A 72089-nucleotide genomic window follows, 5' to 3' on the forward strand; every position below is an offset into this window, starting at 1 on the left:
ACAACCACGATTATTTGAACCAGGAGAGGACCAGGGAGGAGAACACTTCAGAGTTCAACTGTGGCTCAGGAAACTCAGGCTTTGATGGGAAAATACAGACATACAATGCCAGCCCTTCAGATCTTCTTCATCACAACAGCCTTAAAAATGAGTGTATTTAGTGATGTGTGTGTGTATGTATATATGTGTGGGGGTGTGTGTATGTATGTATGTGTGTATGTATGTATGTATGTGTATGTATGTATGTATGTATGTATGCCCATGTGTGAGTGTGTAGGGGGCATGTACCATACTACATATATGGAGGTGAGACACAGATTTGAGGCAAACAGTTCTCTCCTTCCCTCATATGGGTTCCGAGGATCAAACTCAGATCATTAGTCTTGGCGGTCAAGTGCCTTTACCCATTGAGCTGTGTTGCCAGCCCCATTTCTTTTTGTTTCTCCTTAGGGGAAAAGAAAACAGTTCTGGGGTAAGGTAACATATATCATACGTAGTTTGACACCTCCGCCGCAGCTGATACAGTGTTTGGTACCTCGTAAGTCTCTCCTCATGCCTTCTAAATTGTGGAAGAAGGACAGAATCCTACTGGAACTTTAAGTACAAGCTAAGGAGAAGCTGCAAGCCGAACGTACCTGCAGCCAACAGCCGCATCCCCAGCCCTTTAGAAGACCTAGACACTGATACCCCATCCTCACTCCAATGACACAGATCAGTCTTCTGGTTACGTGCACCTTACAGATAGAATGATAGAGGCACATCGATAGGGAGTGGAATTCCGAGCTGGAGAGAACTCAGCAGAGGAGAATGGCTTTTGCATAGTGTAGTTTCATTTGCGTGATGGAAAGCTCGTATCAATGTGGCAATTGATTGATAAGGACGTAGAGGTGGGATGGATTGAAGCGTGACCTTATTGACAAGGTTTTGTATTTTAAATGTTCCACTGAATTTTGCATTCAGTTATAAGTTTTAGTTAGGCTTGATTGATGTAAACAACACAAAATCAAGGCAACTATGCTTTCTTGTGTACACTTTCTCTTGAACTTAATTCCTAGACATAATTGTATGTTCAGAAAAGAGTGACAAAATTTTAAGTAAATTATCCAAATAAGAACTCTTGTGTAAATGTTCTAGATGATTCTGCCTCACCTTTGTATTTCTGCTGCCTAACTAAATGCTGGGCACCTATTAGGCATTCGGTAAAGACAGCCGTAAGAATAAATGGATAAAGAGACGATGAGAGAAGGTGATACAGAAAGGCTTCTGAGTATTTGATAATACACGTCACCAGAACACAGCGAATCCTGGAGCCTTAGCCCAAATCTTCTGACTCTTACTTGTATAAAACCATTTGTCCTGGCTAGGAAGGGATAATAACAGCTACAAAGAGCACACAGATGCCATGGGTTGGTAGCAGAATCTCCTTGCTCAACTGTTGATAAGAGAAATGAACTTCCTTGATATGAAGACCCTATATTTTTTGGGGGGTGGGGAATCTTTATAAGAGGAGCTTAACAGGTGTCACAATAAACACAAAAAGTTTACTTTATTGGCTAGCACAGAGGATGACACGGACATCTTCAGTTAGGAGCATTGGTAACAATTACTGTGCTATAGCAACGTTCTCGTCATAGACTTCACAGTGGTGTTTGTTCAGTTTCACTACTCAGAAAAAAGTCAAAAACTACGCACTGAAACCTCTAGAAACAACAGCCAGTGTCTGTGATGGAGAGGACATCTCATTAGCATAATGGTACCCTGCTGATGGAGAGGGCCAGCAAGGCAGAAAGACCAGCAAGTAAAATAGGAATTTAACTTAAAACTCTGTTTCTGTCACATGAAGATTAGAAAACATTAGGATCCTAGTTAAAGATGGACAAAGTGGTCCACTCACTGAAGAGGGTATTGGAGGTGGACCCGGAGGTAGGCCTGGTGAGTACTGATCATTTGCTCTAGAAACCACTTTTCCTTCACAAACGACTTCCCTTCTACCCACAAGTTGGCCACCTGATCGGCTGCGTAATGACTAATTCCTACAGTCTTTTCTGTGTAGGAGTCCTGTGTGACTCAGTGCTAGCCAGTACTCCGAATGGGAGGTTTGAAAATATGTGCAAATCACTGTCTTTTCTCCACTCCATCTCCCCCAATTGGGAGAGAAGCAGCCAAGCCTTGGAGCTGCTTTTGACTGCAGAGAGAAGTGTCATTTTGATGACGGTAGAGCCATTTCACCTGTGTGACCCCACCCACCTCTGGTCTGCTACATGCAAAAACAAAAAACAAGGAAACAAAAAAAAGCAAACTTCTGTCTGTTTAAGGTGCTGAATTGGGAGCAGGGTCAGTAACTTAACTTGGAAGTAAAGATTTTTTGCACAGTACAAGGAAGGAGAAATAATTGTATTTTAGGAGAAGAGTTTTAGTAAAAGGAACTAGCCACTCATGAAGGAAGGGCTGAAGAATGAGGTCTAGTTTGTTCTCTGATCTCCATAAACTATGCAAAACTAGGAGATTGTGGTCCTTATGGCACTACCCAGTTAGTCAGCTCTGTGCACCATGTGGTGCAGCTGAACACACCTGCTGGCCCTTCAGTGGTGAAAACTCCACCTAGTCTTCTTCCACCTTCTGCAGCTCTTCCTCTTCCTCTTACCTGTCCGGTGACTTTTTTTTCCTGGTTGTTACAGCTGCCATTTCTGATTGGCCCACTTGCCTCCCACTTGCTCTGGTTTGAATACCATTCATCCTCACCAAAACTCATGTTGATGGCTGGTGTCACAGGGTATCGGTGTTGGATAATGATACCTGGTGGGAGGCTTTAGGGGGATGGGTGGAGTCCTCACAGATGGGTCAGTGTTTGCTTCCAGAGACTGGACTGGATTAACCACAGTGAGGGACAGCTGCCCCTTCCTCGTTCCCCATTCAGCAGGTGCCTATTTGCTTTGCCCCTCTGAATTCTGCCCTGGTTTGGATCACATGACACCCTCAAAGACTCAGGTTTGAACTAAAACATTAATTTCAATTTGTCTAATTAAGTGAGAGGAAGATGTCATTTGTTGGTGGTTTGCAGCCATGAAGGAAGAAAATATTACATAACATCACCTATGAGTTAGATCCCGTGTGTAAAAAATTTCAGACTAGAAAGTACTGTTTCATCTTAGTGACCAAAATGTTGGTGCATGACTTTGCATGGCTGGCACAGATGATTTTACTACAGCTGTCCTGGCAAGGTGCAGCCTACGGCAATGCACAAGGGACAGGCCGGCTGCTTTGGCTGAAGACAGTCTTCTGGACTCCCATTGCAGGGCTCTGTCGGTCAAGGGAAACAGCGCTGAGATGACTGCCCCACTCTTTCTTCCAGAAGGAGTAAATTCTAAAGATAATATGTGTTGCGCCCTGTCTCAGAATCACATAACGTCTAAAGTAATTCCCGGGCCTTGCAAAACCACGGGTGAGGGTATCCAGTCTAATGAAAAAGAAGCTGTGTAGTTCGCTGGCCAAAAAGCTGTCAGCTTGGGTTTGCGTCACTGTCGGCAGATGTCAGCGGCGCTGGCATCGGTACAGGTAAAAGGTCAGTGACATTTCATCTTCCTTGTCTTTAGTGTTTCCTATGCAGGCTAAAAATACACTGGGAGAAAGTCACCTGAACGTAGAGGGTGGTGGAAGAGGCCTGTTTCACCCAGGAAGGAGACAGGCTTTGTTCATTCAGTGTTAAACAGAGTGATAGTCATATGCAGCCATACAACTCCCGAACTGTTTGATCCTGTTAATAAGCCGTAGTCAGGTTGGTGCCTATGAGTTGGCTTCTTGGTCCACTTTTTCCATTCTGATATTCTGAGTTTGTTTGTAGCCTTCCAGTCCTTGGAAGAAGAAGAAGGAGAGGAAGAGGAAGAGGAAGAGGAAGAGGAGGAGGGGGAGGGGGAGGGGGGAGGGGGAGGGGGAGGAGGGGGAGGAGTGGAAGAAGAAGAAGAAGAAGGAGAAGAAGAAGAAGAAGAAGAAGAAGAAGAAGAAGAAGAAGAAGAAGAAGAAGAAGAAGAAGGAGTACATTTAAGACGATATGGCTCCAGAAGGGATCTTGAATTGCTAAATTTCAGAAGTTTAATTTCTAAAGATGTCTCACGCTTGTGACTTTGACCAATCATTTCATGAATCCTTTTTATTTACCACACATTGTCTGGATGCCTTCCCTGGTGCGTGTTCTAGAGTGATCTAGTTTTTCAAGCTAGAAAAACTGAGGATACCTTCCCCTCCTTCACTGTCCCATATTAGGTAAGGAAAGTGCTGGGCAGTAGGAAAACCCAGTCACCCCTGGGCCAGAACAGACACCCCCACCCCCCCCATCCCCTGCCACTGGAGTGTACAGATGAGCCAGCTGCTGTTTCTCAGGACTCCTCTCTTCTTCAGTCATTTTCATACCGTGTAGGAGGAGTGCAGGGCCCAGAAAAATGTAAAACTGCTACAGATGGGCGCTCTTGACCAATATGATAATATTGGTGTGTTTGCACTGTATCATGAAATGATATGCTTAGATTCTCTATAAGAATTCACTATCTAGGCCAGGCGGCTCAGCAGGCCAAGGTCCTCACCACCAAGCCTGAGGGTAATCCAAGTAGGGTCCTGAAGGGCTCCAGAAGGGAGAGAACTGACTCCTGCTGGTTGTCCTCTGACCAGCACATGGGACCTGTGGTACACACGCGCGCGCGCGCACACACACACACACACACACACACACACACACACACACACTTGAGTAAAATGTGATAAAGTGTCTTTTAAAATAAAGAATGCACAGCAAATAGAAACAGTGAAGAATATAAGGAAACCGATTTTGAAAAAATATTAAGTTTCTGCTTACTTAATGAATTATTACAATTCTTATAGACTTATTTCTAGCTTTAAAATAATAGAGAAGCACAAGAAGACAAGTGGGAACATTGAGGAGTCTGATTTAGAGTTGCCTAGCCCATGCTAAGATGCACTCAAGGTTTTTCTATTCCTACTTTTGATAGCCGCAACACATTTGCTTAAATGTCAGACTTCTAGCTCTACTGCATTCCCTCCCCACCAGATTTGTCTGTATTTTCCAACTGCAAAAGAATACATGTCTTCTTTTCTCAGTATATGGAGCTATTAGGTCCCAGCTAGCCCCACCCCTACCATAACGCATAGAGACTAGGGCACGGGAGCACATAGCCTTGCTGTTCATTCTCCCCACCCCACCTGAGACGCCTGCACCGACCATTGTTTGCTGTGCCCTTTCAGAACCCTTCCTTTGATCCTGCTAGTAATTCCATGTTTAAAATGCAGCTTCACTTGGGGAAGAAAAGACCGCCCACTCTCATTCCACTTCGGGGAGAGAAAGTCTACAGATTGAGGAGTGCAGGGCAAAAGCTGGTTTGTTCAAATGACGCGATCAGGTGGGGCCCTCCATCTGACACAGCTAGTGTCCTTGTGAAAAGAAACACCAGGGCTCCCCACTTTCCCCAACCTGCACCCTGCCTGCAGGAAGAGCTGAGTCAGTGCCATGCAGCGTCAAGATGGCGGCTCACAGGCAGGAGAAGCGGTTTCCCCAGAAACCAGTTTAAGCCCCATGGCTCCCTAAAACCTAACCACCTATGGAACTTCATTCAGTCTTTTCCTTGTCAGACCAGCTCAGAGCATCAAGACTTCTCTTCAGGCTCCAATCCCATTTCTGTCGTGACTTAAAACCCAGTCTGGATTTGTTGGTACAAACTCCTGTGTCTCACAAAAGAGATGCGTAGGATTTCAGGGTCTGAGCAAGACTGACCCACAGTCCCTCGCGGTAGCAGAGCAAGCCCAGAGCGCTCAGCAGCTACCTACATCTGCTTTCCTGATGCTCCCAGGGAACTGGAGCGCTGCTAGGAGTCTGTTCATTGTACTGAAGCCACAAGAAGGCAGTCTCTTACAATAAATTACATTTAGCAGCGCTTATTTGACAAACGAAAATAAAGAATAATTCATGGGGCAGAATTTTAACAATGTTAATTCATCTATCGAGAGGTGGAAATGAGGCATAGAAAACAACTTAATTGGCTACAGCTTGAACAGCCAGCCGACTGAGTACAGCTTAGCTAGTTAATTGGTTAATATTAGTTAACTGACCTCAGGGGGTACCCTGCAACCAACCCAAGCACAGTTAGTGTAGATTAACGTCAGGGCCGGTTGCTCAGCCCCGGGCCCTCTCTAGACTCATGGGGGAGCTAATCGGGGTGAACTGACAGGGAATCTAAAACTTGGGGATGCATTAGAAATAGTGAGACCAAAGCATTCCTTTATGTGTGCTGACTCTGAACTAAAACCAGGTGAGGGCGGGACCCAGCAGTTCAGGAGGTAACCGGAAGTCTGTTTGTGGTGGCGCAGGGGTGGGGTGGGTGGGGTGGGAAAAGTTGGGTCTGTTGAGGGCTTCAGAGTGAGAAAGTAAGTGGCCAAGGGTATCAAGGAAAAGGACATGGTAAGGGACAGCGTGGGAGACCCAGGCATGCACTTGGCTGTGAGAGCCAGGTACGGGTACATTTTATCCTGAGTCATGGGAAAGTCAGGCTTTCCTGGTGAGGGTCATCTTGGTGGCTGATGGAGAATGGCTTTGAAGAGGGCAAGAAGGGAAGTGGAAGGCTGAACTTTGGCATCTGTTATAGTGGTCTGGAGGGAGATGATCCTGGCTAAAGCCGGGGCAAAGGGAGCTGGGAAGAGGTGGACAGTGGGATATTTAATATGTATCCAGACTGTCAGAGCTTGGGAGAGCCAGAGGTTTCAAGCCCCTCTAAGGATACCAAGATCCACAGGTGCTCAAAACCTTTGTGTAAAGTTTACAATATTTACACAAGATCAAAATACATAACACCACCTCATATTTACTTGAGATTATCTTTGCGTTACTTATATAGTACCCAGTATACCGTAAACACCGAGTCAGTAGCTATTATGGGCTGTTTAGAGAATAATGACAGAAAGAAGTTCATCTGTGTTCTATACAAATAAAAACATCTGGTAGAATCTCTATATACAAGAGCGATGGCAGAGGAGGGTTGGAATTTTTGTTGGTGCTGCTGGAACTTTGGGGAGATTGGATGCTTTTTTGAGGGAAAGAAAGCAATATATCCCAGAGAATAAGCAGTCTGATTTCAGCGTCTGGATGAAGGACGATGTTTTGGAGAGTGAGAGACCATGTTAATGGAACATATGAGAGGCACTGTTTATTTTAATGAAGTAATAATTAGTATATTATTTGGCAGAGATATTCATGTGCGATGGATTTTTCAAATACTCTTGGACATTAATTTACATTAGATGTTCTTCTCCCGATACAGAGCCCATTTACCATAGACTCTTATCTCCTTGTGACTCGATTTTGCTCTGCTTGATGGCTTGGCTCCTTTGTCTCCCATCTAGTTATTGCTTCTACATTAACCGAGCCACTCCTAGCACTGTTCTCTAAGTAATATGGAACAGCAATTTTCATCATTGCAGATATATTATTGTATTCCAATATTTCCACTTCTCACTACATTCTGCTGCTCTTCAGAGACCGTAGAGCTGAGCATAGGTGACATCAGATTGTGAGACCAGCTCACTGGGCACCTGGGGAAAAGGACTGAACTTCTTTGGTTGTTTTATTTGAAGATCTCAAGAAAGGGGGCAGGAGTTGACCTCAGAAAAGGCTGAGTCATTTGTGCTGGCCTTTGCGGCTCCCAACCCTGGGTATGGCCACTGTGGCTCACACAAGAGGGATGGTAACTGGCTGTGGGATTGAGCCCCAAGCTTGTTTAAAGATTTGACTTGGTCACTTCAGCATGATTAATGTTTACTTCGATATCTAAGGTGGGAAATTTGCCTGTCAGCTCTGAAGACCGAAGCCTTCTCTGTGCTGTGCTCTTCAGAACACGTGATAATACTGGAAGTACCCGGAAGACAGGTCAGCGTGTGTTCAGTATTTATTTCTTCATGGATTCGAGGATGTATCATCGGCTATATTCTTTTGACTTCAGCTCCTGCTGAGTTCTGAATTAAATTTATAATATACATTAACGACAGCGGGAGAAGGGACTTCCTGGCTGAGGGCTGGCATGCTGTCACTTGTGTTGCCAAGGGAGGCAGCACCGTGCGTCCTCCTGATGGTTTTGGCAGACCTCTGTGGCACCTCGGAGATGGACAGTCATCTCTCAGCACATGCACTCTTGTACCGGGTTGCTTATCAGGATGTTTGGGGTGGACAAATAGCTAAACACAGAGGAGCCTGGGAAAGCCCTGGGAGAAGGGCAGAGCGGCCGATCTCAGCCTGACTCCTCAGCCGTAGGTGAGTCACCGAAGCAGACGTCAGTGTTGGCTCATGGAGATTTCCACCCACTGGTGAAGTATATATTAAATTCCTGCCAAATATTCAAAATTACAAGCTTTATTATTATTGTTTCGATTTTAATAAACCTTCATTAGGCATTTAATTTCTTTTCCTGGTCTAATTTTTGTGAAAACAGAATTAAAATGCAATCGAATGAGACCTAGCACACCAATTTGTGGAGGCACCATCTGATATTTATATGGATGATACAGTGCTTTTTGAATTCTATTTATCTGCTTTGGAAGAGATTATCATTTCTTATGTTTTAAACCTGTTAGGTTTCAGTCTCCTTTGCCTGTGGTAACCCAGTCCTCAGAGGCTGGTTCTTTTGCAATTGTCATAATTTCTGACAGTCTGCTCGCGGAAAAGACAAAAGACGGTGACTTTTGACACCCAAAACTCAGAGGTAAAGACTAACATCCCCCCAATGCTTTCCAGAGCAGCTAGGCAGTGGACAATGGCTAACCAAGTACCCAAACACGGACTGGAGTCAAAGCAGACAACCATGACCGCAGGACCACATGAGATCAGCTGGCTGTGTAAGGAAGAAAAAGAAGCTACAGACTTAGAAGAGGATTGGCATTTTTTTGCTAAATTAAAAAAAAATGTATTTGAGCCTTGGGATTCAGCATTTCACATTTTGAATAAGGGACCTGGCAGTCCTCTCTTTTATTGAAGCTATTGACAGAGTATTAATATGGAGTTCTTAGGAGGAGGATTAGGAGGAGAAGCAATACAAAAAGGAAGGAAAATGCACCCCGCCCCCCATTTCGGCTGTAATTGCAGTTGTCCACGTACATAAAGTCTCCTGAGTGTCCAGAGAGACCATCTTTAAGGACCGCCAGCTCTCAGAGTCAGCCACAACCTTAGCTGAATTTAGGGGTCTTCCAACCTGGGTGTATGTCGGAGCCTCCCGCACCGTGTGAAAACATCTTCAGATACACAGATTCTATTCTCAAGTCACCCAGGTCTGGAAAGGCCCTTCTTGTACAGTGGTCTTACTTTGCCGAGGAAGAGAGTGGCATTCAAGGGGTTAACACCCCCACCCGCCCCGCCCCACCCCTGCTTTATCAATTCCTCCCTGGCTTAATCTTTACTGGCTCTATGCCCAGGCAAGGGGAGAAAAAAAAAAAAATCATCCTTTTGGAGAGGCACCCAAGGTTAGTTTGAGTTTCGTTTTTATGTTAGAAAGGGAAGGAAATATACAATCAAATTAAGACAAAATTCTACTTATACATTTGTGAGTAGGGTTCAATAGAGCAGTATATAGCTATAATTCTGTGATAGAGCTATGCGCTCTCTCCTTCCCTCCCTCCCTCCCTCCCTCCCTCCCTCCCTCCCTCCCTCCCTCCCTCCCTCCCTCCCTCCCTCCTTCCCTCCTTCCCTCCCTCTCTCCTTCCTGGCTTTCACAAGGTCTCACATATCTCAGACAGGTCTTGAAGTCATCACGTAGTCGAGGATAGTCTTGAACCCCTTTCCTGTTCCCCATGCCTTTACCTTCTGAGTATTCAGATTATGGGGGGAAGGCATGGGGATCAGGAAAGGGATTCAAGACTGGGTTTATTCAGTGCTGAGGATAAAACACAGGGCTCTGTGCATGCTACACAATTCTCCACCAGTGAACTAAATGGTAAATCACCAACTCCCCACCCCCGCCCCACCCCCAAACAACTATGCTCTTTCCTTTTTTGTTTTTGTTTTTGTTTTTTTGAAACAGGGTTTCTCTGTATAGCCCTAGCTGTCCTGGAACTAGTTCTTATAGACCAGGCTGGCCTCGAACTCATAGATCTGTCTGTCTCTGCCTCTTGAGTGCTGGGATTAAAGGCATGCCCCCACCATGGCCTGGCCAACTACGCACTTTTCTACATTCTCTATATACGCTTTGTTTCTAAGTTTTGAAAGATGGTTGTTTTATGAGTTTTCCACATCATAGCTGATAAGTAAATAACATCACAACCTGAGTATAGGCAAATCAGGCTTAAATATTTCTATGACAAAACAGAGAGAAATGCTGTCCTCTGTAGCACAATAGGAAAAATGATTACAATTACAATGAAATGGAAAGTTCTTGATTCGCAAGTTCATGCTGGGCCCACAGCCTTATCAGTCAGAGTCAGAGGTCCTGATAAGTCTGGATTTAAGTCAATCAGCTCAGCGGCATTCCGTTCTTTTCCTTCTGGCAATGATTGATACTACCATTTACACGCATGCTCTAAAGTGCGTCCTCCTCTCTCTTCCCTCTCTTACCAAACTGAACTTCCTTTTTGATAATGAGTCAGCGTTCTGCGTGTTTCTAGCCCAGGGAACGACTTCCCTGGTGATGGAGACAGGGAGCCTAGCTGCCAGGGTAAATATTCACATCCTAGTGTGGCTGCTTGGAAATGTTGGGGGAGAAAAATCTAAGAAAAGAAATTGCTTCCCCGTCTCTCGAGTCAGCCGGGCCAGCGCTCTAGATCTCGCATCAGCTTGAGTGACTGGGGTCCCTATCGCTGTAGGTTTGCGTGGGAGGCACGCTCATCCAGATCCCTTTAGAGGCCGAGTCTACCGAGGGCTACAACCAGTCACATTTCAGCCGGTCTGAAGTTTTGCCTTAGGAGCCATTTTAGCTTTTTCTTTTCTTGACTGGGAGCCGAGAAAATGCTCCTCGAGTTTGATGCAGGGCAAGTTAGAGACATTTCTCTTTGTTTTATTTTTTTCTGCTGCTATTACTGCAAGTCACTAAAACAAACACATCCTTTTAATTTCCATGGGAGCTCAGCCACAGTCGCACAGTGGTGGCTTGCAAGGGGGCTTCAAGGTTCACCTGTCTGCTGCCGGAACTGTTTTGTTCTGTTCTCCAGAGGTCGGGGCACTCTGACCCTTGCCCGTGTGGTTTTGTCATCCTAAGAATATTAAGCTCGATTGGTTAGCTAGAATTTGTGCTTAGAGAAAAGTCTGCAGAGGTTGCCCAGCCTTCCTGAATTTTCATTTACTGCTGTGAGGGCTTTGTGCTTATAGGAGCCGGTTTATCCTTATTTGGTCTGCTAGATAGTGAGGCTTTGAGCTTGTTATCATCTGTTAAAAATTCGCTCTGTCCACATAGACTAGAAAACCTCCTTCTTTCTCTATTTCCCAGGTATCCAATTCCTTTCCCAGCTACCAGCCCTACTTTCATATGTGTGTGTGTGTTATATGCTTATAACCTTATGCATATATAAATATCTCTACATGTACAAATATGTTACATAGATGGTTGCATGCTATCTATGCTATTCTGTTCCGAATTACACTAGATCTTGGAGGTCTACCCATCTCAAGGCATAACACAGTCTTAGCCTACCACCATGGCATTTGGTTTGTTTCCAGTATTTGGCTATTACAAGCAAAGATGCATTTCACTTGTGAGAATGTACTCATGAGGTAAATATTGGGAGTCAGTTTGAGGTTCAAATAAGTGATTATTGTCAAATTGCCTTCTAGGAAATGATGCTAATTTACATTCCCATTAGTAATTCCTGAATGTGTGCTTTTAATATAAATGCTGTTAATCAATTGCTAATTAAGGTTAAATATTTTAATTTTTAAAGCTTTAACCTTGGAACTGGATAGATAAATCAGCTCAGTAATTCAGACCTTAGCCAGGCTGCCCCCACCTACCTGACTCCACTTCTAGGAGGTTCTGCTCCCACCTACCTGACTCCACCTCCAGGATTCCTGCCCCCACCTACCTGACTCCACCTCCAGAGGTCCTGCCCCCACCTACCTGACTCCACCTCCAGGGGGTCCTGTCCCCACCTACCTGACTCCACCTCCAGGGGTCACATCTCTTCTTCAAATGCAAACATAAACCAAGGAAAGTAAATTGGAAGAGGGAAGAGGGCTATATACTCTCAAAACCCACCCCCAGTGATGTACTTCCTCCAGAAAGGCTACACCTCCTAGTTCTCCCCAAATAGCATCACCAACTGGGGACCAAGTTTTAAATGCCTGAGCCTATGGGGGCCATCTTCATTCAAACAACCCCAGGAACTCCCATTGAAGGCTCAAAAAGAGCATAAATGGGATATGTCTTTTCTTTTTACGTTATGCACGTGAGAGTCTGGTAAGTTCCACAGAAGGGGTGTTTCCTTTGGCCCTTTGCTGGTCATTTGGTTCTTTGTCTGTAAATGTTCACAGGCAGGATGACGTCAGGTTCTGGTTATGAAATGTCCAACGTGTTCAATAGCTAAAGCAGACTGAGAGGCTTTCCATTGTTTCCAGGACATTGGCTGACTAGTGTCACTGGAAGTTCATGGACGCCAGCCTCCATGCTGTTCAGTGACCCAGCTATCCCCCCTTTATTCTCTCCCTACTGGAGTTCAATTCTGTCTGCATTTTGCGTTTCTACTCCATTGGTAGTGGGGGAGTTTGGGTTTCTAGTTCTGGGCTGTGTGTAAGTTTGAGGGTGCTTGTCTCCTGAAGGTAAATACAGCCTTGCTGGTGTGTTTGTCTGAGCCGGGGTTTCACTCTGTGGCTCAGGCTGCCCCCAAACTCATGGCAACCCTCCGGCCTCAGCTAGGGGCCTCTGAGGGCTAGGGTTATAGCTATGAGCCACCATTATCTTTCCCTTCTCTCGGATGAGCTGGAGAGGTCACCCAAGGCTGGTCTCTGCATTTCTCACCTGCATTTCCTCACCCCCACATCTGTAGGAAGCCTGTTCCTTTCGTATCCTGTTTGTGTGCCTTCTTCTTTCACATCAGTAAGCAGATGTGTTCAGAACATCCTGTATCAAAGGCGAATGTGCAGAAACTACTGTGGCACAGCTTTTTTCTTCCCAGAGGCAGCCAACCCCAGTAGAGTTTGTCTACACTTGTCTCTCATTTACCCCAACGCTTCAGTCACTGGGTTCTCAAACTTACTGCTTAATTGATATAATTCTGGCCAAGTCTTTATTTCAGTTTTCACTGTCCTTGAAGTTGGGACCATTTTGCAGTGTTCACCATTCTTCCTTCTCAGGTGCCTCCCTCCTTTCTGGGATTTTATTCTGCTTGTTCCTTTAATGTTTCAGAATCTATCTCTCTTGCCCGTGCTCCAAGGCCAAGTTTCTTGTTTCTCACACTATGTGAGCTTGCTACACCCACACAATCTTGAGTAACCCAGCTGTAGTTTTTATAGTGTTTATTGTAGAGAAATTTCATTTGTATTTTTGTAAATAAAGCTTGCATGAAGACCAGAATGCAAAACAGCCATACTAGTCAGTTTTACAGGCTAGGCAGTGGTGGCACACACTTTTAATCCCAGCAGCCACACTAGTCAGCCATAGAGGTCAGGAGGTGGTGGTGATGCATGCCTTTAATTCCCGCACAAGCAAAGAATATAAGGTGGGATGAGACAGGAACTCTCTCTCTTTCAGTCTAAAGATTTCAGAGAGGCAAGAAAGAGTTCTCTAGTCGCTTGGCTGCTTTGCTTTTCTGGTCATCAGGTTGAACGCCAATATCTGTCTCTGGCTTTTTATTATTCACGCTACATTTGGCACCCAACATTTGGGGTACAAGTTCATGAGAAAACCATTTGCCTGTGGCTTTACAACCACTGGCATAGACCAGAGCTACCCTATGAGCTAGATTTTTCTTTTTTCTCCCCTGGTGGGCTCTCCCTGAACCCCCTTCTTGGACTGCTGCCAAACTAGGTAGCTGCCTTTAAATCCAACCAGGCTTTTACTGTTCTACATGGCAGCAATAAGCCTCACATCTTCATCAACATCAGCGAAAAATTTGGTAAGACAATTGGAAATTCTTAATGGGGGGAAATTAGTTAACAAGAGTTTTTTACCCCCTACATTAAAAAATGGGAAACACCATTACACTGGGGGGATTTGTGTCTCTGTATGATAATACGGTGGACAGTTTAAAAATAAAACAATTGAATACGAGAATAACTAATTTAGATGGGATTTATGTAATGTTAATTGTAAACATTATCAGCATTATAGTTTTTCTTGTATCACTAAAAATGTTGGTTAGTCTGAGTGCTAAGATACAGGCCTTAGAAAAAAACTCAATAAAACAGATCACAGAGCTATTTGAATCCAGACAGAGGAATTTAATGGAGAACCAGTTTCAGCATTGCTTTATAAGAATAGAGAGGAACAGCCACTGGGAAAGAAAATGCCCTTGCTTAGACTGCTGACAGTATGCTGTCCTATTTAGGAACACAGGACACAAAAGAGAGTGACTATCAAACATTGTCAAGACAAGGAGGGACAGCCCTTCAGAATATCCTGCTTTACAAAAAAGTCTGTCGGATAAGCTAGGATTGTAAGCAGAAGATGGATGCCCCAATGTTGCAGAGGAACTTTGGGTGACTGTCCAGGCAGCCAACTGTTTCTGTTCTTTCTTACTTTTTTTTGGAAGTCGCTTACTTGCTTTCTCTGTTTACTCAGTTAATATTATCTCCTTCATGGGTCTTTGAGGGAGTTGGAGATTAGATAGTTATAGTTTTTTTTTTAAACCAGACACAGAAAACAAGTTATGATTAAAAGTAAATTAGGCATAAAATTTTGGACTCACCAAGATAGGACTGGTATGGAGTATTTTCTTTGAATTTGTCAAATGCAAATGGACTAGACATTGCTGATGTATTTATTGCCTGTATATATTGTATATGGTTATTGTATTTATTGTATATACTTTTTCTTATATTAGTTGTAGCCTTCTTTTTTATTTTAGACAAAAATGGGAAATGTAGTTATATTCCTTTTGTATAAATGTATAAAGATTGACTGAAGATAAGAACACAAAACAGCCATAACTAGTCAGCCATATGGGTCAGGCAGCGGTGGCACACACCTTTAATCCCAGCAGCCACATTACTTAGCCATAGAAGGCAGGCAGTGATGGTGCACACCTTTAATCCCAGCACTAGAGAGGACTAAAAGGTGTGATGAAACAGGAACTCATTCTTTTTCAATCTGAAGATTTCATGGAGGTAAGAGCTCTGTAGTGGCTTGGCTGCCTTGCTTTTCTGGTCTTCAGGTTGAACCCCAATATCTATCTCTGGGTTTTTTATTATTTATACAACGTTTTACAGTCAGCAAGACTGAGATTTTACTTTGACCCAGTCTTAGACGTTTTGTTACCTGGATAAAACACTTGACAGGGATAGCATTAACTTTCTCATCTTTAAAATGGGCATAATAATGCCTACCTCACAGAGCTATAGTTGGGAGTAAATTAAATTATATATGTTATGGAAAATATATTATTTTCTCAGTCAACAAGCAAATTGGAGCCCATATTATACTATGAGTAATAAATATAAACTTTTGTTTTAACTATCACTAAGAAATAGATTTTACAATCTCACCTAGGAAATATAAAGTTATTTTCTTTGACAAATTCTTGTTTTCCTTCTGCTTGATGTGATTTTTGTTGTTACTGTCTCCTATATTTCAATAAAACTTTATTGGTTAGAAGCCACTAGGCTTCTGAATGTACCAGTGAACTAAAGTACTAACCTACAGTTTGGAAAACATTCTTGTGACTCTGGGGACAGAGAGTGCGGTGGTTTGAACATGAACTCTCCCCCTAGGTTCAAGCATTTAGTGTCCAGTTGATGGTGCCATTTTGGGAGATAGTGTAGCCTTGTTGGGGGAAGATGCCACTGTGGAGGTACAGGCTCTGAGAGTTCACAGCCTCCCCCCACCCACATCCACTCTCTCTGCTTCGTGTTTGTTGATTGAGAATATGATCTCCCAGTGCCTGCCACCTTGAAACATTTGTCTAATTATTCTTTATCATTAAAAACTTGGGAATCAGATATCAGCGTAAGAACCTGAATGATCAAGGAAGTGGCGGAAAAGGACCAGTGACTGACCTCCCTTTCTACCCCCCCCACCCCGTCTCTTTCTCGTCTTTCTCCATACAAAAAGTGGAGACTCTTTCTAAGCCCCACCTACTACATCCTGTGTCTCTCTATCTGTGCTCGGTCCTCCCAAACTTCTGTGGCTAATTTTGGTCAGCTAGTTACTACCTCTGCCCTCTGATTCAAAGCAAATCTTATTGGCAGTCTTGGGAACATCAGGATGAAATCAAAATATCTCACAACACCACTTGTTGCCATCCCTGCCATCCCTCATGGATTATTTTTAAAAAAATATGTTTTTTAATTTTTAAAATTAAAATGTAATAACTTAATTTCCTCCTTTCCCTTTCAATCCCTCCAACCCTTCCATACACTACTTTTGTTCTTTTTCAGGTTCATGGCCTCTATTTCTTTAATTGTTGCTACACATTTAAACATACATATTGTTATTAATTAATGAATACAGCCTGCTCAGTCTGTATAATGTTAAGTGTATGTATATGGTTTCAGGGCTGACCACTTGGTATTAGATATATATTAGACTTTTATCTCTCTGGAACAGTAAGCCCATATAAATTCTCTCTTTCATAGTCATTTTGGGTCATTTTTTTTAAAATCACAGTAAGGGAAAAGTGACAGCTATAGAGTGTCTTACAGAGAACCCTTCTGTGGCGGTGATGCCCAAGCTGATATTACAATTTGGCCATCTAAACTGAGAGGATTTCTATTAGAGCATCAAGAGCTGTTCAGACACGAGCATGGTCTATTCAAGGGAGACAACCCCCATGCAGCTGAATTACAGGGACACTACACTTAGTAGCAATAGAAGGTAGCTGTGATGTTGACCATGGAGTGAAGTCAGGGCTTGCCTCATCCCCTTACGGCTGGGTGCTTCACCAGACAGCTCCAGAGGCATCCCAAGCACACGACACACTGAGTCTTCCAAAGCCTTTCTCACCTGTGTGTCCTGTGTCAGTCTGCTGTCCATCTTCCTCCTCCTTCTCCTTCTCCCCTCCTGTCAATGGCTAAGTCTTGTTATTGCTTTTCCTAAATCACTCTAGAATATGTCCATCCTCAATTCATGGACCCAAAGTGGTGTCTTTTCTAATTGAGTTTCCATACTATAACCACATTAATCACTGTAACGTATGACGTCAGCCATGGCGCCCTTTTAAATTAAAAGCACACAGTGTTCCCTGATGGCTCTGATTTTCAGAAACTTGATAATTTCTTGCTTTGTACATGCTGTTCTTCTGTAAATAATGTCCCTTCTGTATAGGATTCCCTTTGTCCCCTCCTCTTCCACCTTCATATGACCTCCTTAGTATACACTGTATCTCCTCCCAAGGCCTTCCTCACCTGAGGATACATGCTTGTCCCTTCCAGAAGCTTCTGGGTACTCTGAACTCTTCCCCTCATAGCACCCACTGTGCTGTCCTGTAATGGCCTACACATAGATCTGCTGTGAGAGTAGAGCTCAGTCAACCATGCTCGTTGCTGCATCTCCAGCATCGACACAATGATGGCATCAAACTCAGGCCTACTCCACAGTTGCTAAATTTATTATAAAGAAATAACTGGGATTTGTAAATTATTGTTTATATTAACAGGTAGTATTCTTAAACAGCTTAGCTCTTATGCTATCCCCCCTTTCCTCTAAAACAGAGGTTCTCAACCCCTTTTGGGCTTTGTATATCAGATGTTACATTACGATTCATAACAGTAGCAAAATTACAGTTACGAAGTAGCAACAAAATTTTATGGCTGCGGTAACCACAGCATGAGGAACTGTGTTAAAAGATCACAGCATTAGGAAGGTTGAGAATCACTGTTCTAAAGGCAAGGATTATTATTTTCATTTTGCAAATTAAAAATAGAAGTTGCTGAGAATTTCTGATAACTAACTGAGGTTACCCAACTCTCAGATGACAAAGTTCAGACAGCCTTGGCTGCTTAAGTGAAAGATTCATATTCTTAATCCCTATGCCAGATGTAAGCTTGCTTGAGAACTTAGTTCTAATAAAGCCCTCACTGAAGGTGTATAAAACCAGAGTTATTCTGAGCTGAGCCTCTATCCATGGACTTAAAAGACCAGCTTGTTTCCTGGGCTTGAAATGAAACACCAGACCAAGCTGTGGTCTTCAGTTTGTCTGAGTGAACCACAGAAAGAAAAAAAAAAAAAGGACAAGTCCCTTAGAAGACAAAGCTCCAGGAACAGCTTTCTGCATGAGTCTGTGGGAGGAAGGAAGACTGGAGATTGGGAGCTCACGGGTGGGCCATTCTCTGCTCAAAGGCCTTTGGCGTTCTCTTTGTAATTGCTAGTCTATCTGGAGCGTGACCTCGTTTTTAACCCCACTCCAGGAACTACCACCCTGAATTGTGATCCCCAGATTTACATGGTCATTGTACTTGGTGGAAATTCTGGCAGACTGTTGACATAGCCCAGTGGCTTGACGTGAAATCAGGGCTTTTGATTATGCTACGGCACCTCTTTAGCCTGTGCCTGTCAGCTTTATGATTGGCTGAATAGTTAAGCAGAGTGGCTTTCATTTGTAACATTCCAGACGCTTGCCAGATTTTGTTTCTCTTATTCTTTACTCAGTCCCTCTTCAGCAAGAGGGTGGCAATTGTTGGTTCTTTCTTAATGAGAAGGGAAGCAAGAGGCCAGAGAGGTTAATTAGGTCACCTCAGAGTAACATCCGGTTTACAGTCAGTCAGCATAATAGGGTTACGTTTGAGTCAAATTGTTTCATCCTATTGGGGAAGAAATGCACATTTTATAGTTAAATATCCCTAATACTTTCATGAATATTCATTTATACCTTCAACAACTATTATGGAGACCTATTCTATGGGGAATAAGGCAAACACTGTCAAAAAAACTGGCCTGACTGTAGAGGTGGAACATGAAATCATAGAAATAGATATGTGTTGTATATATCTGCACCAATAGTGTTCTGTAGATAAAATATCAGCAGAGTAACAGGACAAGAAGGGTTGAGATGGATGAAGACTCATCAAAGGCGCCCACAAGAGAGTGTCATGTGAGGTCCAGAAGGACGAGAAGCCAGCTTTAAAGCTTGGGAAGGAGAGAGAGCACTGCTGACAGAAGAGACAGCAGTGACAAAATTGGCACGGGCAGGAGGGAGAATGCTGTCACATGGGCCATGGGTAAGAGAAACGACTGGGTCATGAAGACACTAACTTCATCCATAGATGAGTCCGTTGATGGTTTGTCAATGGACAGGCTCTTAGGAAGAGGGCTAGTCTTCCCTCAAAACTCACCTGGGGCAGACATGTCTTTGACAGGGTTAGATTGCCCTCTGTCTTACTTCTTAAGGTGAGCTGCTGTCCTCTACAGTGTTTTTAGCTCACCACATGGATAAAAGGCAGCCTACCATGGGTTGAAAGGTTTGAAATTATGAGCCCAAACTTTAACTTGTTTGTCTGAGGAATTTTGTCACAGCCATGGACAACTGAGGGACAGTTCTAAGGAGGAGTGATGAGACCTCTTGATCTTTTGTTTCCGCCCTGCAGAGGTGAACTGAGGGGGGCAGGGTGACACCAGGAGAAGAGGAAGCGGTCACTGCCCTGGTTCAGGGGAGTTAACTTCTGAGTGTCATCCTGTGACACAGACTACAAGGGCTTCTCATACTTGTATCTTAATCCTCAAGAGTCCTATGATGGAGTAATCACTGCCTTCTCTTTTCAAATATTAAAACTAGGACGCTGAGTGTACATTTCTACCTCACCCAAGACTACTCAATCTGAGTGACAGAAGGGCTTGATTTTATTAAATTTATTTTTAACTTAATTTTAATTGATGTGAGGTTGAACTATCTTTTTGACCTGTGGAGTATCTTCAGAATCTAGTGGGGTGTTCCTCATGAACGTTCTCAGACACTCTCAAACTGGTACACCCCACGGTGTTTTAAAGGAGAATGTCCACATAGGCTCTTGAATTTGAATGCTTGGTCCTTAATTGGTAGCACTGTCTGGGAAGGTTAAGGGGGTTGGGCCTTGCAGAATTGGGGAGCCCAAAGCCTCACCCAACTTCCAGTTCACTCTTTGTTTTGTGTTTGTGATTGGGGATGTGAGCTCTCAGCTTCCTGTTCCTGATGCCTGACTGCCACTCGTTGCCATGCCTCCCCATCATGATGTAATCTTATCCCTAGGAAACAGTAAATCAAAAATAAACTCTTTCTTCCATAAGTTGCTTTGGGTCATGGTGTTTTGCAACACCAACAGAAAAGTAACTCATATACATCCCAAATCAACTCATCGTCTTCGCTTTGTACCAACTAATCTACCCTGCCCCTCAGTCAGTAATCTAGGCTGGAAAGTTTTATGGTTTACCTTTCTTTATCCTCTGCCTTCCCTCATGAACTGTCTCCATTTAAACTCAACTATCTATTCTATTTTCATTTCTCTGTCCCTGATGCTTTGGTGCAAGTAAATGGAGCTATTCCAGTAACAACCTGTTTGTTCCCAGTTCCATCCATCTCCACCCTCTGAAGTTTGTATTTCTTCCACTTCTAGGTTCATTTCTCATTCTAAACCCAGATCCTGTTGTCCCTGTCTTTTTCAGAAGACAACATGCCTTCCCTCGATTGTGGAATCAAAAGCACTGGCCCTTCACTAGTTTAAGTATAGCATTGGACTTACCCGTCTTTGCCAATAATTCTCCCTGCGTCCAGCTGAATAGTTCCTATATTCAGTTCAATAGTTCTGAATAGGAATGATAGGAGCACACAGCCCAGCATTTCCTGGCTGAGCTGTGTAGCAATCTGGCATGAACCAGGTGAAATGATGATGGGGTACTACCGCATTCAAGGACCAGGTAGGTGTCTCCATAACCTCTTTGTAGAACTTGTTGCCCATAGCTTTGGGAAGCCTCTCAACTGGGTACACTTTGGTTGGGGTTGAACTGGTATCTAATGATGGGGAGGCATGGCAACAAGTGGCAGTCAGGCACCAGGAACAGGAAGCTGAGAGCTCACATCCCCAATCACAAACACAAATCTAAGGCACAGAAAATTCAAGTTAGCCGTAGCCTGTTAACATTTTGATGGCACTTCAGAAGGAAAATGCAGTTTAACTTTTTTCTTGATGGCATTGGCATGCATCCTTTGTTTTGGTTGCTCACTCCCCCGCCATCTCCCTGCATCACAGGTGCATATCCCTTTCAGCCTCCAGCAGCTTCCGTTCACTCGCATGCCTCATGTATTCTGCCACTCTCCCTTCCCTTTCTTAGAACCCCTGCTCCTCTCTTATGGTTCCCCTTATAGCCGTATGACCCATACCTTATTTCACTCCCATGTTAATGCACATGGATAAAAATTAGAAGCTAAGATCCCGATGTGAGAGATAATAGCCAATATTTATCTTTATGATAATAGTTATTAATCTTCTCAGTCTGAGTTTGGAATACCTAATTTAATATACTAATTCCCAGATCCATCCAGTTTCATGAAGTTTCATTTTTCTTTATGACTTAATAAAAGGCTAATGTGTATCTGTATCATAATTTTATTATCTGTGGATAGATATCATAGGGTTTCTACTGTTGTAATGAAACACCATGACCAAAAGCAACTTGGGAGGAAAGGGCTTATTTCAGCTTATACTTAGGCCACATTCCATCACTGAGGGAAGTCAGGCCATGAACTCTAGACAGGAACTTGGAGACAGGAATTGAATCAGAAGCTATCAATGAGTTCTGCTTACTGGCTTGCTCCTCATGGCTTGCTCAGCTGACTTTTTTTATACAGTTCAGAACAGTGGCCCAAGGGTTGTACCACCCACAGTGGCCTGGGCCCTCCTACATGAATCATCCATCAAGAAAGTGTCCCCATAGACTTGCCTACATGCAGGCTAGATGAAGGCATTTTTCTCTATTGAAATCCCTCTTCCTGAATAGTTCTAGCTGTGCTAAGCTGACAAAAGCCTAGCCAGAACAATGGACGTCTAGGATGATTATATTTCCTCGCTGTTATGAATGGAGCAAAGATAAACCATGCATGTGCAAGACTCTGTGTCAGAGGATATCTTTTAGGCATACGCCAAAGGGTGCTATAAATAGATCATGTGGTAGTTTTATGAGAAATATCTACAAGTACTGATTTCCATAGTGGCTGTATCAGTTTATATTTTAACCCATGTCTTCACGAGATTTCATTATCTTTTTTGATAGTTGTAGTTCAGTGGAGACTCCAGTTCCCCAGACTCCAAATGGCAGTCCAAATACCCAGAAATGGGCTCACCCCATTTCTGGTGGTTGGATAAAAGCCAGTATTCTCCAGAAACTTGTGGAGCCGGTTCCCGTCTACAAGAAGGAATCATTTCCCTTATCCCTGGCAACAGGGTCATTTGGTTACCATGGTGCCTGTTAGCACACCAGAGTGCATGCTGGTCTCCAGGACACCTCAGTTTCACAAAATAGCTGCTAACACATTTCAAAGTTCTTGCTGGCATGCTAGCCCTGCTCGCTCTAAACTTCCCCAGCTCATGGGCTTCCCTACTCCTTAGCTCCATGTTCTCCTCAGAACCCCTGCTATTTTCACTGTGCTCTTTTCCTCTGCATCCTCCTCCCCTGTTATGGGATAATTCTCTTGTACAGTGTGAAGATTTGTCACTTGAATTGGTATAATAAAATGCTGATTGGCCAGTAGCCATGGAGGAAGTATAGGCAGGGTGACCAAACAGAGAAGGGCGGAGTCAGGAGTCACCAGCCAGACACAGAGGGAGTAGGAGTTGAATGTGTCATGCTAATAAAGGTACCCTCATGTGGCGAAGCATAATTAAGAATATGGGTTAATTTAAGTGTAAGAGTTAGCTAGTATCAAACCTGAGCTATTGGCCAAAAATTTATAATTCACATTTAGCCACTGTTTGGGTTATTTGAGACTGGACAGTTGGGACAGAAAGCTTCCAATTTCACCCTCCTTTCTCTTGTGACCCGGGCTCCAGTCTGCTGGCTATGTTCAATCAAGTTCTTTCTTTCTCTTTGCTCTGGACTCTTCCAGATGCCTCTGGCTGTTCTCTCTCATATCAACCATAAAAACCTTCCCCTTAATCGTACCGTGGAGTGGCCATGTTTTCAGTTTATACTAGTCATTTTGATTAAGGTGATTTGGAATTTCAAAGTACTTTTAATTTGGATTTTCCTTTTGGTTAAGGATGTTGAATACTAAAAACCAAATCAAATTTAACTATTGACCATTATGTTTCTTCTTCTGAGAGCTGCGGCCCGCAGCTCCTCACTACAGTAGTAGAATTTGAAGTCAGAGATTGTGATGCCGCCAGAAGTTTCTTTATTGTACAGGATTATTTTGACTATCCTAGATTTTTTGCTTTTCCATATGAAGTTGAGTATTGGTCTTTTGAGGTCTGTGAAGAATTTTGCTGGGATTTTGATAAACATTGCATTGAATCTGTAGATTGCTTTTATAGGTAAGATTGTCATTTTTCCTATGTTAATTCTACCTACCCAAGGGCATGGGAGTTCTTTCCATTTTCTGGTGTCTCTTGCAATTTCTTTTTGGCAAGATTTAAAGTTCCTGTCATACAGGTCTGCCACTTGTTTGGTTAGGGTTACTCCAGATACTTGGTGTTATTTGTGGCTATTGTGAAGGGCGAGGTTTCTATGATTTCATTCTCAGCCCATTTATCATCCTGTACAAGAGGACTACTGATTTTTTTTTAGTTAATCTTTTATCCTGCTGCATTACTGAAGGTGTTTATGAGTTGTAGAAGTTCCTTGGTAGAATGTTTGGGGTCGCGTATGTAAACTATTGTATCATCAGCAAATAGTAAGAGTTTGACTTTTTCTTTTCCAATTTGTATTCCCTTGATCTCCTTTTGTTGGCCTATTGTGAGCACTGTTTTGAATAATACTGGAGTATGCACCTTTATCTTGTCCTAGATGTTAGAGGAAGTGCTCTCAGTTTTCCCCCACTTAGTATGATGTTGGCTATGGTTTTTTTGTTTTGTTTTGTATACTGCTTGATTATGTTCAGTCATGTTCCATTTATTCCTATTTTCTTTAGACTTCTATCATGATAGCATGTCAAACTTTGTCAAATTTTTTTTGCATTTATAGAGATGATCATGATTAATGTACTTAGGTAGATTAAAATGATACATTATTTATTGATCTGTGTATGTTGAACCAGTCTTACATCGCTGTGATGAAATTAACTTGGCCATCACATATAATTTTATTATAGTTTGGATTTGTTTTGTAAGCATTTTGTCGAGAAGCTTTGCAGCCCTATTCATTGGGAAATTGGTCTATAGTTTTCTTTCTTTTTTGCTGTGTCTTTTCCTGGTTTTTGTTTCTTTCTTAGTTACTTTTCTGCTGCTGTGATGAAACACCATGACCGAAAGCAACCGGGAGAGGAAAACTGGGAGAGGTTTATTTGGCTATTCATGTTCTGCAGCTTTGCATGTTCTGCATCATAGTCTTTTGTGGGATGCTGAGACAGATTCAAACTAGGCAAGTACCCAAAGGTAGGAGCTGATACAGAGGCCAGAGGCCATGGAGAGGTGCTGCTTACTACTTTGTTCCTTATGACTTGCTTGGTCTCCTCCTCCTCCTCCTCCTCCTCTTCTTCTTCTTCTTGCAGAACTTGGGACCACCAGCCCAGTGTGTCTTTTTTCCCTGCCCTTCCACCCACACACATTGGGTTGGGCCCTTTCTCATCAACCACTAATTATGAAAATGCTCTATAGGCTTGCCTACAGCCTGATATTATGGAAACAGTTTTAAAATCAAGGCTTCCTCCTCGCAGATGACTTTAGCTTGTGTCAAGATGGCATCATTAGCCAGGGCAGTGTCAGTGTAATACTGGCTTCACAGAACGAGTTTAGTTTTTTGTTTTTATTTTGTGGAACGGTTTGAGAATGGTTGGTATTAGATCTTCTGCCAGAGTTTGGCCAGCAGTGAATTCATCTGACCTTGGACATTTGGACATTTTCTTTCTATGGGGGGATTTTTAACGAATTTAATCTTTCAGTCTCACTGCTTGTTATGGAGCTGATGAAATCGTTTATGTTGTCTGAATTTAATTTGCTAGATATACATTTAGAAATTAATCAATTTCCTCTAGGCTTTCAGCTTTTGGGAATATAAGTATTCAAAGGCTTCGCAGCGATTTGGGATATGCCTGGAGCCTCTGTAACAGGTCCCTTTCATCTTTAATTTAATTAACTTTGGTCTTCTCATCCTTTCGGTTAGTTTGGCCAGACATTTGTTGATCTTGTTAATCTTTTCTAAAACCTAACACTTTATTGATTAATCTTGTATTGTTCTGGATCTGTTTCTCATTAATATCTGCCCCAAATCTTATTATTCTTTTCAGTCTGATGCAGTTGAGTTGAGGCTCATCAGAAGGTTATTTCTTTGACATCTCTCTGATTTTTTTTAACATGACACTTGTAGCTTTGAATTTTTCTCCCAGGACTGCCTAGGCTGTCTATCAGAGGTTCTGCTAGACTGCATTCCAATTCATTTGATTCTAGGAATTTTTAAATTTCCTCTCTTACTTCTTCAATGACCCATTTGTTCATTCAAAAGTGGATTGTTCTGTTTCCAAGTATTTATGTAGGTTCTGAGTTTCTCTTGGTATCGATTTATACACTCATTATGTATTGTCTGTTAGGATACAAAGAATTACTTCTTTATTTGCTAAGCCTTGTTTCTCAGCCTATGGTGTGATTTTGAAGAGCGTTCCCTGTGCTACTGAAAAGAATATGTATTCCCTATTTATTAAGTAAAATATCTGTTAGATGTCTGTGAAGCCCATTGATCTGTGGTATTATTTGGTTCTAAAGTTTTATTATTATTATTATTATTTACTAATTCTTAGTTTGGAAGACTTATCTACATAGGAAGATGAGGTTGTGACATCTTCCGCTACTATTGTATCAGAATCATGGGGTATTTTATGCCTTTTAACATTTGTTTCATGAAACTGGCAGCCCTAAGAGTCAAGGAGTACACATTTACAGTGGCTCTAACTTTTCGGTGTATAATGAGGTGACCGTCTTTTCTCTCTTGACCAGTTTTAGTTTGAAGTTTGTTTTATCAGTCAGGAGAACCAGGACGCCAGTATGCTCCATTCACTGGGTAGATCAACTGCCAATTTTTGACCTTTTTTTTTTTTTTTTTGGTGTCTTTGGTAAAAAATGTGAGATTCCTTTGGAGATAGCAGGTAATTGGATTTTATTTAAAATTTTCTTTTTCATTTCTTTGGGCGTGTCTGTGTGTGGGCGTGTATGTGACTTGGGTCGCATGTGGAGGTCAGAGTATAACTTGCAGGATCAGTTCCTTCCATCTACAGTGTGGATTCTGTGAACTGAACTCGGGTATTCAGGCCTGGCAACATGCACTTCTACACAATGAATCAGCCCACTGGCCCCGGACCATGTTTTATAAACCAGTCATTTATTCTGCATATTTGAATTGGTAAAGTAACCGCATTTGTATTTAGGATTATTACTGAGATGGGTGCATATTTTCTGCTTTGTTGGTTGTTGATCTGGTTGGTCTCCTTTTCTTCCTTGGTTAGTATTAATAATCTCTTCTCTTGTTGGGTATAACTGGTTCCATTTGGCTCTCTTCCAGTTATTTATCTTATGAAATATATTCTTCCCTAATTTCTTATGGGCGAAACTAACGAGTCTGACGTCATCCTCATGGCTCTTCCTCTGTATGTGAGTTACTTTTTCCTTCGCCGCTTTTAGCATCGTTCTTGGAACTGTACTGTTAAGATCTTGACTGTGATATGCAATGGAAGGCATCTTCTTTGAGTATGGCGCCCAGAGCTCTCCATGCCTCTTGTAGTTGGATGCCCCCCTTTCTCCTCTAGGGCTGGGAGATTCTTGCCTATAATTTTATTGACTCAATCCTCTGTGCCTTTATCTTTTATCGCAATCTTCTTTCTACTTTCGGAATTCTTTTAAAAACATTTTTTTTTAATTTAACTTTTATTTTCTGTGTATAAGTGCTTCACCTGTATGCATGTCAGCATACCATGTGCATACTTAGTGCCCTCAGAGACCAGATGGAGTGTCCCCTGGAAATGGAGTTGTCAGACACCATGTGGGTGCTGGGAATCAAACTCAGGTCAGTGTTTATTAAGTGCTGAGCCATCTCTCCAACACCTACCCCGTGGATCCTTTGGTCTCGTCAGTGCATCTCAGAGTTCTTGTGAGAGTTGGTCGTGTTCATTGCATGTTTTCTTTATTCTGCTGTGGGTGCCACGGTTTTATTTCACCCCCTCTTTGTATTTGCTCTTCTACTGGATCTTTTTTGTTGGTGATGTTTTCTGCTGATGGTTTTGTTTCTTTTTCAATTGTAGAATTTCTTTTTCAGCATTTCCATTTCCTTTTTTTTTTCCTTCACATTTTAAAATCTTTCAAGTTCTTGATCATTTCATCTACTTCGGTGTCTTTCTTATGCAGGCACTGAACTGATTTTGCAACTGTCTCACATAGCTTCTGAGCTGATTTTCTTCCTTCATTTGCTTACTTGATATACAGACATTGATCTTTTAAAAACGAGGCTCTGAGGAATCTTTCTGGCTTTTAGTTTTCTTTTACTGTTGTTTTCTTTTTTTAAAAATATTTATTTATTATGTATACAATATTCTGTGTGTATGTCTGCAGGCCAGAAGAGGGCACCAGATCTCATTACAGATGGTTGTGAGCCACCATGTGGTTGCTGGGAATTGTTACTGCTGTTTTCTGAGATGTTGTTAACTTGTGTGTATTATAGTGGAGTGTGTCTGATGGCTTTGTGTCCCTTTGTTGTATTTTACCTATCTGTTGGGATGTGTGTGCTCTCCAGCCTTTAGGTTTTTTTTTCTCTTTCTCCACTCTTTTTCTGTTTTATTTTGTGTGCATCTTCCCCATAAATTGTCTTTTCCTGGACTTAGGTTTCATGGAAGCCAGCTGAAATAAACACAGTGCTTTGACAGTTGTCCTAGAGCTAACCACTGGAGAAGACACTTGTGCCCTCTCAGGCACAGAGACAGCGGCACCACTTACCTAGTTGGGGTATCAAATCAGAGTTTGATTCTTAACATCCACGTGGGCCAACACCTCATGGTGGCCTCTGAGGGCCAAATCTGCTGTAGTATTTTAGAGTCAGGGGTATCAGTTTTAAGTAGTGTCAGCACGAGGGAGTTAGAGAGGGGGAAATGAGGGACAAAGAAAGAATGAAAGGAAGTTAGGTGCGAGAGGAATGAGAAGTAGAGAAAACATGTGTCAGGGGTCAGAGCAAGGAAAGATGAAAGAAAAGCCAGTGAGATTCAAGTTATAGCACAACAAATGTAAAATTAAAGTATAAAAGTGTAAATACAAAAAAATCCTTAAAAGTAAGATAATAAAATGAGCAAAATAATGAACTAGAAGATATTGTGCCACCATCCCACCACCAGTGTTTTCTCCTGGTTGGGGCTTTAGTTCCTGTCTCTTATGCATACCTGATTTCCCTTCTTTTCTCCCTCTCTCTCTCTCTCTCTCTCTCTCTCTCTCTCTCTCTCTCTCTCTTCCTGCCTCTACCCCTGCTTGAGTTCCTGCCCTCACTTCCCTCCGTGATGGTCCGGGAGTGGACATGGAAACCAGACCAACCCGCTCTCACTCAAGTTTCCTTTGGCCTTGGTGTTTATGACAGCAATGGAGAGCAGACCAGGAAAGCCACTCTTTGCCCGAAGCCCCCGTCTGATTTCCAAGGCTGATATTCTGGTGCTTTGCCTGATCAGTTGATCTAGGCAGGATTTTCTCTGCCTGAGGCCCTGTGGCCATATGCAGGGCTCATCCACCCATCACCTTTCCCCAGTGCCTCAGGACTGCAGGAAGTCACACTACACATCCTAAAATTCCATTCCCTGTCTCCATAGTTTGTCCCTGGTTATGGTGGATACGAGGGGGGGGGGGAGGGCGGGGGAGGTGGGTGCTCAATGTGTTACTAGATTTTGGAGACCTCTCGCCTTCAGACTCCTAACACAGTTCTGCGACAGTCTCCATGATGGACATTGCATGTCTCCCCACTCCAGACTCCCATGCTCCTTGATGATTCTGTGTCCGCAGTTTGCTGTGCTTCACTCTTGGGTCCAAGTGATCTGAACTCTCTATCCAGTTTGGGTTTCTAGTAGCAGCCACTGTTTCTCCTGCCAAGTCTTATGGCCTCCAGTGCTTGGAGGGAGGCACCTCTCCCGTTGTTTTAAGTACTATGGTGGATCGTAGAGGCATTTCAAGGGAAACTTCATCCTCAACCTTGCTTCTTTGCTGCGTTTGATCGTTGGGTGAAAACACCAAAAGCCAAGCTCTACCTGATAGTTGGAAGACTTGTTACCACCCCACTGTGCCTGGCCCTCCACAGTCACATGCCAAGAATTGCTTCCCTTGACATAACCTTTTGGGAATTGGGGCTGTGACTGCTTAGAAAAACCTTTGTCCAACATAGCAGATTGCTTCTTGATACCGGTAGCCCAGACGTTGCCATGATGCACGTGTAACTACGATGTCTGATGTCTTCTACTCTCAATACAAATGACTCACTATACAGATCTGTGTTTATTTCATTTCCGTAGCCAGAGAAAAAGTGACAGTGTTCGTCTCAAGAACTGGCATAAAGAAACAGTGTAGCCATGTGAACTGCTGTGTAGTTGTGCTTTTTTGTGGTTGTTTTGTTTACTCTTTGGGGGTCTGCCTCTCGGCTCTCAGCTCCCAAGTAAATACAAGGAGACTTGCTGGCGAGCATGCTCTCCACAGCCTTCCCAAAGTGGCCGCTGAGTTCCCGGAAAAACATTAATGATGGGAAAGCTCAGGCCCTGGAAGGCAGGGGTGGACTCAGCTGTCGATATACTCGCTCATGTCTAGAAACTCGATTTTTCCAGAGAGGCCCTTTAAGAGTGCTGTCCTTAGCCTCAGAGAGTGGCTTGATGGTTGGCAGGAGAGCTTTCTGTGCTCAACACGTGAGTGAGACAGATTTGCCTTTCTGTAACATGCAGGCTGGTGGCACCATGCCCAGGACTGCAGTACAAAGGCCGCCCCTAGATCCGGTCAGACCCATATTTGAGAAATGTCAGTGCTAAGTAAAAGCATGTTATCTTATTTCTAGCCATTTGAAAACTGGGAACAATAAAAATATAACATGATAATTCCTGGGCCTGGATGATTTTGCGAGGTGATTACATTGACCAAGTGGAAAACGAGGGGGCGATATAGCTAAAACTGTTACCAAAAAAAAGACATAAAACACTGAAAGTGTTACTCAGATGTAGTGTGCTCCTCGGCTTTGCTTTCGTTTTGAAAAAGGTGATGCCCTTCTCTGCTGAACACCCCAAAAGAGTGAGCTCGTGCCCGTGAGAGAAAATGCTACTCACCGCCTCACACTGTTGTAGAAGCAAGGCACATATTTTCTTAAGTTTGAAGTCTTTGCCCAAACAGAGTTTGTAATGTTTTGGGAATCGGATCCAAGTTCTCTTGAATGCTTATGAGACATTTTGCTTATTAGATAATCTTATGAAATCTGCCAGGTTTTAATGACTCATGGATTCATGAAAACCAATGCACAGCAGTTTGAATTATGGAATTCGAGGGAAGAGGTCCTCAAATGTGCATTTCACAGGAAAAGGAACTGACTGCCAGGAAGTGGAAATGATTTGCCCAGACCAAGCCATGTGAAGTGCCCACAGGAAAGCCAAGCTGGAACCCAAACCTCCGAGCTCAGGGCTCATTCTTCTTTATACATCCCCCCTCATGAATATTCTGGCCACGTGGCTCTATTTCCATGGTCAATTCAAAATTCATGAAAGAAATCAGGAATGACCTTTTTCTCCCCAGCGATGTTAAGAAAATTGTGCAGAATTGCGAAGCCGTGTGCTTTCAAGGAATTCGTGATATGCTGTGAAAGTCCCACGGCAAAGGTGAGCTCGGATACAGTTTGTCTTTTGCAATCTTGGTGACATTGCTTTCACACGGGACAGAGAGATGAGCATGTGAGAGTCTTACTCAAGGGTTCCAAAACCCAAAGCGGGGACTCTGAAGGCTGGACTTTCATTCTTGGAGTGTTTTAGTAGGACATGAATATAGATACTTAAGTGTTTTTGAAAATGAGTAACTTTTGCCATGGAGACAGGACTCTCCCCGGCCCCCTCCTCGGCCTGCCTGCGAGGGAAGCTGCTGTCCAGGGTCCCGGGAAACTCCCGTCCAAGGTCCCGTTGTGCGCTGGCACTCACGCCACTGTAGCAAGCCAGTTCGTCAGCAAGATGCTTGTTTGACAAAGACCTGTGTGAATTATTTAGTGGCGGCAAGAGGAGCAGCAATAGCATGGAGGGTTTTCACTGGACACTTGTTTCCGGGTTCTATTCTAGGTGCTTCCTAAGTAGTAACTGGTTTGATTTTCTTAGCAAGCTTTTTGTTATCTCAAGTTTACGCGTGATGGAGTTGAGGTGCACGGAGCTGAGGTCACTTGCTCCAGGCAACACAGCTAGCCAAGCCTAATAGGTAGCATTTACATTGTTGCTTTTCCCTGCTCATTTTTTAATGATGGAGCCAATGAGACGGCTCACTCGGTAAGGGTGCAGGCAAGCAGGCTGATGCCCCGAGCTTGACCTCTGGAACCACGCGGTAGAAGGAGCGAGCTGACTCTCACAGACTGTGGCTGACGGTCTTCCTGTGTGCCGTGGCATGCATGTGCCTGTACACATAAACACATAAATGTAAAAACACAGAAAATGTTTTTAGCGGTTATTTTTTCATAATTGTTCTAGCGTTCAGGTTTTTTGTCTCCCACCTCTGAATCTCAGCTCATACATCTGAAACTCGTAGTTTAAACCAGCTCAAACTGCTTTTAAACGTTTTAGAGTTCACCCTGGTTCTACAGATTTAGGGAATCTTTGTGTCCCATTGTGCACGCTAGGGACTTAGGCTTTCTCTGCCCCTTCCTACACCCCTTTTCTAGTGATGAGCGAAATCCATCCACCACCATCACTCTTACACGGAGCAGAATATATGCTGACCCTTCAAGACCTTTGAACTCATCTGGAGAAAACGTAGGAAACCAATTTCCCCTGCTTTCTCCTCTTTCCTCCCATTGTCCTTAAAATATTTGTTTCAGCAAATGCTGACGGCAAAGTTAATAAAAACTCCTCAAAACCTCCACAGCTCTTTCCTTTAAGCCATTATGTTTCTCCAGGACCAAATCGGGTTGTGATGAACAGGGGGCTGTCGGAGACAAGGGGAAGGTGGTGGAATCAGCAAGGCTGATGGGCACACCGACATGAGACCACCACCACCGCCACCGCCGCCACCACCACCACCACCACCACCACCACCACCACCACCACCACCACCACCACCACCACCACCACCAGCAGCAGCAGCAGCAGCAGCAGCAGCAATGATGCCGAGAAAACACATTCTTGCCGCCCTGTATGCAATTGAACTTAGGTCCTTTTCAGCTTCATGTGTGACAAGGCCACCTACCTCCTCTCAGGCTCCAGAAATGGTCCCCAGCTGTGAGCTCAATGATATGTTTTGGTGTAATCTGGAACTGAGTTACTACAGATTATGACTTCCTTGACTCTCAATCAACCCATTTTTAAAAATAATGACAGATGCTTAACTGTGTGCCTTTTTGTATGTGAAAGCAATGGTGTGTCTACCAAGTCTTGAAACAAATCCAAGTGCCAGGACAAAAGAAGTGTTCAAGTCCAGAGTGGTCAACGGTGGGAGACGGTGCCACACTTGCAGACACGTGCATTTGACCCTGCCGCCAGAGAGGGGTTAAACCCTTGCTCAGGTCCGTGCATTTCCCTCCGTATGAATTAATCCAGAAAGTATGTCCGCTTTATCACCTCCCTCACACACCTAGCTCTCGCTTGCGCCTTGTCTCCACTTGCCTGCAGACAGACCTCGCCATGGTTTGTTTACTTCTGACTTGGAGCCATGAGCCCTCCTGATGAGAGAGTGTTGGCTCAGGAGGTTAGACGCGAGAGCTGCGTTTGGCTAGCATAGCCGAGCCTGCCTTTTTTGTACGGTGAGCATTGTTCTCACACCCCTCTCTTTTTGCCCAGTGTTGCTGTTGCTATTTAAGGACTTCAGTCTTCAAGCTAGGAGAGTGGATTGAGTGTGGAGAGAGAAGGAGGAGGGTGAGCGACGCTCCCACCCCGCTGTTTCCCAAGCCCCTCCCACAAGCCTCCCCTGGCAGACAGGGTGGTGGGCTGTCTCCAGGAAGACAAGGGGTTACTCTAGCCTCATAGACGACTCTCTGTAAGTGCACTGGGCTGACCCACACCTCGGTTTCCGTGCCCGCATTTCCTTCCTCCTTCCCACATAGGAATTCTGTGACTCAACTGGATTCTGTCAGATAGGGAGGGGTGTGCTGAGCTCGGCACACTTCCTTCCGCAAGAGAGAGGAGCCTGCTGGTGAGGGGTAGATAGCCTACACCTGCCTTCGATCAGTAGCAACCTAGAGACAGATGTGATTACTTCATCTACAGTAACCATGCACTGACGTTTGGGCCCAGCTGCATTTACGGTCAGAAAAAGCCACATTCTGTAAAAGTTCTTTGGTCAAGGATGTACTACAAATGTCAACAAAGTATCCGTTTATTCAATACGTGTGCTCTTGGCATTATTATGGTACCTAAGGCTTCATAAAGCAATAAACTCGAATTTGTTACATATTTACACACAATAGTATGGGATGTCCTAGAGAAAGGCTCTGCAGATCTACACTCTAATAAAGCCCCATTCACACATACGCTGAGAGGAAAACTCTAGTGAAATCTGCCCAGTCTTGGGAGTGGGGCTGGGATGGGGTCAGCTTTATATTTAATTTATTTTAATTTTAATTTATTTATATTTTATTTCATCAGAAAATAAAAGTGCTCCTTTATTTCCTTAAGATGAAACTGAATGGATAAAATAATGCTTATGTCTGATGCCAGTTTTAAAAACCTGATTTGCACTGACTTGAGAGGAACCAATTGGCACTTGAAGGCAAAGACTATGGAAAAAAAAAAAGATGGATGGAAAATTCCACAACTCAAAATCCCAGTTCCCAGGAAGCCAGCGATTGTCACCTGAGAGGCCTCTGCTGAATTTTTGGCACCCTTGCATTGCTCACTTTGAAGATGGAAGCAAGCATCCTTTCTACTCTATCAAGGCCTCCCAGAAGGAGACTCTGTTACATTTGATCACGGGAGACTTTCAGTACCATCAATTTATTTAAATCTAAGTGAATAGCTAATTATCTAGAGAGACTTGGATCCTGGAAGTTTCCCTTGCTGGAGAGCACTACCTTTTTTGGGGGGAGGGGAGCTCATCCCCAAATCTACAGTAGGGTACAGAACACATCTAGCCATGGATGCAGGCAGACCTAGGCTTACCGCAGAGGCTTTCGTTCGTGGACGTTCACCAGCTGTGAAATACAGCTGAAGGTTCACTTGCAGTAGAAGTCAGGCGAACTGCCCAAAGCGGAAGCAGTGCCAGGCACTGTAATAAATGTGTCCTTTGGTCCTTCATCAAGTGCAGAGACGTCTCCTGGGTGAGTAGGGTGAGGCTGATAACGCTCAGAGACGTGAGTTTACTTACCTTGACTGTTCGCAACTGTCTGCCACAGTGTGTTACTTCCTAGGTATTGGAAACATTCTATCTGAATCTTTTCTAGCAAGAACACTTTAAAACTTACCTTTAGGACAGAAATGGAAATCTTTTTACAAGCCTCCCCCCCCACCTTCCGCAACTGAAAAACATTTATGTAAATATTTTATCCTCCCCCACCCACGAAAGCTTTTGTGCCTGCTGCATTCCAGACGCTTGAGGCAGAGCTATGATCCCTTTCTCGTAGGAACAATAAACCAATTCCATTTCCTGTGCATTTAGTCTTTTAAGATTAGCCAATCACAAAAGGCCGTGGAGTTGGACTCCAACCAATCAGGTTAAGACACACGCACAACTCACAATAGAACAGAGTCCTAGCACACTTCAGCTCTGCTCCTGGCGTACTTGCTCTTACCACCTGGTTCGCCCTACTGATCCAGAGTAAAGTTTTACCTTACCTTCAGTTAGGATGGTGGTCTCTTTCTTTGTGGTTCTGAGCTTATTTCTAACATGGGCATCAGAAGTATTTTTGAGAAAAGCTAATCACAATGAAAATACTAATAAAAACCCTAACCCTTGCCGGGCGATGGTGGCGCACGCCTTTAATCCCAGCACTCGGGAGGCAGAGGCAGGCGGATCTCTGTGAGTTCGAGACCAGCCTGGTCTACAAGAGCTAGTTCCAGGACAGGCTCTAAAGCCACAGAGAAACCCTGTCTCGAAAAACCAAAAAAAAAAAAAAAAAACAACAACAACAAAAAAAAACCCTAACCCTTCTCACATATTTATTTTAAAAATTAGAGGAAAAATTTATTTTAGAATTGGGAAGTTTTTGTTGTTTTTGTTTTGATTTTTACTAATTTTTATTTTGAACTTAAAAAATATTTTAATGTGTATGCATGTTTTGCCTTCACGAATGTCTGTGTAGCACACGCACGTCTGAGTGATTGAGAACAGGGTGTCGGATCCTCTGGGATTGGAATTACAAACAGTTGTGAGTCCCCTTGTAAACGATGGGAACTGAACCTGGGGTTCTTTCAGTTTGGGGTGGCAAAAAAAGAGGCTGCCCCTCCTACTGAAATGTCTGGACGAGATTAAACTTTACCTGAAAATGTGAGGAGGAAGATCAAACCCATGAGTGTCCCATTAAAGCAAGCTTTATTTAGTACTGGCCAGGAAGATGGGCCCTGGCCGGGTGCATCCCTGGGGTCCCCAGAGAATGGTCAGGCGGTCATCATGGCAAAACCCATCAGGCCAATGGCTCCCCAACTTCGCCCAATGGGGAGGGCATGCATACATTCTGATACAGTTCCTGCCTATGTACCTTCTGCCTATGTGTGATCAAACTCAGCCTATGCAGCTGGGGCAACCAACCTCTTCCTGAAGGAAAAACATAGGACCTGTTATCTTACCTGAAGAACAGCCCCCAGCATTCCAGGAAATTATCTGTCCTTGGGCAAGTGGGGCTTACAGGTTAACTTTAACCCTAACACTCCCAAGAGTGAACACAGAGACACAGGAAGTGCATAGACTTGGTTTAATTCTAACTCCGGTGGTGCCTATGTCTTTTCCACAGTGGGTGGGGTTGAATCTCTCAGGTCTTGTCTGGTTTCAGAAGGTCAGTGCTAAAGAAGGGAGGAAGGGCCAGCCACTTTGACCTGAGAGTAGAACAGCCCTTAGTGTAGAAAACTGTTTGATCAGGTTAGGGTAGATTAAAGCATTTGCATAAAAATTTCCCAAGGTTTAAGAGACAAAAAGCTCTGGATTCCTTATCATAAAGTTTTTTTAAATATTTATTTATTATGTATACAGTATTCTGTCTGTGTGTATACCTGCAGGCCAGAAGAGGGCACCAGACCCCATTACAGATGGTTGTGAGCCACCATGTGGTTGCTGGGAATTGAACTCAGGACCTTTGGAAGAGCAGGCAATCCTCTTAACCTCTGAGCCATCTCTCCAGCCCTCATAAAGTTTTATAGTATTTTTAAAAAGCCTTATTTATTTATAATGCATACAATGTTCTTCCTGCATGTATTATTTCTGCAGGTCAGAAGAAGGCACCAGATCTCATTACAGATGGTTGTAAACCACCATGTGGTTGCTGGGAATTGAACTTAGAGCCTATGGAAGAGCAGCCAGTGAATGCTCTTAACTTCTGAGGCAGCTCTCCAGCCCCCAGTTCTATAGTATTTTATAAAAATGCTCATTTAATATTTCTTACATTCTTCAGAAAGTCACATGTGCTCTTAACCTCTGAACCATCTGTGCATCCCCAAGAGGCTATTTTTAAAATAAAATATTTCACCAAACTTTGGGATTCAAATTTCTAGCCCTGTGTTTGTGCCCATAGTGAATCAATTGTAAGCCAAAGTTACATTTTAAGTTTTAATTAGTATGCCTTAGAGATCCATGAAACAAAAATGCCTCTGATCTATAAGCCCCTTGCCCAAGGACAGACAGTTCCTGAAATGCTGAAGGCTGTTGTTTATGGAAGATAACAAGACATATTTTCACACCGCTAAACTAGTTTGTTTGACCAGATGTGCTTGATCACTCGTGGGTGGGAGTTTCACAGGCTGGAGGTAAGTCAGGATGTATGCTTGCTCCTGATTGGACTTGATGGGAAATACTTTAAGCCCCTGCAAACAATGACTCAGGGCCATTTTCTGGAAACCCAGAGATGGACCTGGTCAGAGAGTCCATCCACATGATCAGTATTTTACTAAAGCTTGCTTCAAATTTGACTTTAAAGTCTTTTATTGCTTGTTTGAGACAAGATCTCACTATGTCGCCTCAGATGGCCTGGAACTCAGCATGTAGACCAGGCTGGCCTGTACTCTGTCTGCCTCCACCTCTAGAGTGCTGGGGTCAAAGATGTGCTCCTTCAAGACCAGCTAAAATTATGTTTAAACTTTGGTCCTTGGTCAGCTTATTTCTGCATAAACGTCAATTTTAAGAACATTTAAAGGATCATTTAACATAACTAGTATAAGACTGTAAGTATCAGCCTATGTGGAGAATAAAAATAGAAAGGATTTTTTATATGCCTTTGGAATTTATATTCCTCATTGTCTGAACACTCTAAATTATAAAATTGGATACATAGTGATAGTTGATTGCTAGCTAACTAGATTATAGCTGTGATTTCATGGAGTTAATTGACATTTGAAAAGAGGGAAATAGAAGGATAAATAGTGAGAAATTGCATAACTCAAAACCCCACCCCCACCTCAGTCCAATAAGGATTCGGAGGAAAGTGGTGGCAGTCCAAAGGCACCGGCAGCTGATGAAAAGACCCGCAGCAGACTTCACCTGTGTCAGGACTACTATAAGTAGGATTGCCCTACAAGCATGGGGGGGGGGGTTCCTGTAGTTCTTTTGAGCACTGCTTTCTTTAGAGTTATGTTTAATTCCACAGAGGAGACACTCAGTAGGTCGTTAAAGTGGAACTTAAAGATGTTTTCTTTTTAAAAGAAAAATTGGGCTGGGCGGTGGTGGCGCAGGCCTTTAATCCCAGCACTTGGGATGCAGAGGCAGGCAGATCTCTATGAGTTCGAAGCCAGCCTGGTCTACAAGAGCTAGTTCCAGTACAGGCACCAAAGCAACAGAGAAACCTGTCTCGGATGGGGTTTTCTTACAAAGTTGACTCCTCTTCATATTCATAATTCTAACAAAAATCATCTCTTTTTTATTATGTGGGTTCTATAGGGTATGGATTGAGATGCACCAATTGTCGCCTCTGAGAAATTAGAACCAGTAAAGAGAATTGTTCCCAGTTGGAAGGTCAGGAATCTTAGCCGACAGGCTAGGCAATCCCCAGGTAACCATCAGCAAACTGCCCTAAGGAGTATGGTGGAACACACCTTCAATCCCAGTACTCGGAGGCAGAGGCAGGCGGATCTCTGGATTTGAATTAAGGAGTTTCAGGACAGCCAGGACTACATAGAGAGACCCTGTCTCAAACAAACCCAAAACCACTCCCCCTAGCCTGTCTAGGGTCTTCACAAAACCAACTTTCAGAGCAGTAGTAAGAATCAAAGGAGATGATAAATAAAAGTATCAGGACTGGACATTGCCGCTCCCCACCCCGTGCACGCACGCACGCACGCACGCATGCACGTGTGCATGCTCACAAATTCTTTCATAGATCCAAGAAAGAGTCGGACAGGTTGACTTTCTAAAGTTAAGGCATCATGGAAACATCAGCATGCCAAATGACTCAACAGATTCTCAATTCTTTTGTTGAGTCTGACTAGGCTATTGTTGGTCAGTGTCTACCTTGGATTAATGTGTCATGGAGGGAGAGAAAGGAGCACACAGCACACGGCACAGTGGGGCATCTCAAGAGAAAGGGGACATGGAACTTACCAGGCAGCCAGAGTGAGAGGTGTTCAAAACAGAAAGCACAGCTTCCAAGTTCATTGTGAAACACACATACACATATACACAGTGTGAAATGCACACATTGTAAAACACACACACACATTGTGAAACATACACGCATAGGAACACACATGCACACATACTACATGTAGCTTCTTATGCATGTAGTAGCTATAGTTACCACAGTTGCATGGGAAAACTGTGTTGGATTTTTAAATCACATAGAAAACAGAGAGTAGAATTGAGAGCCCCTGTCACAAGCATGCCCTTTAGTTTTTTTTTTTGAGCTCTTTGTGTTCTCATAGGGTTTTGTGGCTTTCACCTGCCTGTCTTGCAGGGCTGGTTTCTCTGGAAACTTGATTCTTCTTTCCCCAGCTCTCCAGGTTGGGGTTGTTTTTAAAATTATTGTAGACTATTTTGCTGTCTTTTTTTTCTTGAGACAGGGTTTCTCTGTAGCTATCAAGCCTGTCCTGGAATTAGTTCTTGTAGACCAGGCTGGCTTCGAACTCACAGAGATTCTCCTGCCTCTGCCTCCCGCAATGTGGCGATTGAAGGTGTGCTCCACCACTGCCTGGCTATTTTGCTGTTGAGAATCAGCCTGAGGCAAAAACTTCAGTTTAAACTCGAGCCTTTCTTCAGTTATATGTATGGTGACTTTTCAGTTCCTTCCTTCCTTCCTTCCTTCCTTCCTTCTTTCCTTCCTTCCTTCCTTCCTTCCTTCCTTCCTTCCTTCCTTTTCTTCCTTCTTCCCTCCCTCCCTCCCTTCCTTCCTCCCTACCTTCCTTCCTTCTTTCCTTTCTTCCTTCTTTCCTCCCTCCTTCCCTTTCTTCCTTCCTTTCTAATTAAATTAAATTTTACTTTTCTCTGAAGACAGGTTTTCTTCCCCCTTTATGATTCCAGCTGTTCTCATGGGCTTTGGTAGAGGATGTGGGGCATAACCAGCAGATCTGAATCTTTGCTTGGTGTGTTTTGTCTCTCTAGAGTTGGGTTCCTCGCCACCTGGTTCAGAAGAGCACAGCTTCTATAGTCATGGAGCTGGGGAAGCGCATGAACATTGGAGACACTTGCTTTGCCGACAGCCTGCGTGGTATACTGAATGATGACACCCACATCAGGAGCAGTTCGTGCAGCAAATGGGCTATGTGGCCCCTTTTGGATTCACCATTGTTTCTTCTTTGCTTGGTCATTTTGGAGCCAAGCCCCGAATGAACTGAATTTAGTTTCTCTTTCATATGTGATTCCTTTCCAAGGCCTTAATCTTTATTTATTTATTTATTTATTTATTTATTTATTTATTTATTTTTGGTTTTTCGAGACAGGGTTTCTCTGTGGCTTTGGAGCCTGTCCTGGAACTAGCTCTTGTAGACCAGGCTGGTCTCGAACTCACAGAGATCCGCCTGCCTCTGCCTCCCGAGTGCGGCCTTAATCTTTAAAATGTAGTTCCTAACTGGGGGTGGAGGTGGGGAGAAAAAAGCAAAGTGGGAATAACAAACCTCAGGTTACTTACAAAGAGAGGGTCTTTAGAGCAGTAGGGAGGGAGCCATGGAGCAGTGGCTCCAACCTCTCTTTCTAAATCTGTGTGGTCAGAAGCAGAAATCAGGAACTAGGGTATGAAGATGGATATGTGCAGGATACAGGTCCTTTTTTTCTCTTTTACCTACCTACCGTTGCTGGAGGTCATTACGTACTCCTGTCTGGAGATACACAGAGCAGGGGATAGGTTCAGTTACTGTGCTGAGAGCTGAAAGGGACGGAAATCAGTCACACTTATCATCTCGTCCTTGACCTAGAAGTTCCACCCACAGGTTCTGCCTTTGTAGCTGTTCTATAGATGGGAGACTGGTACCTCCCTCTGCATTCTATCCCTCCATCCTTTCTACCCTCCATTCTATCCCTCCATCCTTTCTACTCTCCATTTTGAAGGTTATATATTCAGAAATTATATATATATATGTATATATATATAGATAGATAGATACATAGATAGATACATAGATAGATTGGGCTGATCTAAATATCTCTACAGCCCAGGCTGTACTTACCATCTTCCTGTCTCAGCAACCTGGAATTAGTCCTGGAATTAGAGGCATGCACCACCATGCCCAGCTAACAGACAGTATCTTTGCTTTGTTTGTGTTTTCGTATTTTCTTTCAGCATTTTGAGTATACCATTCTTCTCTCTCATACGCATCAAGATTTTTGATAAATCCTCTGATAGTTATGTGTAGTTCCCATGAATGGGGTAAGTTTTTCTTTTTTTCCCAAATCACTTTAGTCCTTGTCTTAGTTGGTATTCTATTGCTTTGAAGAGGCACTGTGACCCCAACAACTCTTATAAAGAAAAGCATTTAATTGGGACTTGCTTACAGAGGTTTAGTTTCAGAGATTTAGTCCATTATCATGGTGGGAAGCATGGAGGCAGACAGGTAGACATCCTGCTGGGGAAGATGCTGATGAGTTTTATATATGGAAGTAAAAAAAAGTAGCAGGAAGAGAAAGAGCCACTGGTCCTGCTGGGGCTTTTGAAACCTCAAAGCCTACCCCCAGTGATGCACTTCCTCTAGCAAGGCCACACCTACCCCAGCAAGGCCACACCTACCCCAGCAAGGCCACACCTACCCCAGCAAGGCCATACCTATGATCTTTTCAAATAGTGCTGCTCCCTATGTGTTCAAATATATGAGCCTATGGGGGCCACTACTCAAACCACCACAGTTTTGTAACCATTTTTTGATGTGTCTTTCTTTTGATTTCATATTACTTGATATCATTTGGGCTTCTTAACGCCGAATATCCCCCTCCCTCCCTAGAAGCAAGGAACATTCAGCCCTTATTTCTTTGAGTATACTTCTGCGCTCTCTCTCTCTCTCTCTCTCTCTCTCTCTCTCTCTCTCTCTCTCTCTCTCTCTCTCTCTCTCTCTCTCTCTCTCTCTCTCTGAATATCCACAGTGCATGAGTTAGTTCACTAATGCTCCCTTACTTGGATTTCTTCAATCTTTTTAATTCTTTTTTTCTCTTCTAAGTGAATTATGTTCAAATTGTTGATTTGTGTGTGAGTTTATAGGTTCTGTCTCCTGTGTGATCCAGTCTGCCTTGCATCTGGCTGTGACTTTTCAGCTCAGCTATTGTGTTCTTCTGTGGTTTTTTTGTACTTTTTGATATTTTCTTGCCCTTTCTTGAAATTTTCACTTTGCTCTTGAATGTTTACCGGACCTCAATGAGAACCTTTTTTTTTTTTAAGAGTTATTTTTAATTCTCTTTCAGATAAATCACATGATTCCATTTTATTAAGGTCAATCTTTGGTGATTTATCTCATTTCTTTGTTCCGAATCTTTGCCCATTTCTTCTGCTTCCTTACTTCTGTGTTATTTCCTGTGCATTGGATAAAACTGGTAACTACCAGTCTCCGTGGGTGGCTTCATATAGGAAAAGACCCCTGACCCCCAGAATGGCTGTGCTAGAGGTTTTTCAATACTGTAGCAACTCTGTCCTTCCCCCAGGAAAAAGCAAGCTGCTGTGCCCTTTGTTCATTTTCTGTGTTGAGTCTGAGACTCAGGGATGCTAATGGTATCTTCCAAGCCAAGGCACTGTCTTCTTGGGACCTATCAGAGCTTTCAGACTGGCAAAATGCAAGCTGCTATTACAAGAAAACCTGGAGAATTGGGATGCAGGACTTACAGATAACCTTTTCTTACCCGGGGAAAGCAGAAGGTGGGACCAGCCTTGTTTATCAGTCCAAGCTGCCTCTTCTGTTCTCCCAGGATGGCTGGCTTGTGTCAGATTCATCAAAGCTCCAAGCCACTATTTGAAGGCAGGTTTTTTTTTGGGGGGGGGAGATGGGATGGGGTGCAAACCAATTCCTTTCTTTCCCTTGGTGAAGCTATGGGACATCTAATGTGTATTACTGTTCTTGGGACATTGTCCCTGGCAAGGGGGTGCCCCAAATTGCTCTGAAAGCTTTGATTTGCTTAGTTTCCTGTTCACCCCAGAGTTCATGAGCCTTTTAATTGGTCTTTTTTATTTTTCTGGGAAGTGTTGCTTAGTTGTAGTTTGGGGTAGTAGAATTGGGCAAGAGGACAGGGAGATGACAATGAACAAAACCATAGGCAGAATATACAAACCCAGAGGCAACAGGGGCTGCTTTTCATCTGGAGAGAGACGGTGCTCTGAGAACGTATTAAGGATGAGTTTGGAGTGGTATGCGAAGCTAGAGGGACACATAAGGGAAGTAATGCAAGGAGAGTGAGCTTTCCTGACCGCAAGACAAGGAGGGTATGACTAAAGATTTCAGATAGGGGCTTTATGACCAGATATTGTTATTACCACACACCAGTATTACTATAGAGACTGACCTGGAGTCGTGGCCTTGAGCTAGGAGAACAGCAATACCAAAGAGAGGTGGCACAGTGCAGACAGGACACAAACAAGTGGAGAATGGGAACAAAAGCTGAGTGGTGGGGATGCCAGCCAGTAGCTTGGGAAGCTCTTGGGATGGCTTACGTGGTCACTGAGATTAAGACAATGGGATTGGAATATGATTTCCGGTGCTTTCACCACAGCTGATCCTCACAGAGGAGAATCCGGCAGTTACTGCACTTTTGGTCGGGCTTGGAGATGTGTATTTGACAGTCAATGAGAGAAGCCAGGGTGCTCTCAGAATAGCACTAAAAAGAGCTCGCGCTGCTCTCAGTTTTGATGTGACTTGCAACTGTCATTCGATAAAGAATAGAGGTCTTTTTAGTTGCTTCCCTGGGTGGTGGTGGTGGGGTCTCATATTGACACCTTCGTTAATAATTGCTGGTGAGAAAAACTAATACAATCTGCCCAGGAAACATCCTCCTCCTTTGAAAGGCAAAGCAGAAGTTTCCTTCCCTTCTTCCTAAGAACTGTTTGTTAGCATCTAGGCAAAAGGGCCCCGCTCCTTGAGGACCTGACAGAGTGCGTCATCCCTGCATCATGCCTGCGTGCATGGAGACAGTACCCTGTCCCTTTGTAAGGCAAGGCTCTGCCTACCTCTCTCTCTTCTTCCTCTTCCTCTCTCTGCATCTCTCTGTTTCTCTCTCTTTCTCTCCTCTTCCCTCCCCTTCCCCTTTCTCTCAATAAACTCCCCACTTAAGTTCTGTCTGCATAGCATGTCTGTCTCTCACGCGCCAAGGTCCCTCTCCTGCAAAATCATCACACTGTTTATGCTCAAAGTATTGAAAAGAAAAAGGTGCCTCTCGAACCCTTTTCCATCTCCATAAATGGGCCCTTGTTTTATCATCTGGACCATGCTCATTTCTTTGTAAACCTGGCTTTGGACAGCTGGAATGCTAACTGAGGGGTTAGCGTTGGTATCCTGAGCTACCACCCATGGAGCCACTGAAGCCAGAGATTACATATCCTGTTTGTCCAGAAACTCAGTCTCTTGGTCAGACCTGACAGTGATTGACAGAGTCTCTGGACAGAGTCATTGATGTTACTGACGTTATGAATGAAAACGAGCATCTCCTCTTCTTAGGATGCAGTGCAGATGGCAGGTAGGGTGGACTGGAGGCAAGGACAGACCCTGGAGCTCTTGAGTGTCTGTGTGTGGCATGCTTGCAAGTTCTCTGGCATTTGGGAGCTCAGAATTGTAGAAAAGACCCCTAGAATTCTATCAGCAAAATCACTCTCAAGTTTTATTTATTGTCTTTCTTGGCATTAACTGATTTCGGAAATTATTAAAGATCACAGCTGGGGGGAAATCCATTAATAGTGGGATGCGTTGGCGTTGTGCAGGTTGTAAGTAGTAGACTACCTAAGCTAAACTTGTAAGTAAAACAAACTGTGCTTTGTACCCAATTTTAAATCTCTAGATGTGTGTGGCTGAGGGAGTTTGTGGGATCAGTTTCATCTCCACTTCCTCTGGCTGTCTCCGTTTTTTCAGTGGATCCTGTTCTATGGTGGCTAGACAATTACTAGAAACTAAAGTCCTCCAAACTGAAATTCCGAGGTTAAAAATAAAAAGATTCTTTGTGGTGGCATTTTCCCACTAACATCACCCATAACCTTGTCAAGAGAATGGTTAGATTAAATGCTCTTCTGTGAGGGCAAAGTGCACAGCTGGCTTGCCAGAGAACTTGCTCCTACACCTTTCAGAGGTGGGGAAGGAATGCCACATGGAAAAAAAAAAGAAAAGAAAAGAAAAAGGCATGCGATCATTTTCGCTTTCTCCACAGACATTGCTAATCGCTCACTGAACCTTTTATCGTGGCTGTGATTAGCCATGACTGCTACAGCTTTGTCAGGGTACCGCTCAGGACTGACACTATATGATACTAGCGAGTCTAAAGATAGAAAATACCCAAGTGTTCTTAAAGAAAGAAGAGCTTTTCCTCATCAGTCTATCCAAGCCGAAGCAGCCTATAATTCTATAGCATGACCCAAACGGATCAGTGATGACCATTTCTAGTTACCCAACTTCATATGCATATATGTTAGTTTATTAGGAAGAGCTTTGTTGTTATAGGTTCTGAGAAACTTCCCGAAATTGTGGAATAGTAGTGTTTGTTCTTTTCTGAGTGATCATAAAGAGTTCGGAAACATTCTGTGATTTTAGTGGGTACAATACTGACAAAACAACCTATTTTTCTGGAAGAAGAAAAAAGGAAAAACATAAGCAAATTGAATCAGGCTTAAACAGACTGGTTTCTTAGGGGCTGCACAGTCGGGACTTCAGGGATCCTGAGCCTAGCAACCCAGGCTTCCTGCAGGAGCATGGAGCATCTTCACAGAACAGGCATCTAGGACCCTGCTATCCTGCGCTTCTTGTGAGGGTGCAAAACCAGGTATTCCCTTTCACAATTTTATTTTATTTTATTTTTTTCGAGACAGGGTTTTCCTGTAGTTTCTAGAGCCTGTCCTGGAACTAGCTCTTGTAGACCAGGCTGGCCTCGAACTCAGTGATCCGCCTGCCTCTGCCTCCCGAGTGGTGGGATTAAAGGCATGCACCACCACTGCCCGGCCCCTTTCACAATTTTAAAGCCTAAGTTCCTAGGTTTCCTCTGAAATGACCTTCAGAAGGGTTCAGGGAGAGCAGACCATTAAGTTCTACCGGACTTTACAACTCTAGCGGGGGTGTTAAATTGTTCTCTGAAGCAAGTTTTATTGTATGGCAACTGGGAAGAATGTTGGGGTTGGGGTGCCGCAAAGGGATAAAAGTGTCCAGGAGGAGGCTGCCTAAGACAAATGGACCTTCCCACTTTGTGATGGAGCCTTAGCGGAAGCCTTGGAAAAGTAACTTGAGAGCCCTACCCTTGAGAGTGTCTATTCTGTCCACATTAATTTAACAGATATTCATTGACACTTTCCATGTCTAAGACACTTAGATGGCTGACCACCACGAGGACATAGTTTTTGATGGAGGAATCTTACTTAACTATACGTAGTGGGAAATAGTGATGCCCCCTATTTTGCAGAATTCAAAATTTTACAAGTTAATGTCCCTAAAGTTCTTCTGTGTGTTTTTGTACCATCCCAACAGTTAGGTATTTTCTCTTAGACGAGCCTCTCCAACAGTGCAAATAATTCCAATCAGACCGAATCAAACCAAATTAAAGATGCCCATGTTTAATAGATGGCTGTACTCCGGGTGGCCCAGGGGAAACATGGAGAGGGGAAGACCGTGGGAAACCCAGAGACCTCGTGTTCACTCTCTTGAGGGGGCGGTCTAAATAGCCTGTGGGAGTGGTCCCCACCTTCCCTAGGGAGGGGTCACCATTTGGTGGGTTTTCTCGGAGATGGAGTTTGGATTGAGGCAACTTCCAGGGGAGGGCTAGGAGCTGGGGTGAAGCCCCCCAAACAATCTGGACTTTTTGTATAAAGGGGTGTTAGGGAGCTGAGGTGATGCTTTTGACCAAACACCAACTAGACAAGAGTCTATTTTCTCTATGGCCAAATGTGTCTTCTCAATACTCTCTCAGAGATTACCGCATACGCCAACACAGTCCTGAGACCTTTCATACTGCCAATCCTGTACCGTGTCAGTCACCTCTGCCTTTCCTTCCTCCCCTCTTTTCTCTCCTCTCGTTGTTTCAGATACCCTGTCTCCTTTATTACCCCCTTCTCTTCTTTCCATCCCTCTGTCTCTCCCTATAAACCTCATCTTTTTCCTCCTCTCCCGCTCTACCTTTCTACCACGGAATTCTTCCTCTTTCCTCTTTTTGTCCGTATTGCCTCTCTTCTCCCCTTTCTAGTTTAATTTTCCCACCTCTTAGAGCCTTCTACATGTGGAGAAGAGGAGAGTTTGAACTCAATAGCTCCAGGATTCCACTAGCCTCCTCTCCCCCACCCCGAGGAAGATGTGTATGTTCCAGTCTGAGTATGCATCTATAAACCCTCCAGTTAACTGGTCTGGCTGATGTTTAAACTACCAAGTCAGTCAGTGAGGCATGGGGCATGAGTGCCAAGATAGAGCCCACTCTGGGTTTGGCCCCTTGAGACCAGAACCATAATTATTCTGATTGGCAGTGACCTCAAAATTTATAGGAGGGAGAAGAAGAGCAATCTCCCCCAACAAAGTGTGAGATAAAAACCTCAGGGAGTATTGTTATCAAAAAACAAAAAAAACCAAATCACGAAGGTGCACTGGGCAGGAGGAAAGAAAGACGGTAGCCATCCCTGTTCATCCTGTCTAAAAGACAAGTATTCTGAAGATGATTCTACACAAGCATGACCTTAGGGACAGAAGGATTTGCCTCCTGAGTAAACTCATGGAACATGGACTTAAGTTCACAGACACTTATTTTCATGTGTCCTAAGTCATTTCCTTGTATGGAATGTGGTGGCTGGCAATTTTTTAAACATCTAGTGACCAAGAACACGCTGCTTTAGTTCTTTAGTGTTTTAGAACACAGTTGTGAAAACTATTGTAAAGCTTTGAGAATGAACAAATTATTGAGAACACCTTAACTCTACTCAACAAATACGTTTCAAAGAAAAACTGACTCACAGACACCTGGAAAGGTGACTGTCCCCAGAGTGATTGTACAGTGTCTGCGCTCAGACTTAGACTATGATGGTGGGGTTGACCCTGTCGGTGAGCGACTCCCACCCACCCCCAGTGTCTGGGGATTGTGGTGGGTGTTCAGTCATGCTTACACATGCTTCCTCCTAGCTTCTCTCGCGTGATGTGGCAATAACACCCCAGGTTCCCTTGGGTGGTCACACATATGATCTCACTGGACTCTGGATTCTTGCTCAGTGGGGCAGGCAAGAGAATCAGAATTGTGAAAAATTGAGCAAAGGAAGTCAAAGGAGATGAAGGTCTGCCCAGGATCACACAGGACATCGAGGGGACAGCTAGGACTCAGCTGCACTTTTCTGAGTATGTCACTACCAAGTTCTCTTTCTTAGTTTCTCCTCTGTCCCTCCTGCCTTGGACTACGCAGCATTCATCTTTGGCGCTCCTCCACTGGTCCCTGATCTTCCTTAGTTTTCCAAAAACAGGTATCATTTAACGCAGGAGGACTCATTGTTCACTAACCATCCCACTTTCCTTAGGGAATTCAACATTCCTCCCAACGTGTCTCCACAGTCCTGATCCCGACTCCATCTCAATTTCTTCTAACAATTCAATAATGCCTGCAAAGTTCAGCAATCAGCCTGTGGCACAGGCCTGGGGAGGAACGATATCAATGAAATGAAAAGGAGATGCAGGACCAACCCAGCTCGGAAGCCATGGAACTGCATGCAGAAGGATGGAGCCGCTGCTACCCAAAGGCTGGCGGAAGGAACATGACCAGCCTCTGTACTGTTGCTTTGCTTCCTTGTGTCATTGTCTTGGGGACTCTTAAGAGGAATCAGACTTGACTGGGAAGCCACAGAAGCCGACAGCTGGGCTGTTTCAGAAGTGCACTCGGCAGACATCTTTAGAGTGTTGATTTGTGATGGTTCAATTGCTTTATGCCTTTTAGGTTTTACCTCAGTGATAACAATATAACCTTACTCAAAATCGGGGCTGTTTTATGGGGTTAAGAAAGCGCCCCTGCTACACAGCAATCTGGTAGATTTCCTATTATTAGGTCATTGTTTGAATTGGGGAACAAAATGCCTGGCTGCTCCTGGAATTAAAAGGATGATGTCTTCAAAACCTCCACAGAGGAGAGATAAATATTACCTCTGTTGGAGAAGCCTGACAGGTCGGAACAAAGAGCAAGCCATAAATATGGCCTTTGTTTAAACTTTAATTAAGCTTCTAACTTTCTGCTCTGTTCATGGTAAATATTGAACGCACTAGTGGAAGCAAATTCTGGGACTTTATCATAGAAGATGAGGAACCCCAGGGTGGTGACAGTCCTGGATTTGGATGTGATTGACTACGACTGCCTCACAAGAGGAGTCCTGGTGGTGGCTGGATCTGATGTAAGCCGCCAGTCTCCGGCTTTTCTTGTCCATTGTGGACACCACTGGGCTTCCCCTTGCTACTCTCAGCTTTCGGATGAATTTAGGGTCTGAGTACTCAGGCGTTCTTCCCTGCCATAGGAGAGGGGACTGAATAATTATGAATTCTGCCAGATATTTCCTGTCAGCCCCCAGCAGTGTTTTCCCCATGTTAAACCTTCCTTATTATTTAGAAGTAATGACCAAAGTGATCCTTCTACTCATTTCATTTGACGATGCAATTTAGAAATACATTTCCCATGGGGCAGAATATGCCTGATAAACAGAAAGAACTGTCTTTTAAAAGGGAATTTCAGTGCATGAACAGCTGTCTTCCATTTTTGGCATTCAAAAGGAACAACTAAAATGACTAATCTCACTAAGTATTAACAATAAAAGTGCTGACAAAATCTTAACTATACACCTCACATCTGAAGTAACCCTGTAATTACAGCCTGACTAAACACACAGTTGTGCACGTGCATGCACAGACACACAGACACACAGACAGACACACACACACCTCTCACATCACCCCCGATGTGAGCACACGGATACACCTGTACTCTTACACATTTTCACACATACACACATTCTCAGTTGAGCCTGTTTTATAACATATTTGATTACTATCTACTCTATTTGATCGAGCATGTTCTATAACGTCTGATTATTATATCTACTTCTATCACTGGCTTCCTCCCTACAGATGGATCATAATTACATGCTGGCACCCCACCTCAGTCACTCAACTGTTCTGAAAAGGTCAATATGACTTTTAACAAAATGTCTTTATGTAATGTCAGTAGTTGATATATTCCTGCACCAATAATTATTGAGAGATGTTGATCAGAACTAAGATTTGGTCTATATATACTTAATTCAAACATCAAGCAGCCTTTATTTTTATCTTTTTCTCCACAGTGATCACGGTTTTGGGGTTTATTGTTAACACTTTAGGATCCTAACATGAATCTGAGCCTGTGTGGCCTGAGATGCTGAGGAAATGAAGCTCCTCTGAGAGGCCAGAGGCAAGCTGGCAGGGGAACATTCTAGGGCTCAGGGAAAGGGCTGACCCAAGAGAAAGGCTTTCTGAATTCCTTGGCCCAGACCCTCCCAGGCCTGGTCTTCTTCTCTGTTCTGGAACGGGAGGTAGACTCTTGTCTGTGAGCTGCAGCCAAGTTTCATCTCCCCAGGGCACTGGATTCTGCAGAGAACTGAACCAGTGCCAGTAGGGAGAAGGCTTTGCAGCTCAGCTAGCCAAGGAGCGCATCTGCAAGGACCCGAGGTCTGGAGACAGTGACTGTGGTTAGAAAGAGACATACAGAGGTGTCTGGGAGGAGAACTAGCCCTTGGGAGAGCTACAGCACCTCAACTCTTCAACTTTTGACAAACATCTCTACGTGCTCATGGTAGACAGGAAGGGTGGCTGGTTATATGAGTCGCCAGTCTCATAGCTGCAATAATTGCCTTTTAGCAAATGTGACTCATAGGATTGAGCGGATGGAACAGGCTCTGCTCTTCTTTCCTGGGCGGTACCCACATCACCTTGAACAAGAGAGAGAAAGACATTTGGGTTATGGGTCAATGCCCTTCTGCCAGAGAAAAGGGTGATGGTGAGGGAGGCTGGGGATGGCATTGCCAGCAAATGGAAATGATGTAAGTCAAACAACAATAGTGGGGAGCATTTGTTTAGTTCTAGCTAAATATCAGGCACTTTGCCTCTATTGCTACTCCCTAAATCAGCCAAAGTAGCTATTGGAATAGCTGCTGAAGGACAAGGAAGCTCGTTAAAGCTCATGCAGGATTCTAAGTTCCTGACTGATGCCAGGTCTGTCTGATGCCAATCCTAAAGCAGTTAGAGTGCCATTTGTTGCTCTTCTAGATTGAGACCCTAAAAATGGTGGAGAACACAAACCATAAGAAAGGAAGGAAGTTTGACTCGGGCATGGAAGTCAGAGAGGAAAGGACAGAAGGTCGGAAGTCAGTTAGAACAGGGAAGGTGCAGGATTATCAGCCACAGTCAAGGATATGATAGAACAGTCACCAAGAAAGCTCAGTCACCTGGGCCACCCAGGCTTACAGAGGAAAATGTGAGCAGGGTTAGACCCCTCTGCTGAGGAAGAAATGAAAACTGGTTAGATGATAAGAAAGGAAAAAAAATCATCTACTCTCCTCAGGATTACCTGAATCCCAAATGAGCATTCTGTAGAGTTCAGAAAGGGGAAAGAAGTGTCCCTTTGGCGTTTGGTCCTCACTCCCTCACAAAAAGCAATGCACTAATTATCAGCACCAACTTTCAAGTAATTGGAAATATTCTGGTCAGGACTAAATTTCAAAATATTTCTGAGTAGGTACACAGGAGCAAGGTCCCATGCAACAATTGACTGGACACCTCCCGTCCCTCCTTGGAACCACCCCCGGTCATCCTATCAACTGCTGATGTGTGGAGACAGGTAAGCCTAATGTTACATGCCAGGCACCGATCCATGCGTAGGCTTCGTAGATGATTGTATCAAGAAAAATTTGTGGAGACATATCTGTGCCTGCAGCTTAAGTGAGAAAGTCCCTGAAATTCTCTCTATATATTCTGCATGAGAATATGGACCACAATTCTCTCCATTCGAATGCATAAGTAAGGGCAGTGTGCGGATGGTGTTTTCATAATTAAAAAGTCCACAACATTTCCAATACTTAGACTAATTTTGTAGGCAAATGACAGTTCTAGGAACATAATCCCTCCATGGGTGGGATTAGTCAACAATAGAATCATTGGATTTTTTTTAAAAAAATCTACTTTTATTTTGCATGTATTCGTGTTTTGCCTGCATGCATATCTGTGCACCATGTGCATGCAGTGCCCTCAGAAGCCAGAAGAAGGCGTTGGGTGCACTGGAACTGGTTGCGAGCCACCCTGTTGAGTCCTGAGAATCCAGTGCAAGTCGTCCTGAGGAACAGCCAGTGCTCTTAAGCACCGAGCCCCCTTCCAGCCTCCAAATTGCTGAATTTATTTTTTTCTTCCAGTTTTTTCCTCTCTGAAGGTTCTGATGTGCATATCTCTGCTGACTGCTATTTCTTGGTTATTTGAGGTTGTGTATTCATGTCTTTTTCTTTGCTTTTTCAAAATTCAATTTACCACCCTCCCCTTGATTTTTAAGGGTACTCTATGTACGTAGATACGAATTGTCAGTTTAATGTTTTGCTAATGTCTCCTTCCCAGCTGGTACCTGTCTTTTTGCTGTTTTTTCTGCCTTATATTTAGAACTTTTTTATTTTTATGTCATTTTACTTAGCAATATTTTGGGGTGTCTTGATTAAAAAAAATCTACCCTCATCCCAAAGTCATAAGAATATTTTTTCATATTTCCTTCTGAAAATGTAGCTTTGTTTTAATCTATTCACACCCCTTGCCTTGTCTATACCCTCTGTCTACCCCTTCATTTCCCTGCTGTTCCACATGCAGAGTTTGTCCTAATCTAAGCCACCAGCTAATTCATCTCCAAGAAGGAAAGCATCCCAGGATTATGTCAATAGGCACAGGAAGGGCTTTTGACAAAGTCAACACCTGTTCACGGCAAAAGCTTGGAATAGACAGAAAACTTTTAAAATTTGTTTTTTTTTTTTAAAAAAAAACTTTTTAAAAACTCTACATCTGGGTGGAGAGACAGCTCCGTGGTAAAGAGATTGCTGCTGAAGCACGAGGACCCGAGTTTGGATCCCCAGCACCCAGGTGGAAAGCCGTGCGTGGAGGAGGCAAGACCCTGTAAATCTGGCACTGGGGAGGTGGAGACCAGCATGTCCCTGAGCGTGCTGGCTAGCCCTTTAGCTGGATCAGTGAGCTCCAGGTTCAGTGAAAGACCCCGTCTCACAGAATAAGAGGGAGTATAACAGAGCAAGGCACACAGCATTGATCTCTGTCCTGCACACACACATGCACACAGGTGGTCATAGCACACATATATAGACATGCAAACACACATCACACTCCACCCCCTCACACTTCTTCAGCTAATATCATAGTCGCTGTTAGAAACAGAAAGCTTTCCTGTTAAGTATTGCAGTGACTAACACCCACTTCCAAACAAAAACATCACAGTAGACAAACACCTCGCAGATTTCAGGGCCTGAGTTCACAGTGGATAGCAGACATGTATAGAAAATGCAAAACCATAAAAACCCACAGGAAATAACATAGGAGAAAGTCAGAATGAATTTGGGTTTGGTAATAATTTTTTTAGGTACAACACTGAAGGCACAAACATAGGTGAAGGAATTCATAAGCTGCACACCAAAAAAGCTAGCTACTCCTTTTCTGGGAGAGCTGCTGCCAAGAAAACGAGGAGATGAGTCAGCGGATGGAAGGAAATATTTGCAAAAGACATATTTGGTAAAAACCATCACATAGACTGTTTCAAGCTGAAAAGTAGTTCAACAGGGTCTGACGAGGTGACTCGGTGATTAAGTGCACTCGCTGCTCTTCCAGAGGACCCAAGCTCAATTTCCAACAACCACATGGTGGCTCACAACCATGTATAGTGGAATCTGGTCCCATTTTCTAGCAGAGAGGCATATGTGAAGATAGAGCACTCATATACATAAAATGCATAAATAAAATCCTGAAAAAATAGTTCAGCAGTTTTAGTAGACGTTTTATGAAATGTATACACAGGAGTATATACTGTAAATATATTATGTTCACATTCAGGTGTCAGATTCACAGGTGAAAAGATGTTTTGCATCACTGAGAGCAGGACGATGAGATTTTGACCACTAGGGTATTACCACACATGTATAAGAATGGTCCATTCCATTGTCAACAAGACAAAACAACAGCCTACAGAATGGGAAAAGATCTTCACCAACTCCACATCAGACAGAGATCTGATCTTCAAAATATACAAAGAACTCAAGAAATTGGTCATCAAAAAAACAAATAATCCAATAAAAAATGGAGTACAGACCTAAACAGAGAACTCTCAACAGAGGAATCTAAAATTGCTGAAAGACACTTAAGGAAATGTTCAGTATCCTTAGTCATCAGAGAAATGCAAATCAAAACAACTCTGAGATTCCATCTTACACCTGTAAGAATGGCCAAGATCAAAAACACTGATGACAGCTTATGTTGGAGAGGTTGTGGGGTAAAGGGAACACTCCTGCATTGCTGGTGAGAGTGCAAGCTGGTACAGCCCCTTTGGATATCAGTATGACGATTTCTCAGAAAATTAGGAAACAACATTTCTCAATACCCAGCAATACCACTTTGGATATATATCCAAAGGATGCCTAATTGTGCCACAAGGACATGTGCTCAACTATGTTCATAGCAGCATTGTTTGTCATAGCCAGAACCTGGAAACAACCTAATTGCCCCTCGACTGAAAAATGGATAAGGAAAATGTGGTACATTTACACAATGGAGTACAGCAGAAAAAAACAGGGACATCTTGAAATTTGCAGGCAAATAGATGGAGCTAGAAAGCATCATATTGAATGAGGTAACCCAGACCCAGAAAGACAATTATCACATGTACTCGCTCATCAGTGCTTTTTAAGCATAAAGCAAAGAAAACCAGCCCACAAACAACAATCCCAGAGAACTTAGACAACAATGAGGGCCTTAAGAGAGACATACATAGATCTAATCTGTATGGGAAGTAGAAAAGGACAAGATATCCTGAGTAAATTGGGAGCATGGGGACCACGGAAGAGGGTTGAAGGAGAGGAGAGAGGCAGAGAGGGGAGCAGAGAAAAATGTAGAGCTCAATAAAATCAAGAAGAAGAAGAAGAAGAAGAAGAAGAAGAAGAAGAAGAAGAAGAAGAAGAAGAAGAAGAAGAAGAAGAAGAAGAAGAAGAAGAAGAAGAAGAAAGAATGGTTCATTCCAGAAAAGTGACAGTTAGATGCTGGAAAGGGTACAGGGCCACAGCAGATATTACTCATTGTTGATGGGCATGGAAAACAGTACAGTAACTTTGAAAGGCAATTTGGCAGTTTCTTAGAATCTAAACAGACTCTTACCATAGCAGCTACTAACTGCTGTCTGGAACCTGCTCAAAGAAGTTGAAGACTTCTACGGCCACAGAAATCTGCACACGTGTTTATAGCAGTTTTATTTGTACATGCTGTGTACAGATAAACAGTGATATGTCTACACAATGGGATGCTATTGATGAAGGTATGAAGAGAAACGGAGAAATCTTAGGTGCATTTTATGAAGTGAAAGAAGCCAGTGCTGCATGCTAAATGACTGTGACAAAGGCCTGTGAAGACAGGATCGTGTGCTGGGCTATCTGATCATGATGTGTGGAGCTGTCTCTGTTTTACGGCTCCTGCCTAAGACACCTTCTGATTGGTTTAATAAAGAGCTGAATGGCCAATAGCAGGAGAGGTTAGGCAGAATTTCCAGGGAGAGAAAGGAACTTGGTGGGGAGGAATCTGAGAGGCAGGGATTCAGCAGCCAGACATAGAGGAAACTGGGCATACAGTATGGAGGAAAGGCAGAGCGTGGTAGAATATAGGCTAATGTAAATGGTTAGTTTAAGTTTTAAGAGTTAGTTGAGAACAAGCCAAGCTTTCATACTTAAGAAGTTTCCGTGTCATAATTCGGGAGCTGTCGGTCCAGACAGGCAGAGAACACAGGATGTTCTCTGCCGGGAAATCACTCCGTGTGATGCTTTCACAGGGACTATGTTAGAAACACTTGTTCAGACCCATAGAGAATGCGCAATGCCAAGAGCAAACCCTAGTACAGACCACAGGTGCGGGATGATAAGGTGTCGGTGTGGGCTCGCGGAGTGAAGCGAACGCGTCTCTCTGGTGAAGGGTGTGGTGACGGGGAGATGGGGTATGGGCGAGGTGGGGATGGCACAGGTGGCTGCATTTTCTGGTCAGTTTTGCCATGAACCTCAAACTGGTGTAAAAACAGAGTCGCATTAGAATAATCTTCATAAACAGGCGTGAGCCACCACTGTGTTATACACTCATCTCCCCTCTCTTACCTTCTCGGCTTCTCTCTCCTCCTTCCCAGTCAGATACCAGGGGTTCGTGGCTTAATAATTTAATACCATTTATTTCCCCTTTCTATAGTGTTGTTTGTCTTTCTGTTCAGCTCTCTAGAAGATCTTTCCTACATTCATTTTTTTTTTACCAGTTTTATTCTCTTCCATAGCATTTTTAGAGTTTTGGTGGTTAAAAAAAAAGTATTTGTATTTTCCTTCATTCCTTTCCTCCTGTCCTGGGTTTCATTTCTCATTTCAATGTTTGTAGTATTTTTCTCTTGTCTACTTATTGATATTTATTACAGTTTTACTTTATTGATTCATCCTTGTTCCCCAAATGGATGGGTTTTCTTAAAGACTAATTTTTAAAAATGTGTGTGTGTGTGGCAGGGGGTGTATGTGTGTATATGGGCGTTTGCATGTGCGTTGGCTTCCAGGTTGACCAAGTTGACATCAGAGGTCTTTCTTTATTGTTTTCTAACTTATGTATCAGGGCAGATCTTTGGAGGAACCTAGCTTGCTGTTTGGTCTAGCCTGGCTAGTTAATTTTCTTGAGATTCCGGTATCTACTTCTCCCATAGTGAGATGACAGATGGCTGTCATGCCCTCCTGGCTTTTTAGGTCAGTTCTGGGGATCCAAACCAGTATTCCCATGCTTACATGGCAAGTGCCCTTTACCTGTCTCATTTCAGAGTGGCGTCACAAAGCCCGGGAGAACTGAGGACATTGTTGAGGGATGCTCAGGAAGGGATGACTCTTCCGTTAGTTCACGGAAGATGTTAGTCACTCTGGTCTTTAGACATATGGTTTCCTTTATCCATGGAACGATTTCATTATTCCACACCTTATAGATACCAGTAATTCTTCATTTTCTTTTCTCAGGTTTATCATTCTAGTCTTTTGGGTTTCTTTCTCCACTTTCTGTTCTGGGGTGAGAAGGGTAGGCACACTGGGGCCTGGTTGTCTATTGCTAATAAAGATTTGAAGTTAGTTTGTGCTCAGTTCTGTGTCTCACTGCCACTTCTGGGTAACATCTTAGGGACGTAGGAAGAACGTTAGAGTGAGTTTGCTTCCTTCTTGACAGTCATCTGCTAGAGATGCTTTCAGTCTTTTCTGTTCCATGCAGCTTCCATGCCTTCATCTAATTTCCATCTCCAAAAAAGAAACAGTGGTGTTTACTCTTGAGTTCTCTTTCTCAGATCTTGCTCTTTTTACTGAGAGGCAAAGACAATGAACACATGATTTTAATCCACTGTACTTAACCACAGATGATATGCCGGCACTTGTGTGTGTGCACAGAGAGAATATTTTTACTATATTGAAAGATTAGGAGAGTAAAATTATGAAAGGAAATATGTCAAGGTTTATCTGCAAGTTTTGGCATTATTCCTAATGATTTATTATTTTTAAAAATATTTATTTATTTATTATGTATACAATATTCTGTCTGTGTGTATACCTGAAGGCCAGAAGAGGGCACCAGACCCCATTACAGTTGGTTGTGAGCCACCATGTGGTTGCTGGGAATTGAACTCAGGACCTTTGGTAGAGCAGGCCATGCTCTTAACCTCTGAGCCAAGTCTCCAGCCCCATTATTATTTTCTTTTAAAAGTCTTTTAGTATTTTACAAATTTTATATGTTAAGCGAACACTAATTCAATAAGAGAAGATAAAATGGACTGCATGCCCGGCAAGGGCAACGGGGATTAGTGGCCTAGAGATCATGTTTCCTGATCAAATGTTAACGCTTTCATAGCAAATGAAATGAGGTGACAGACAACCTCTGGTTAGCCATAAAGTGGTGCCTGTCTCTTCACCATTAATGTGAACTCACTCGGACCCTGTAGGCAGTATTAGAAATGCATGGGCTGTGATCACATAATGTGCTTGTTTGTAGAGAGTTCATGGAAGAGTATGTTCTTACAGTATAGCTTCCATGGTAGTGGAGGATGGTTTTCAAAACCTAGCTGTAAACCAGAACACTCCCAAGTGTTCCTTTTTGTTGAACACCTAGTTCTGATAGGTTTTCTGCGCAGAAATCAGTCTGACAATCTCCACGAATTGTTTTCCTTTCTTGGAAAATACATTTGGAAACTGAGACCTGTGATGGCTCTTCAATAAAGAAATTTGGTAACTTTTCTTTGTTTACTTTTGATTGAATAAGAATCTTTGATGCTTATTTTGACCACAAAGTCCCCACTTTTAAGAGACCCCTCCTCATGACTATCATTATTACTGTGGATACCTGATTTAAATGCTCTGTGTCCTTAGGTTCTGTAAGATGTGGGATCAGCCCCACACTGTTTGCTCAGAGGAGAGGAAGATGAACTCTGCTGGTCATTTCACACACGGCTCTAGTGGCAGATCGATGGATATTTTATTGTTGCCACATCAGGATGAGTTGTCTTGTTTTCCTTTGCTTCATTTTGATTTTTTGGATACGTCTTAAGAGTTCCCCAGCTGTTTTCCAGCAGCCGCAGCGTTTGTCAGAGCCTGAACTGTCCTGTGGGAGCCTATTTGCTGAAATATATTTGTAGGTGCTGGTTATTGTCAGTTCCTCCAGCTGGAGCCCTGAGATAGGACAGTCTATTGTCTGCTTTTCCAGCGAACACGATTTTAATGAAAGCAATCACTCAGGGGTTTTCCTTATCACATTTGCTTACTGTGCCTGGACCCCTCTCATGAAAGGAAATGGGAAAAATAATTTGGGAATCTAAAATCCACCAGACTTTATCTGTTGATATTGCTAGCCTTGAAGGTGTGTGCTTGCCCATAGTGAAGCAAAAACCAACAAAAATCCTAATAGTTTTCAAGGCTTCACGCTCTAGGGACTTCCTTTGTGGTGGAGAGCAACCAGGAAATTGGAAAGAGGTTCTAGTCTCAGCCCTCCCTCCAAGAAGCCCCTGGCTGTTAGGATCAGCCCAGCTGTGTTGTAGCACCTTTTACTCAGTACCTGCAAGGTACTGAGTTACTGGCCATGATCCTCAGAGCAGTATCTCAGCTGCAAGAGGTTGCTCCGCTCTTGTGGGGTAGAGTGTGAGGGAGGGCAGGAATCCCATACTCACTACAAGAGATGGAGCTCTGCACCATTTTCTCTTCCCCAGCTGTGGATGATGTACATTATAATTAGATGCCCCAAGTGGCTGTTTATGGTGGCTCGGGCATCAGGAAACTTTATGATGGAGAGCATCATTTTCTTTCACTATAGTTTGCTGCAGCTAGGTCTTCTAGAGGTGGCTTGCATCCCTTCACCCAGCATGTAGGATCTTAGGTTTGACAATGGGCTCATTAGCTCTTTCAAGGAAGTGGCATTTTGTATCCCCACAGAGTGACTCTATAGCCTAATTTTGACAAAGTTCTGTGAAAGTATCATGATCTCATTAAATTCCTAATCTGTAATATTGTCTTGTGTTGTTATGGGTCTGGAAGACATTAAGACCTGTCTTAGTTAGGGTTTCTATTGCTGTGAAGAGACATCATGACTATGGCAACTCTTATAAAGGAAAACATTTAATTGGGGCTAGTTAACAGTTCAGAGGTTTGGTCCATTATCATCATGGCAGGAAGCAAGGAAGCATGCAGACAGACATGGTGCTAGAGAAGGAGCTGAGAGTTCTACATCTTGACTCTCAGGCAACAGGAAGTGGTCTGTCTCTCTGGGTGTCACTTGAGCATAGAAGACCTCAAAGTTTACCCCCATAGTGACACACTTCCTCCAACAAGGTCACACCTCCTATTAATGCCATTTCCTTTGAGAACCATTTTCTTTCAAACCATCACAAGACCATATTTGTCCATGCCTTTGCTTATTCTGAGCACTCTTACAATGGGGTGGACACAGGGAAGAAAGGTGGCCTGGCTTACTCTCAGTTCTGACCCAGAAACTGATAGGTTTCACTGTCAGTCACATAATGGTTTCTGTTCAGTTTTTCTGCTTTGGCAGATGCAAGGGGCCATCTTGGCATGGAGATGTCTGACAGGCAGAATCCTGTTTTCTATAAGAGTTCTTTCCTCTGGGAGGTATGCCATCCACGTCTGTGTTCCCAAAAGCCTCGCACCCATTCAGTGAGCTTTGAGGGTTTCTGAGAGACTGAGCTGGATGCGTGTTGAACCTGGCTACCATCTGAGATCACCGCCTTCCCATCGACCCTTCTGACTTGTGAAATGCTGAGATGACAGGGGCGGGGGAAGGGCTCTCCACTCAGCCCCTACTGAAGTTTCAGGATTCAGTCCCCACTCTTCACATTAGGAGATAATCACATGCTATGCACTTCAACAAATAAGAAATGTAGGGTTCAGGCCTGCATAATTAGACCAGCTGCATGGAAAGCCTTCTCAGCTTTTAAATGTAAGGTCTTGTGCATATTTTTAATTAAATAACTGATTTATTTTCAGGATCTTGTTTATTTTTGCTGTTTAGACAGGATCTCACACTGCCCAGCATTGTCTGAAAATCACTGTGTGGTCCACACTGGCCTTGAACTCATGGCAATCCCCCTGCCTCACATTGCCAGGGGCTTAGATTACAGGCATGAATTATAATGCCTACCTAGAGTCTTTACTCTAAAAAGCAAAAGATGTCTACTTTCAAATGGTCTCATCTATCTTTTGTTTGTTGTTTGGTTGGTTGGTTGGTTTTTTGAGACAGGGTTTCTCTGTAGCTTTGGTGCCTGTCCTGGAACTAGCTCTTGTAGACCAGGCTGGCCTCGAACTCACAGAGCTCTACCTGCCTCTGCCTCCCAAGTGCTGGGATTAAAGGCATGCACCACCACCGCCCGGCCTCAGCTACTTTTAAATGGTCTCAGCATCAGCAGTTTAGAAAAATGTTGCTGTCCAGTGTGAGCGTGAGACTCACTGACTTCCTGGGGCCTGAGAACCTCTGCTCAGGAGTTGATGGCGGTTTGGCAGCTGTTGCAGACACTAAGTATGAGAGCTGGGACTTGCAAGCGTCTCTCACCAGCTTAAAGGGCCCCACAGTCAGAAAGATAATTACTCTGTGGCTTAGCATTTTCATGGAAACACTGTGAGGACCAGCTCTGTGAGCTCATCAAAACCTTTCCTGGAGCAAGTTCTGTGTTGGGTGTGGCCAGTGGATTTGTATGTTTGAGTATGTGTGTGTGTGTGTGTGTGTGCGTGCTTGTGGAGGCCACAGATCAACATTGACCTGTTGCTCTATTGCCCTCCACCTGTGTCTCTTGCTGAGCCTGAGTCAAGTTTGGTACTGACTGGACAGAAAGGTTTGGGGATGGTGACTGTGGCCGTGAAGGAGTTAAGGGCAGAACGTGCCAACTGGATACATCCATCATTTCAAGCTGAAACCACCCAAGGGGCTGTAACTTCAGAGAAGCCCTTTGACCCATGTTCCCAATAAACTTGTCTCCGGAGGGGTGTCCTCCGCGCCCAGGCCCCAGTCACTAGAGACTGGAACTGGAGCTACAATGAGGTTGAGTAAACAAATTGAAGGCGCCCTTATCTCCCATTCCTACACCGCCCTCAGCTATTTCTTAGTAACATTTCTAGAATGTATGACCTGAGTTCGCCTAGCCTTTGGCCCTGCCATTGGCTCACAGATGCTCTGTTCTTTGAAACATTGAAAGAACGCTGCTCTGCCGTCAGCGTTCCAGACCTCATCCGCTTGTGAAGATCTCCAGAATTCCACTTGCCTCCGGTTCATTGGAATGTTTGAGTTCTTGGAGTCTATCAGAGAACCCCCATAAGAAGGGTATAGAGAAAAAGAGAGAGAGAGAGCGAGCGAGCAAGAGAGAGAGCGAGCGAGAGAGAGAGAGAGAGAGAGAGAGAGAGAGAGAGAGAGAGAGAACTTTGGACTTGGCATGGGCTTTTGAAACCTTAAAACCCACCCTCAGTGACACACTTCCTCCACCAAGGCCACACCTCCTAAGCCTTTGAAATAGTGCCACTTCGTGGGACCAAGCATTTGACTCTGTGAGCCTATGGGAGACATTCTTATTCAAATCACCACCTGTGGAAAGGACGTAGTCACAGCCTCTGGGACTCTAGAGTGTGGGAGCTGAGCTCATGCCAATGGCTAGCTCAGTACTGTGTGGAAATGTCACAGGGCAGACAGGGACATGGTGGGATCCCAGATGAAGAAGGTGTTGTGGAGGAGCAACAGAGCCAAGGTGGTAGACGTGTGATTTGGACTTACAAAGCAAATAGCAATGTTTGCTTAGAGGACCATAAAGAGAAGCCGTCACTGAAGGGTAGCCTGGGCAAAGATCTCATTGCTAAGTCAGAGCTTGTGGGTAGGGGACTGAGAAGTAATGACGGATGGCACTCAGCGGTGTCACTGACAGACCCTGACCTTTGTGGTGGAGTTAGGACTCATGGAGTGGTTCTGACTTAGAAAAGGGCTGACTAGACTCGAGACTGAGAGATGGCTCAGCACCTTGAAGCTGGTGGGCTGGAGGGAGGGGTGTACAGAGACTACAATCTTGTGACTGTGGCTTGTGCAAGCACACACCGCTGCTTCCACTGTGGAGTGGAACAGGCTGCAGAAAAGCCGTGTCTGCACTGAGCACACGGATGTGCAGATCTCAAGAGGAGCTTCGCTTGCAAATGAGTTTTGAATGTTTAGTTTCTTTGCTTTTTTTTTTTTTTTGAGACAGGGTCTTGTGTAACTGAGGCTGGCCTTGAACTTGCTGTGTAGGCACGGATGGCCTTAAACTTTGAATCCTCATGTTTCTGCCTCTGGTGTGATGGAATTACAGGCGTACATTTAGTTCTTACAATGTAATTCAAAGCCTCTTAAAGCCGGGAAGACCTATTGGGACAGGGAATTCAATGAGTTAAATGCCAGATGAGTGACCGTTTTGTGCACAAGTGTTATTATTTCTACACTCATGCCAAATGTTTTCAGGTTATTATTAGCCCATTGGAACATCCCACCAACACAAGACTAATAACAATGAACTTGTGTTAAGCCTGCTCAAACAAAAATACTCGCCTAGTACTGGGATTTAAGGTAGGCATTTCTGAAGAATATTTCCAAAAGGGATAATGATTATTTTTACTAAAAACCTGGGCTTGACATATTCATTTAGATGTAGTTTTACAAATATGATTTGACACCCAAACCCCAAAGACATATTCTGGCCAAAAATTCTGTTGTCCTCGGAAGGGTCCTGTTAAATCCAGAAGCCATTCCTCCCCTTTCTTGCCCTCATCTGGACCATTTCTGTGGCCCAGACTCTGTGAATAGGGCTGGGGTGAAGCTAGACCCCTGTAGCAATCAAACAAGGTCAAGGGTAAGAGACAGATAATGAAAAGATAAATATTTAAAGCAACAATCTTGCAGAAGTGAAGACAGAGAGGCACGCCAGATCTCCTTTGACAGCAGGATAAAGTCCTAACAGGTGCTGGGACATGGCTCAACACTATGAATAGACTGGGAATGCTAATGAGAGCAGCAGAGTAACCCTGGGAGCTTGGAACTAAGCTCTGCTGGGAAGTGTGTGGTCTCAAATGCTGCCCTCATCACAGAACTGTTACTAATTGCCAGCTACACCTTCCTCGCCTGCGTGGGCCAGGCATCAGTTTATTCTGCCTTGCGTGTTTGCGGATTTGGTTTAGCCCGAATCTGCACACAGGTTTGCGCATCTACTCACTCTATTGGGCAAAATGGAGTTGAAGTTGGTATATAACAGTAAGACTTTTAAAACAGGCCAGTGTGTTACTCCACGGGCTCCCAGGAGCCAGGGCTTCTGGATAGTAGGTGTCTAGGAAAATGGCAGATGAGGTCTGTCTCCTGACAGCTTGGATTTCCAGCTTTGCCACTTAGCCATATGGCCCAAGGAAGTAGTCCAACCCTTCTTTGTCTCAGTTTCTCCCATTAAATGAAATGGAACTTCTGCGGATTGTTTTTATTATTTATTTTTGAAGCATGGCCTGACTCTTAGCTTAAAGTGGTTAGAACTCAATATATAGTTCAGGCTGGCTTACAGTTGGGCAATCCTTCTGTCTCATCCTTTTGAGTTCTGGGTTACAGTTATGCGCCACTTCATCTGTCTTGAATAATGTAGTTTTCAAACTCAAGTATGGAGCATAAAATGTGATGTCTACTGTCTACTATTCAATAATGGTCCAGTACTGTTATAAATGTCCACAGTTTCAGGATTATAATAAATGGAAAATTTCATCTCTGTCATACCTGTGAGTGGCTTGCCTTATTTTAACAAAAGGAACCAAGATATTCTACAGAATTAACAATGTGTTGGCTGAAGTGCACGCTTAAAAGAACCAAGAGCCGTAGTTAGATTACTCAAATAAATGATAGAAGAAGGGTGTAGCACCTCAAAAAACCTGTCAAGTTCACTGGGGACATTTGGTCTTCATTTTTATTAGCACTGATATACATCTATGTATCTACGTATTTTGTGGTGTTGAAAACACTTTCGTATTTCACACGCAACCTTGACAGTTGATGGCTGGCAAGGTCCTTGTTTTCCAGGGAGTGAGGGTCTGTGACGTCAGAGACAGCAGTCCTCTCGGTGTGCTTGTGTTGGAATCAGGGAGCTCTCTGCCGCAGCTTAGGTTTCCGGTGTGATGTGAGATGGCGTGCCTGTCTTGGAGTTACACCAAGCTGCCCTGCCCTCAGTATGTAAGGGCTGCAGAATGAGCTCACTCTTGGGCTTTTGGAATGATCTTAGGTTCCCTTGGGACCTCGCTGGTTCCCGCTTCATGCTTTTAATTTGGACTTCCTATCATTCCGTGAGCTGTATTTTGCTCTCCGTTCAAAGAGGATGACGTAAAGACTGCACAGCTCATAGGTGAAAAGGCAGCGCTTTGGACCCAGTTTCTTCCAACACCAATAGCTCCTCGCCGCATTCACCTCTGCCTCTGAGCACACCAGCAAGTGGTTCGCCAACGGCACTGGCACAACTTTAGGTTGCTCAGTCGCAAACTCAAGATACTATCTATGTTCTGGGGTTGTCATGAGAACACATTTAGAAGGCAGCTGCCCAAGGGTGTTTGTATCTACCAATGGTCAGCTATTCGGGCCAAGTGGACATGTCAAAGGGAGATCATAGATAGACAAACCCTGCTTTCCCACGGCACCAATGTAACACTGTGGAACTGCTGGAGAGCAGACATGCCTCTAACCATGTGCCTGGTGATGTTCAGACCCTCCTCAGACGGTCTCCAGCAATCGCCCCTGTGCTGCTGGTTTGCAATGGAGAAAGGTATACACATTTGTCTCCTCGAGAAACCCAGCTCGAGACAGGAGACAGGCAAACGGACAGGCAAAAAAAAGGTTGTGGGAATATTGTGTGTGGGAGCACTATGGGTAAAGACCCACAGGCAGTAAGGCAGCTTCCCAGGTGGAATGTTCTGGAAGGAAGGCGTGCAAGTGAGCGGGGAGGGACTGGTGAGACTGTGGTCCAAGGCCCTGAATGCTGGCCACAGGATCTGGGTGATGTCCAGGAAGTAATGGTCCAGTCCCCGAAGACACTTTTTAGGGAGCATCAGGGCACATTGCAGTTTAGAAAATCCACATCAGCCAGCGGGGAATGTGCAAGACTGTTGGAAGTGAGAGAGATGGATAGACAAGCACAGTTAAAAGGTTATAATGGTAGTTCAGGGAGGAAAAGTTATGGGCCTGAGTAATGACAGCGGAGACAGGGAGGGGGAATCGGCGGCCGCTGTTTCAGAGGTCACGGGCATAGGACTGAAGATAAGTCCGCTCTGGAGAAAAAGGAGAAACCATGTCTAAGATACCTGTTTACTCTGAGCCACTAGAGAGTTAGAAACAGACATGCAGTGTGTCACTTCAAGAAATCCAATATTGAACAGGAGACGGATGAACAACAACCAAATAAATTAGAATTCACGAATTATGTTATGCATGTGGCAGTCTGGAAAACGCTTTGCGCATGTCATTCCGTCTCCTATTCATATTAATCTGTAAAAGGGTTATTAGCTCGTTTTACCATAGAGCAGGGTAGAGCTCAGAATAATCCAGATGCTTGCCTGCTGTATCACAGAGACAATGAGTGCTGGAGGAGGGATTTTACACCCTGGTGTCTGACTCCAAGCCTAAGGTACAGTCACTTTGGCCTGTGCCAGTTCTTCCTGACCTGAGAGATCCCGGGAAGAGAAAGTCATTTCTCTTCCAACCATTCCAGGTTTTGCTTGCATGGAAATGCATGGAAGCAAACTTGCTTTTACCAGGGTGTTGGTGGGTGGTGAATGGGAGAGAGCCAAGAAGGTGGGTACACCCTCCAACCAACCAGTTGACATCAGGGTGTTTTGCTTCTGCCTCCTCCAGAGTCTCTGTTGGTGAAGTAGGTGTGTAAGAGAAGATTCTCATGTTGGTGCGTCCAGCTTCAGTGGGCGTGCCAGTGAAGGAGTCTGAAGTATCTAAAGTCACAGGTCAGGAAGTCACCGTCTCACATCCCTGTGTGGGCTTACTTCCCACTGGTAAGTACAGCATCCCCACAAGCTTCCTTTAAATCCAGAAGCCACAGTAAACAACCTCCCTGGTACAAGAGCTGAGAAATAATCACCAGTAATGCAGTGACAAATGCCATGGAAGTGACGAGATGTCGGCCCACCCCAGACATCAGCTGTGTGTGGGTACGGAGCCTTGGATGAGGGCATGGCTTTTCGGGCTCTGTGTGACCTTTCTTCTGAATTTAGCTTTCTTATGTGTATTTTCGTACATTGAAATTTCATCCTTCCCGTTTCAAAAATGTGTAACTTTTCATTCCAAAGAGGAAGCTCAAGCAGAACATCATGAGTCATTTCTCCATGAAGAAGAGTCACTGTCTTGGTTCTGGTCTTGTGGACATGTTTGAGCACGGGGCAGGGGATGAAATGCCTATCGTTTGAGAGAAAGGCAGGAAAGACACAAACGACTTCAGGTTAACCGTTGTGCCATTTTTAGGCAAGTCAGTTCAGGCTGCTTAGTAAATGGGAGGCAGATAGAAACTTAATTCATGAGTTTGTTCTTTATCCCTTGTTATAATTTGGGCAGCCAGAAGGCGGAGAACTGAGATCTTGACCCCTGACATCCAGCTGTTATCTCTTGTGGAGAATCTGGGTTGATGATGGATCTTCCTTTGAGATTTGGCTATCTTTGAAGATGTGTTGTCATTCAGTGGATAAAATATTGGCTTTGTTGCATCCATTGGCCTATGATTATGTGTGTAGAGAGGTGATGAGCAGGAAGCAAAGGAAGAGGATTTCAAGAATGAATGGGCGCTGCCTATCAAGACAAGTAGATGCTTTAATCTACCTGAAATGTAAAACCACATGTGGAGTGGGGGATCTCATGATTATACCACGTCTGGAGCATGAAGTGACAACAACATATGCCATGTCTGTCCGGCCACTGAAATCTCTCTCTGTTGCCCCCTGGAGTCCTCAGAAGTTTCATTCTCTTTTCTTGCAAAGTCGGCAAGAATTTCTGCCTCAAGCGTGTTTGGGGTCCTCTCTCCTTGATGCTTTATGAACCACCCTCCCCTCTCATTCCCTCAGGAAGAAGTCACCCCTCTTCCTGCACATGGAGCAAGGGAAAGGTGAAGAGTCTAAGTCTCCAGTTGTTATTTTTAGGGAGCGCGCACAGCCAATGAGATGATCAAAGTCAGGATGATATAATCCAGATCCTCCTGCCCCCACCTCTCGAGTGCTGGGATTGTAGGCGTGTGCTGCTGTGCCAGCCCCAAATCCTTTATAATCGAGGAACATATTCATTCAAAAATCTGGCAAATATGATGCAATTTTGGTGTCCAGTAAGTCTACTTACAAAAATAATGATTTTAAAAGCCCAGCATTTTTGTTCAAAGTTTATAGAGAATAGCTTCTTTTCTTCATCATGGTGATGATGATTTTCTTAAGCCCAGAGATGGACATTAAGATGAGCCAATAACCACAGCCGGCTGCAGTGGTTTGAGGGTAAAGCCTCTTTTCCCTGCCCTAGCCTGTCCTTTATCATTGGTTGCACTTTTTGTCTCTTCCAAGGCCTACCGAGATGACTGGCAATTTTTAATCATCAAATCAAAGCTCCTCATTAGAATTGCTTCTTTGGTATAATGCAAGACATGCCGTGGGTGATTTGATCAGTTCAGTCATTTCCATAATTAGAACTAGATTCTATCGCCCTGAAATATGTGCTCGGTCCACTGTTGAAGTCACCCCAAAGCGACGCACACAATCTGCATATTGTGCGGCCCCAAACCAGCTGTTGCTTCAAACTATGACGTGCTTAAGTCGGCATGTGCATATTACCTCTGACAGCTTGTCCATCATCCCAGCAGGCCATGGTTGCCATTCTGCTCCGTGCGTGGCTTGTCAGTTGGTGACTAATGACCTGCAAGTCAGGGCATTTCACCATCCTCTCTCTGTTTGGCGGGTGTGGCACGGATGCCCAGCCGCAGGAGACATCCAAACCTTCCTGGGATTCTCACGGCCAGAGGAAGAGCTGTGCAGATGCACCAAGGGCTCTCTCTCTCTCAGTGGTTTTAACTCCTGTGGAGCTCTGTGCACATTCTCGTCTTGGTGTGATGTGGACAAAGCCTTCTGGGGTCACTGTGACCGTGGCTATCCCATCTTCATTTTAAAGAAGGGAACACCTGGGCAGCAAGTGCGGTTACCCGAGACTCTTCTGTGGCTTACCTTAAAGGGCTGTGTCCCAGTGCTCAGGGAAGCTGGGGCTCAACCCACAAGAGTTCCCGGTCAGCCTGCCCTGATCTCTACTTCCTTTCAACCGCACGCCACACAGTAGTTACAATAAAGTCCCTTGCACACATTCATTGTACCACTCCTTATTTACAAGCTACAAAGTTTAGCCATCTCAGCTACCCTTCCCTTCAGCTGCTCCCATGTTGCCTAACAGTAGCCTGGCTTGCACAAACCCTCAGCATGTGTCTCTGAACTTTTCCAGTTGTCGTTGATCTAGTAATTTCTTTTTTCTCATGGCCAACAAGAGACCTTTTCTTTTCTTTTTTCTTAGACAGTAATGAAAATTCCTCTTATCCATGTTCTCAGACGTTTCTCTGATGGTGCTGAATACCTTTTCCTAACCATTTAAGCACTAGAGAAGTAGTGTCTAAGTTCACAACAACATAAACGAGGGTTTTAGACTCTGCTGTCAGCTTGCTGCCCTAACTCACCTCTATGATTGAGAATTTTCCATTCTTCCTTACAGGTGTTCCCTGATTGTACTTTGCAATGTACTCATTGTAAAGTTTGCATGGCTGTGATCCATGCAACATGTGTGGTAGCTCCACTCACCATAGTTTCGAGTTGGTTTTCCATGCCATTCTGCGGCCTTCAGTTTCAGTATGGCCGTACTGTACTCATCTATGGGAAAGGGGTTAGTGTGGAAAGAGAGAGGATTTGTCATCTTACGGAAAGCCACACCAAACTTTTGTTCCTCAGCCTCTCTCACCTGTGAAGGAGGACAAACTGAACGTGAGGCACACTGCAGAGTATCTGGTATGTCATTGATGTGCCTTCTCATTTATTACCTAGTTTGAGTCATTTGACTTTATGGCTTATTGCTCTGAAACTTTTCTATGATTGTTTGATTAAGACGTTCCCAGGATACCACACAGCTCCCCTAAACTACAGCTGTCACCTTTGGGTGAGCTGGTGTCACTTCCTAGGCCAGGTGTTGATAGACAGACATGGGCTGCCATAGGTCTTCAGTGATGTGCGTAGCTGTTCCAATTTGAATGACTGTGGGTTTTCATGCCCCAAGACCCATTGAAGTTGTCAAGTTACCTTCACTGAGGTTGCCAAGATAGGAAAATCGTGGTTAACAAGATCCTTTATTGTCCCTACTCACCTGCTAGCAAGGAAACTGAGTCACTCAGTCCCCGATGTCACACTCATCTCAAGTACCTTAACTGTAAAATCCAACCCAACCAACCAACCAACCAACCAACCAACCTACCCACCAACCAACCAACCAACCAACCAACCAACCAACCAACCAATCAACCCAACCAACCCAACCAACCCAACCAACTAACCAACCAACCAATGAAACAACCAACCAAACAAACAACCAAGCAACCAACCAAACAAACAAACAAACATCCCCCAACCCTATGCCCTGCTTCTTGTCATCCTCTTTGTAAACTATGCCACCTTGGACAGCATCATAGTGTTTGTCAGACACAAGAATGTCTGCTGTCTGGGGTATCAGCTCAGAGAATTTAAATTACTTTATTTGTGGGAGTAACATTTGACACGAAATGCATGGTGAGGAACCCTAGTGTCACCCTAAGCTCCAGAAATGCTCTTCTTTTTGATATGATAATGTGGTGGGCTGCAGAGTTTTGGCCTTGTCTTTATGTCAGACAATTGTTCAACATGATCCTTTTTCTTCCGGAGAGAGACACAAGTGCTCACAGCTAACATTGTCATGCCATGTTTAGGAGATGCAAATTGGACTGTCAACCCAGCTGCTCAGATATGCTCTTCTTTAAAGCTAATGCCTGCCATTTTAGAGCTAAGTAGTTTTTCTTATGTCCAAAATGAAGATTGTTCACAACACTGCCCGCATTGCATGGCCTAAAGATTGTGTCTCACAAGGGAAAAAGTATTTTTTTAAAGTTTGATCCAAGGTTTCTATTCAGGTATTGTAACAGTCCCGCAGTGGTCCATCATCTCCGTTTTCAGTCTCGTGGTAAAATTCTGGTTCTCTAGTACATCTGCTAGCAGCTGCCTCAGAGAGCCCTGTGTTTTTAGACAGGGTCTCCTTTGGCCCAGGATGGTCTTGAACTTGCTACACGGCTGACAGTAACTTTGAACTTCAGATTCTCCGGTGTCTGACTCCCAAGGGCTGGGAGTAAAGGTATGTGCTACCTCGCCTGGATCCTGCTGTCCTGTAAGCTGCATTGCCTTTGTCCATCATGGGTTGTTTATGTGTTCCAGGGGGACGGGAGGCGGGGTGGTTGTTCCTAGATACCAAACTCCAGGTCTCTCAGTTGTTAGGCAAAGGTTTTCCACTCAGCTACATAATTAACCTGTGTAGAAATTCTTTATTTCAACATGGTCTTCTGCTATTTTAAGAAATAAAGTTTAAAAAAATCTTTCTGTATTAGCTCTTAAATTAATTGAAGAAGGTTATTTATGATAGTTGCTTAATCTTCAGCTCAAGAAAAGGAAATTTTGACTTATGAAAACAGCAAGCGGCACCCTCCCTAAGTCAGCCTGCCCAAACACGTCTCCTTTGCCTGTGTTCTCTTCTTCCACCCTTGAATTCCGGCCTGACTGAAGCCAGGAAAGCAGCATGACTAGAGATGGCAGGGTGTGGCCTCGAGAGTCCACGGGACACAGCCCGTTCAGATCTGGGCTTCCACCTTGAGAGTTTAGCCGATTTCATTGTGCCGCCCTGAGTGTTAGGTAGAATTGTTCCTCACAGGGCAGAGCTTTCTGTCAAACCTCTAATAAGTTTCCTGTGTGTGGATGAAGGGAATAGACTTCTCTCTCAAACTTGAGGGGCTTGAGCCTCATGGGTTTAGAAAGTAATTATAAAACTACCTTGGAAAACCC

General features: G+C 43.8%; 2 long non-coding RNA genes across 2 annotated transcripts; both read left to right on the forward strand.

Annotated features, from left to right (window-relative positions):
* Positions 1 to 7729: 7729 nt before the first annotated feature.
* On the forward strand, positions 7730 to 40408 carry LOC119822744. Its single transcript, XR_005286838.1, has 3 exons — positions 7730 to 8305; positions 34060 to 34421; positions 40148 to 40408. It is a non-coding gene; the product is annotated as an uncharacterized LOC119822744 (long non-coding RNA).
* A 9731-nt stretch (positions 40409 to 50139) lies between these two features.
* LOC119822743 lies at positions 50140 to 71386 on the forward strand. The gene is made up of 3 exons (XR_005286837.1): positions 50140 to 52024; positions 66853 to 67004; positions 71283 to 71386. It is a non-coding gene; the product is annotated as an uncharacterized LOC119822743 (long non-coding RNA).
* Positions 71387 to 72089: the final 703 nt, after the last annotated feature.

Source organism: Arvicola amphibius, chromosome 9 (genome assembly GCF_903992535.2).
Source record: "Arvicola amphibius chromosome 9, mArvAmp1.2, whole genome shotgun sequence".
Lineage (NCBI taxonomy): Eukaryota > Metazoa > Chordata > Mammalia > Rodentia > Cricetidae > Arvicola > Arvicola amphibius.